At 42.6% G+C, this 62493-nt stretch overlaps 1 protein-coding gene across 1 annotated transcript; it reads left to right on the top strand.

Annotated features, from left to right (window-relative positions):
• The first annotated feature begins 3563 nt into the window (after nt 1-3563).
• Nucleotides 3564-55467, top strand: LOC142195057 (uncharacterized). The gene is made up of 9 exons (XM_075264570.1): nt 3564-3649; nt 3786-3930; nt 5249-5305; nt 7681-7768; nt 9545-9726; nt 13406-13532; nt 22910-23033; nt 35679-35915; nt 55282-55467. Exons 2-9 carry the CDS (start codon nt 3856-3858, stop codon nt 55337-55339), a joined length of 948 nt encoding a protein of 315 aa, XP_075120671.1. The 5' UTR covers nt 3564-3649; nt 3786-3855; the 3' UTR covers nt 55340-55467.
• Nucleotides 55468-62493: the final 7026 nt, after the last annotated feature.

Here is a 62493-nt window from a genome sequence, read left to right as displayed (position 1 = left end):
TCAGGCCGTTTCGCCTCGTGATTTGGCCTGAAGACACTCCCGACTAGGCCCATTCATTGGGCCTAATACGGAGCGGAGTGCGCGACTGGATGCCGGTTCAGTGCACCGGCCTTCAGTCGCGGCTACCTGTATTTTGGTCCTGACCAAAAAGACGGCTCCCATTGAAATCAATGGGAGCCAGTCAAATGGACATTTCATTCTAAGCGAATCGGCCTGAAGACACTCCCGACTATGCCCATTCATTGGGCCTAATCCGGAGTAGAGTGCACGACTGGATGCCGGTGCAGTGCAGGGGGGTCAGATCAGGAGACCTTGGTGCCCATTAAACTGGCCCACAACGAGCAATCCACTTTCCAGGAAACTGATCCAGGATCTGACACACATAATGTGGTGGTGCCCCTTCTTGCTGGAAGAACGTGCCAGCTTCCCTGCATAAAGAGGAAAACACGTCATGTAGCAATTTCAGATATCCAGTGGCATTGAGGTTTCCATTGATGAAGAATGGCCCCACTATCTTTGTACCCCATCTTCCATACGATACCATCAATCTTTGTGTTCCAGCAGTCTTGGAGGTGTCTATCTAGTATGGGTTATTGTCATACAGCAGTGGTTTTGTTTGTTATCTTCATCATTCACAAAAAAAGTCCAACACTGAACCAGTTTCATGAAATGTGGCAAGCAGTTTGCTAACTGTTGCATGGGAGATGGGTGGTCTCATAGGGTGTCTTGCATTGAAATTTACTGCAATGACCCGGGTACTGCGTTCACCAGACATCAACACAATTTCTATCTGCTCCTCACATGTTAAACTCTGCAACATGTCAATGGCTGTAAACAAAGAGAAAATTGTTAATAACTCATCAAAGAATAAAGATACGTTGTTTTTCTTCTGAAATTCTCAACAAGTTTGATGTGTCACATGACCCTCTTCCCTTTGAAAAAACTAAAGTTGGATCCAAAATGGCCAAGTTCAAAATAGCCGCCATGGTCACCACCCAACTTGTAAAGTTTTCCCCCTCCCATATCACCAACCATTCTCATTTTATTTAGGTGTATCCATGTAAATGGCCCACCCTGTATAATATGGGGAACAAAATACAGCCTTAAAGGGGTGTTTCCATGAACACATTTTTTTTTTTAATTTGTAGATAATTGAAAATTAAACATTTTTGCAAATATAAGTAAATAAACATTTTGCAGAGTTTCAGAGATTTTCTCAAAATATCTTGTGGTCACAAGTTGTCTTGATCGGTTGTTAGTGGATATGACCATGAATGCAGGAACTTTCTAAAGTCAGAGAATCAGCTAAGATCTCCTTATTGTGCCCAAGATATCTTCTCATACATGTAGTGTCCCTACCTGATAGCCCAGCTACAATAAGAAAATCATAGCTGGGTTCCTGACAAGTCCCAGACCATAGAAAGTTTCTGCATTTGTGGTTGTAACCATTGGCAACCGATCAAGACAACAGACTATAACCACTAAGAAAGTTAGAGAAAATCTTTAAAATACAAACAGAGAAACTTTTGCTCACAGCTCTAAGGGTGAATTCACACTGAGTAAACGCTAGCTTATTCTGAACGTAAAACACGTTCAGAATAAGCGGCGTCTAAAGCAGCTCCATTAATTTCTATGGGAGCGGGGATACGAGCGCTCCCCATAGAAATGAATGGGCTGCTTCTTTCACTCCGTGCAGTCCCATTGAAGTGAATGGGGAGTGCCGGCGTGTACGCTCCGGCATGAGCAGAGCTTGCCGTATACGCCGGCACTCCCCATTCACTTCAATGGGACTGCACGGAGTGAAAGAAGCAGCCCATTCATTTCTATGGGGAGCGCTCGTATCCCCGCTCCCATAGAAATGAATGGAGCTGCTTTAGACGCCGCTTATTCTGAACGTGTTTTACGTTCAGAATAAGCTAGCGTTTACTCAGTGTGAATTCACCCTAAGGGTGCATTCACACGGAGTAAACGCGGTGCGCAATGCACCACGTTTACAGGACGTTTGCGCCGCGTTTTTGACGGTGCATGTTTGCGGTCGCGTTAACACGACCGCAAACATGCAATAGCAGGTAGAGATGAGCGAGTACTGTTCGGATCAGCCGATCCGAACAGCACGCACACATTGAAATGAATGGACGAAGCCGGCACGCGGGGGGTTAAGCGGCCGGCGTCAAAGCGGAAGTACCAGGTGCTTCCATTCATTTCAATGCGTGCATGCTGTTCGGACCGGCTGATCCGAACAGTACTCGCTCATCTCTAATAGCAGACAAACAGAGCTAATCCAGCATTCAGAATCCAACGTAAAAGATCTACACCTGGGCCGAGGCCTACTCCATATCCGCTCTGGACCACACATATGTCAGAAACCTGGGGCTGTTATATCTGGACTCTAGCACTCTGCCTGTTAGCTTTGCACATACTACCCCCCTGCCGCCCCTGTTCGGACCTGTAGGAGCGGAAACTTTTGACCATCATACAATGGGTTCTGGGTATAGTATCAGCGTTTCCTTGCAGATTATTGCCATGTGTTCCACAGTAAACTTAAAGGGGCTCTATCAGCAAAATCATGCTGATAGAGCCCCACATATGCGTGCATAGCCTTTAAAAAGGCTATTCAGGCACTGTAAATGTTATATTACACTACCCCCCTGTTTTAAAATAACCTAAAAAAGAATGTGATCTACTTACTGAACGTGCACGCTGGGCGGGAATTCAGGGTGTGTCTTCATCTTCATCCCTGCCTCTTCTTCCTCCGATGTCCTCCGGTCCCGTCTTCCTCCAGCGCTCGCGAACGGACAGTGATAGCCTGGGCGCATGCGCAGTAGCTGTAGTAGAAGCCGCATGCTACTGCGCATGCGCCCAGGCCGTTTTTTAATATCAGTGTCCGCGAGCGAGCGCCGGAGGAGGACGGGACCAGAGGACATCGCAGAAAGAAGAGGCGTGGATGAAGAAGACGGCGCACCCTGAATGCCCGCCCAGCGTGCATGTTCAGTAAGTAGAGCACATTCTTTTTTAGGTTATTATTTTAAAACGGGGGGGGATATGTGGGGCTCTATCAGCATGATTTTGCTGATAGAGCCCCTTTAAAATTTGGCAGGGTCAGAAACCACCTGGTGTTTCTATCCTTAGCGTGGCACATCCATGTTAGAGGGGATTGATCAGTGACCGGCCCAGGAGGTAGTACCTTAGGGATTCCAGGGCCCCCCTAATGGCTAAGCACTCCCTCTCCACAATGCTATAATTCTTTTAGGTAGTGTAAGCTTCCTACTCAGCGACTTTTTGTAGTAAGACAGACAGAATGGAGCGATTCGGACAAGACTTGAAAAATAATGCTAAACACTATTGTAAATACAATCACTAAAACACATGCTTGAGCAAAACCGGTCTCACTAAGCATTCATGAACTTCCGTCTGTGGTTAAATAAGCCACTCACTGTCACTTGCTAGGAATTTCAGCAAAAGACGTATGGAAAGCTTTAGCACAAGCTTTGCACTGCCCCTTTAAGCAGCTTACATAGAAGACTGGGAAAAAACACATTTCCTTATGATTAGAGGTTTACCGGGATTTGCTTGTGACAGCTTAGGGAGTACTATGTGCTGTACTTTCTACATGACTTATACAAGACTGACAAAAGATCTCTCCGTGAAAGTAAGAAAGGTGTTTTTGTCCTATTTTGTGTTTTATGCTATGTGTGTACTTGTAGGTGTAAATGATTATAGTATCAAAGGCAATCTGTGCTGCCCTGTTAGTTATTGTGATTGCTTTGGTCTTTCCTCATTTACAGTAATAAGATGAAGCTTTCCTCTACTTCATGATGGCTGGATGATACAGCAATAAACTTTGCACCTTTAAAGATGGGCATAATTCATCTTTTATCAAGGCTAAAGAAGACTTTCTGCAGCATCCTCAGCCTCTGTAGCTTGGCATGGGTAATGTTGTATTTGTTATTGTGTTTTTGTCTTAGTAAATAGTATCAGCTACAACCTCATACAAGACAGGAGGGATGACATTTTTTAAAGAGTCTATTAACAGGAAAAAAAATAATCTAATAACAGTACCTTGTAGGGATTCTGACACAGTTTGCAAATGTGCCTGTGTTATTTTGGACCATTGCTTAAGCAGCGTTCACACTACCATCTCTGTCCGCCCTGGCGTCTCTGTCGTAAACCCCAGGGAAACTGGACAGGGGACAGCTTGCCGGCGGTCAGTTTTAAAACACATTCATTTGAATGGGTTTTTAAAGGTGACCGCCAGTGCCTGTATGCAGCCTCTCTGCCTGGAAACAGTTTTTTTTTGCACGGACACAGAGCCGGATATGCAGAAAGGAAAGTGACAAATAAGGAAGTAGAGCTTGCATTCAACTTGTGTGGGGGGATGGGGTTCGCAGCAATGGAGCCAGTTGGCGGCTTGGGATGTATCCTCTACAATGATTAGATGAACTCCCTTTAAAGAATATCTCTTATGTTTAAGTTATGTTTCAGTAGATGTTAGTATGTAGAGTAGAAATAGCATGTTTAATATATATATATTTTTTTAAAGCATTGTAATATTTTTACAAACTTTCATAGGGCTGCCATACTGGAATCATAAACTTCCTTTGTGCATAAACTATATAAGCAGCGCAGTAGACCATCAATATTATATCTGTGGGGATCCCACACCTGGGAACACCACAGATCAATGGTATCGAGGCAACGTGGGAGAGCCATCCATTCACCATAGAAACTAGAATGATGAGTGTATATGCTGCAGTGCTGCTCCATTGAAGCTTGTAGTTTCAGGACGATACAGCGATCTTTGGTTGCATGATGGGAGCTTTGGCCAAATTTGCTGTGTAGCCCTACAATATGTGAAATATTAGGTTATACAGATAGTCAAAAAGTTTGTTTAGAATAATAAAATTTTAAATTTTCTAACAATCCCGTTTAAAGCTGAGGCTCCACGTTGTGGAAACGCAGCTTCTTTTGTTGCAGATTTTGCTCGGTTTTTTTGAGCCAAAGCCAAGAATGGCTACAAAAGGAATGGGAAATATATAGGAAGCTCTTATACTTCTATCTTGTGCTCAATCCACCCCTGACTTTGGCTCAAAAAACCACAACAAAATCTGCAACAAAAAAAGCTGCATTTCTGCAACGTGCGGCCTCAGCCTAATACAAATCCACACTCCACCTTTTGTAGGATTAATAATAATTAACTTAGCTACTTGTATTTCCTACCTGTATTCTTTTTCTCTCATTCTCTTCCTAGAATCCATTCTTTTGGTACAAATTCGCTTGGCGTTCATTACTGCTGCTTTATGAAGAGGTAACAACATACATATGTTTCTGAGTTTGTTGGGCTCTCTTTTTCCTCTTCCCTTTCTCTTTCTCCTTTTTGCATATTAGAGAAGAAATTAAAAAAATGTCAATGACAAAAAAAAAATGGATGCATTTGTATTATTTTCTCAGAATGGTCACGCTAAGCAGCAGTCAGCTTTATAGGTAGAACTATAAGACCAAAAACGATAAAGGTGGAAATATTTTTTGATAACGTGTGTTATTTCACTTTTCCTGTAATGTTTGTAGGGAGGAATTTGAAGAACATTTTTGTAATATACTTCACTAACTTATTTTACTTTCTTTTAGTACAAAATACACTCTAAAGTTCTCCCTAGCAACCCCTGTAACTAAACATGGCCAGGAAAATTCTGTCCCACACACACTAAATAAGGCCCCTTACAGACAACTGTGTGCACTGGAATCAAAGATACATGAAACACAGGCAGCGAATGAGTGCAATACATTAAATATCCCACATTATCTCTGGATTGCACAGTGAAACAGCACTTTGGCTCTGTGGGGTGGCGTAACTAAAGTCTTGTGGGCCCAGGAGCGGTATCTCAGATACTTGAAAGGGATACAACTATAGTTCCCACAACTGAGGTTATCAAGAATACGGTGAGTGAGCACCATAGCACCCAGCATGGGAAATGGTTCACGTACAGTGTCCTAACAGTCTAAAATATCTAAGAGATCAGTGGGTGTCCAACTGTTTGAAAGTTCTGTAGTGCTTTTGCAAGAGTGCTCACCCCCTCACCATTTACATCGCACAGTATCTGTTTTATAATCACCATGCAATGTTATTACAACCTGTGGTATAAGTGCAGGGTTAAGGGGATATCGTCACTCCTTAGGGAGAGACAACCCTTGACCCTATCTAGAAGCCTCTCACCTCTGCCAACTCAGTCTTCTCTGCGCTGGGCTGAAGAGATCCAATCAGATCAAAACAGCTGTCCTCAGCTGAGAGACTGTACTTGGTAAAATCCCACATCATTGCATTGCAGCAAAGGCCTCTGGGAAGATCGGGCATGATGTTAAAGGGAGCGCCCTCTAATGGGCTGCATGACTGAGGCACTGTCTTCCTAATTTCATCATGGAAGACAGATTTGCATATTCTTCCCATGTTCCTTTGCACAGTGGAGAGCAAAATGGCTTAATAAGACTCCACACACCTAAATAGTGGTCTCTCCCTAAGGAGTGACGATATCCCCTTAACCCTGGACTTAAATTAAACTAAATACAACTTTATCAGCACATGGTAGCTTTTCACTTCTACCACCACTTGTTTCTACTTGTAGTATAGAGAGGTCATATTTAATGCGTCTCTCTTGTCTATATAATTGTACTGATGAATATTTCCCAATTTTGATATTTACATATTTTGTGGTATTTAATAAAGATTTATATTTTATATACAGTATATAAATTTTGCTCATGGTTTTCTCATTTCTGGTCTTGCTTGCACCTCCAGTGAGCTTTATATACAGTTTTCATAGATATATAGAGGTAGTATTTGTACTGGAAGCTAATTATGTCTCTGGGGTGGCTGTAGAACTAAGGGCCTATGTCACCATTCTGCCTATAGCTAAGCATTACCAGGAACGACTCTTAAAGCAGAATAGGAGGAATGTTTTGTGGGTTACACTTGATTTATAAGGGACAGAGCCACTGTCTAGATCAGGGGTGCCCAATACATCGATCGCGATCTACCGGTCAATCACAAAGGACGTATGGGTCGATCTCGGGATGCAGCCAGGGATCCCCGGTGTCTGCTTGTTCACAGTGCAGGCTGAGAGTCAACTCTCAGCCTGCACTGTGAACAAGCACTCCGGACACTTGCAGGCCGGGCAGCAGCAGCTCCGGGGGATGACGCGCTCCCTGCCCTTAGGGATGGAGGGGGCCGCAGTGCTGCTTCTTCACAGCGCAGGCTGAGAGTCATCTACAGACACTGGCAGGCGGGGCTGCCGCAGCCCCAGCCGGCCAGTGTCCAGAGATAACTCTCAGCCTGCGCTGTGAGCAAGCAGACAGCGGGGATCCCTGCTCGGCCACAGAACGCCGCTGTCTCCTGCTCTCACGCTCCGTGCTGACCCTGCCCACAAGCCCGGCCCCGCCCACAAGAAGTGTAGTAGATCTTTTGCCTTGGTCAGTTTAGCAAGTAGCTCACATGCTGAAAAAGTGTGAGCACCCCTGGTCTAGATGCATTAGTTATCACTACTTGTAGACACCAATACATTCTTGAAAGGAGTCATATACTCCTTATATTAGAACTCAATTTTCTTTATGTAATAAAAATGTGAATTTTTTCTTTGACGCCCTGTAAACTTAATTGATCTAATACAAATATATTTATTTTGCTCTTAGATCACATCAGCTTTAACATTTGGATCAAAGTCGTCTACCAATGAAAATATTCATATGCTATCTGTACAGCAGGATAAGCTTCATTCAGGTATAGATTATTCCATACTTTAGTGTGTGATTGAAGGTGGCCATACATATGGCAAGTTCTGGTGGGATCATCCAACTGTTGGATGTGTATGGGGGGTCATATGTCTTTTCTCCTGATGTCAGATGTTATAGGGACTGGAAAAACAGTGGTACCGCACACTATTTTTGTCTTATGTGGTGCTAACAAAAAAGGTCCTTCGACCCCTTAGTATCAGTAAGGAATAAATTTGTTGCACACACTATTTGGATTTGTGAAAAGAATAGTGTTTTATTTATACAAAAATTGTTAACGCCATTGACACATTGCAAAAGAATGCTGATAATGAACTAGATCCGCAATCTTATTTCACATTTCGGTCCTTAGACCTTCCTCAGAAATGATCTATATGGTGTAGAGGTAGAATTTCAGGCAAAAGCACGGGGTGGGTGCGATCTAGTATGATGGAGCTAGCATAGCAGGAGGACAGGAGTAATGTCAAGGCGCCTTGACATTACTCCTGTCCTCCTGCTATGCTAGCTCCATCATACTAGATCGCACCCACCCCGTGCTTTTGCCTGAAATTCTACCTCTACACCATATAGATCATTTCTGAGGAAGGTCTAAGGACCGAAACGTCAAATAATGTTGCGGATCTAGTTCATTATCAGCATTCTTTTGCAATGTGTCAATGGCGTTAACAATTCTTGTATAAATAAAACACTATTCTTTTCACGAATCCAAATAGTGTGTGCAACAAATTTATTCCTTACAGATGTTGTAGGGAAACCGGGATCAGATGCTTTGGATTTAAAGGAAGTCTGTCACCAGAACCCAGCACATCAAGCTAGCCACACAAAATACATAGGTTGGGGTCGCCTTAAATAGATTATTTTCCCCTTGTGAATCATGCCTCCATTGCTGAGATATTGCTGATTTTGTCAATACAAAAATAAGTCCATTGGAGTAATGAGAATGATGTCCCGCGTCAAAATCTGGACCAAAAAAAAAACTACGTGTGAACTTACCCTTAGGCTGATGCTCTATGTTGTGAAGACGCAACTTTTTGCTGTTGTATTTTGAGCCAAATCCAAGAATGCCTATAAAAGGAATGGAAAATATATAGGAAGTTCTTATACTTCTACCTTCTGCTTAATCCACTCCTGGCTTTGGCTCAAAAAACTGCAGCGAAAACTGCAATAAAAAGCTGTGTTTCCACAATGTAAGTAGATTTCCTTTAATTAATCTCAGCTGGAAAACTAATTGTCACAGGTGTTTGATATTGATTTCAGTGATCTAACGAGAACCAAGAAAACCATCTATGAGTTTCATTTAAAAAAAATTGAAAAATTTAATCTATGACACTTAAATGCAAATTGCATAATAATTTGGAGCGCGGCATATATTCACTTGCACTATGCATTTATGAAAAGATTTTTTTCTAACTGGAGGTACACTTTAAGCATTACTAACATATATATATATGTAGAATGTACATAGAGATCACAATGTACATTTTTCCCTATCAGTATGTATTTGGAATATGGGATGGGAATCCATGCAAACACAGGGAGAAAATACAAACTCCTTGTAGATGGTTTTTTGCCCTTGGCGGGATTTGAACACCAGGACTCCAGCACTGCAAGGCTGCAGTGCTAACCACTGAGCCACCGTGTGGCCCCTTTTAAGCATTACTAATATTATATTAATGATAATAATTAACTTTGATATTAGAAGTTCTGCATAATCTAAATTGGATAACTAGCCTTTGCATTTAGTTTGTTTCATTGTTGTGCATAGGTGATGAAGAACTGAAAGATGAACTAAGAAGAATACAAGATATAAACGCTTCTTCTATTACAAGGCTATATAAATTTGAAGAGAAGGTTGACAGCCTGGAGACTGACCTTTCTGGGGAGAAAGAATTGTGGAAAACAAAATTTCAAGAGCTCTACTTAGAACAACAAATCCTTAAAGAACAGGTAATGTCATTGAAGATGTGAACCGTATCTAACAAACCCAATTTGTGAGCTAACAGAATTCTTTGTCAATGTCTCCAAATTATGCTTTCTTCATTAACGGCAATCTGCAACCCAAAACTGAAAATTTGGTTCTAGGCAGAGCCTTTGACAAACCGTTTATCGCAAGCAGTTTACTGTTTGATAGATCTATTATAGAAATGAAATGTGGTATAGCAGACAGAGATGTCAAAGTGACACCAATGTAATGGAGAGAAACTGGAAGGTGCTACAGTAGCAGCTAATGTAGTGTAGGACACTATGGAGTTTTGGGGGTGATTGGAAGCCTAATGTGTGGCCTGTGGAGAGCGGTGCAGAGTTATGTGGTTCATTAGGGTGAACCTCTAGATGGCGCCAGCTGGGCTGTTTCCAGGTCTGGTAGCAGTGGAGTAAAGAGGAAACCACTTGAATTTCATCACTTTGTATGAATAGTGAGTGTTTATCTATTTTCTTCTTTCACTATCTTCTGAGGACTACCATTGAACAGATGGGCACTCCCCAATCAATCCTAAACCCACTCCTCTAATTCAGTAAATGACAGCCTGTTATTTATTTATTTATTGTTATAATATACTTTAACTAGTTTTCATTCTTTTTGTGAAATCCTATTCTTCTTATTTTACCCTCTTTTGTCAGCTGAAATCTGTACAGAGCTTCTCACTGGAATACAGGTGGACAGGCTCTTGTATTTAGGAAAGGTGAGGTTGTGGAGGAGGACATTTAAAACAATGATATCTCCGGCATTGTGAAACCTAGAACAGTGGTCTTAGTGAAAGATGAGATTCAACTTCCAGGTGACATCAAAATCGCACTTCTGCCTGTATAATTTCACACTTGGAACTGGCATATTTACATGCAGCTGCATTTAACACAATCCCAAATGTGTTTTTAACTTGTAATAAGAAATACATTTAGACTTGGAATCTTGGTGTCCTATAAAAGATGAAAAGCTCGTAATTTACATGACGCAAGAACCAATTGAATTGTAACATGCTGGAGATATGACTGTTTGACATGATCCGCAGCATCAGCTTCCCAGCATTATACAGGGGCCTGCTGACCTATACTTCAGAGAGAAGCAATGTGCAAATTTTAGCTGACAATAGAGACAGGGAAAATAATGAAAGAAGAACAGGGTTTCGCCGAAAGCAGACAAAATGTGTTTATACCATCTGGCCCTTAACTAAATGTTTACTTGTTTTAGGGTCAATAAGTTATTATTGAGAAGTATTGTAAGTTCTCATAGAAATTATACATACATAGAAATGCTACAAACAGAACAAATGCCAGTTTTGTAGATAACAGGATAAGGAGGGGAAAACAGGGAGGGAAGTACATCAAACAGACAGAGAAAGGGAAAGAGGTGAGGAAATAAGAATACGGGGGAAACCAGTGGCATCGTCACTAAGCCTGGTACAGGGAGGGAAACCAAGGAGGGTAAATAAGGAAGAGGAAAAGTTCTACAACTCAGTTTGTCCCTGGGCATCTGACAGATGTCAGCCCATCACCAGAGACCCATGCCTCGAAGCCCTGGGAAAAACAAAACTCAATGCAAGGCATCCAAGTAGAACTGACAGCAACTTGACTGGCATTAGTGACCGTGCCCAACTTTTCCATACATCTAATATGGTTAAAAGCTGCCACCCACATGGCCCAGGAGGTGGCCTCCCTCAACCTTCATAATTGGGGAATGACCTAACAGGTCACCATCAGGAAATGCCTCAAAACACCTTTTTTGACCATTTTAGATAGTGGGCCTGGTAAGAGTAACAGGAGAGCCCACACAAGTGACTGGTTCACCATCGGCCAGCGCATAGTGTTATAAAGGTGAAAAACATCTCTCTAATGCAGGGGTGGACAATTAATTTTCCCATGGGGCCGCATAAGAAATTGAAACTATGCTAGAGGGCCACGCCACGGCAAATTTAGCTCCACCCGCTTCTACGTTGACTCCGCCCATTCCCAACCATCTTTCCATGTGCCGCCACAAAGTATAATCCTCCTACAGTCACCCGTACATTATATGCCCCCACATTGTAATGTTCCCTTACCAACTGCCCCACAGTATTAAGTCCCTCTCCTGGTGCCCCACCAGTTTATACTGGAAACTAGAGGGGACATGAAACTGGAGCAGCTGGAGGGGGACATTAAACAGTGCGGGTAGTTGGAGGGGGGCAATAAATTGACATCTGGAGCAGGACATGAAACTGGGAGCAACTAGAGGGGGACATTAAAATCGGGAAGCAGACATTAAACCGTAGGGGTAGCTAGAGGGTGACATTAAACTGGGGGCAGACAGGTCCCCCTACAGCTTCCTCCACGGTTTAATGTCCCCCCAGTCTAAGTGCCCTCTTCATCTACCCCCAGTTTCATGCCCCCCCCCTCCATTTCTCCCTCAGTTTCATATCCCCCTTTATTTTCCCCATTTCATGTCCCCCCCCCCTCCATCTGCCATCTCTGCCCTAGTATAAACATTCCCCTTCCATCTCTGCCCCTAGGTTACTGAGACACACACACATACAGATAGACACACACATATAGACAGACACATAGACACATATAGACAGACAGACAGACACATATATAGACAAACACATAGACAGACAGACAGACATAGACAGGCACACATATAGACAGGCACACATATAGAAAGACACATAGACAGACAGACAGACATAGACAGGCACACATATAGACAGGCACACATATAGACAGGCACACATATAGACACACACACATACAGACACATATAGACAGGCACACATAGACAGGCACACATATAGACAGGCACACATATAGACAGGCACACATAGACAGGCACACATAGACAGGCACACATATAGACAGGCACACATATAGACAGGCACACATATAGACAGGCACACTCTCCACCCTGCAGCTCACCTTACATCTCTCAGTACATTATGACACGCTCCACATCTCCATCTTCGTCCGGCACTAAGACACGCCCCCTAGACACGCCCCCCTAGTCAAAGCTGTGCGGGCCGGACTGAAACAGTCAGAGGGCCGGATATGGCCCGGGGGCCGGACTTTGCCCAGGTCTGCTCTAATGGGTACTGAGCTGAGGGCATCCCTTCAGCATGGTAGAGCATGGTGTCCTTCGCCTTCTTATGAAGGTCAAGCTGCCTAACTTACACTTGTACCAATACCACGCAATGTGGTCTATTACCAAGCATTGGTTTGTGTCTAAATCAGTGCCCTTTTCAGTGAGTGGCAGTCATATGCTACCTTACTGAGGGATAGCATTAGGTTATAATTTCTGTATATATACCCGATTCTAGATTGGTAGTTCTCATGAGTTTAGTCCCATATCCTCTCTATACCTCTGATTATATGTGGCCATTCTGTTGATACCAATCTAGCGAGTCTCCCTGGTAACGTGGGATGCTAATGTGCCCCCTCCCCTCCAGTGAAGGCTCTGTATGAATTTGCTGACGAGTGGTGGGCGTGATTCTTACACACAATTATTTGTCGGCTTTTCTGTCACTTAATAAATCTATATTCTCTGCCTATTGTTCCCCTATCCTTTTGGTAGATATATCATTGCGATAATTTCTTTACATTGCTATGAAAGTGTTTCTCTCTTTCAGTTGTGTTCTGTTTATTTCTTTGTGTCCCACAGCAACAAAAATATATTTACCTTGAAGAGTGTAGAAAATCAGAAAACTTGATGGTTCGAAATACGGATGCCACTGATGGCTTTGTTGAACAAAATGTCAATATGAGACATGGATTGCATAAACAACTTGGTAAGTGCAGTAGTGTTCCTAACATATGTAAGGTTATGATAATGTGGCGTTTTTAAAGAGTACATTTTCTTTTGGCTAAGAGATTCATTTCTACTTTTCACTGAAAAATTGCAAAAATACAGAAACTTATTTGCTGTGCTTCTGACAAAATATCACTAAAATTTATATAGCCCCAGAACAAAGTCTGGATGTATCCAAATTTCGCACACATGTCTGTATAGATCAAGAACAGGAAAACAACTGCTTGCAGATGTAACTTGAAGTTGCTACTGGTATGACTGATGCCAAGTCTGTAGCAGGAGTCCTGATGTTTACATGTAATTCACTGAACTGGTACCCTTGAACGCACACAGTGTTGTAGTGTATTATAATTATTCTTGTGTCACAGAACCTAGATAATGCACACAAAGATGTCCCATAAATGGCATAACTGTCCATAATGTCACAATCCCTTTAAGTAAAATTTTGGTTTCTTCCTAACCAAGTGTCCATTGTCATTCAAACTGCAGGCCACAACTACACAGTGCCTGCCTTACAGTGTTATATAATAAAAAGGTGTAATGGTCAAAGTAAAGTAACAAGAAAGGAAAAATAGTAACAATGTTGTCAAAGTGCAAGATTGAAACCAAACAAAAACTACCAACACAATGCATTAATAATAAACACTTGTCATGTTATTGTAATGTCACAGTATAGAAGCATGTTGATAGTGACATCAAACAACCGAAATGATAAACACTAAATCATAATACAAAGATAATGCACAAATCACTACTGAACTAATGCATTGATGTCACAACATAGGGCTAATAATATGTACTTTGATGTTACTGCATAGTGATATTGTATTGTCATAAAACAGGGATAACCCTGGGTTACAAGGGTTAATCCTTGAAGAGTGCAGCCTAGTTTGGGTGTTAGGGCTCATCCTACTAATCCTACTAATATTATAAATGTGAAAGTTCGGATGTTTGTGAGTTTGTGAGTTTGGATGTTTATTACTCAATCACGCAAAAACGTCTGAACGGATTTGAATGAAATTCGGCATATAGATAGATTGTAACCTCAATTAAAATATAGGCTACTTTTTATCCCGGTAAATGACATGGCTTCCCGACTGTTATAAATTTATGTTCAGATACTATATTACACTGTTCTTATCTCAGCTTCTGGGAAAGCCAGGGCTTTTATCTCTCTGTGTACACACGCTAACCCTCAGTGTTCACGCATTTGCAAATTATCTGATCTGGTCCAGGCACTACAGACAAACTGACATGGGCAAACACCTTCAATCCAAATTGGCAGTTTGCCGATTTTCAACATGCCTGGAAAAAGAAAATCTAATTTGTTGCAAACAATGAGAGCTATGAAGGAGCGAGAAGTCAACAGTGTTCTCCTCAAACTGAGCTGAGGGGGATCATCGATGCCAACAACACATGCATTATATGGCATTGCAGTGAGCTGCTGAGATGCCGGAACAATTACAGACACGGTGCGAAGAACAACTTCAGTTCCAGGCCAACTTGAGAGCTGCCGAAACCCCGGAGCAGGCAGATCATCAACACCAACAACACGCTCATTATATGGCGTTGCAGAGAACTGCTGAGATGCCGCAACAATCACAGGCACAGCGTGAGGAATGAGTTCAGTGGCAGGTGCATGCGGATCATCAACGCCAACAACACGTTCATTCCCAGCGAGCTGCTGAAATACCAGAACAATCACAGGTACAGCGCGAGGAACGAATTTAGCAACAGGCCAGCTTGAGAGCTGCCAAAATGCCAGAGCAGGCGGGTCATCAACGCCAACAACACGCTCATTATATAGCACCCCAGGGGGTGCTGAGATGCTGGAACAATCCCATGCACAGCGCGAGGAACGCCCTCAGCGACAGGCCAGCTTGACAGCTGTTGAAATGCCGGAGCAGGTGAATCATCAACACCCACAACACGCTCATTATATGGCGTCCCAGCGAGCTACTGAGATGCCGGAACAATCACAGGCATGGTGCGAGGAATAAGTTCAGCAGCAGGACATCTTGAGAGCTACCGAAATGCAAACCATCGACGGCAGCAATTTACTGAATATAGGCGGATCATCCACTCCAACAACCCGCAGATGAAGTCGCGGGCAAAGGCTAGTTATATATAAAATTCAACCTATGATGGTTGATAAAGGTTGTAAGCTCCAAAAGGCTGAACTTCAAATCTGATTTAGAGGGATCGGATTTTCTGACCAGGAAGTAGAGACTGAGTATTAAAGTAGACCCTGGCAAATGAAGTGGAAGTCTAATTCCTGGGACAACCACAATTAGGAAACTTCCCTGATACAATGAGATTGGAGGTTTTGAAGGCTTTGAAGGTCTTGTTCCTCCCTTAAAAAAAAATTAAATGGTTTCCACCATCTAAAAGTTACTGGATCTACATGGGTAAATCTTTAAACACCTAGAGAGGTCAAAGGTATTAGTAAAATTGGGAAACTTGGAGAGAAGCCAGTGAGCAATGTCAATAAGTCAGTAAGATGACCTGATTTATGTTAGTAAAGGTGGGAAACTTAGAGAAGTCAGGAAGGAATCTTAACAAGACTCTATCTGGGAGAAAATGCAAGGATCAACAGTAGAGAGGGCAGTAGTAATTTTGATCTGAGTTCCCTCAGTGGGTAAGACATCTGCTTTTCAAGAAAATTCCAAGTGTTATCCAGATCTGCTGCCGACCCCACAAGGGATGCATCTGGTTTAAATTACTCAAATAAAGAAGTCAATGGGATTCTGTTTTACAGCGCTCACTCTGACGCGTGTTTACGTGTCAGAATGAGCGGAGCGTTACTTCGTGTGAACGCAGCCTAAAGCACTTGCTGATTTTACTAAGCAAATTCATGGTTAAGGCTCTAGAATCTGAGGTGGAGGACAGGATGGATGAGGTCAGTACAGGCGCTCAGGGGTTAGCATTGCAGCACTGGAGTCCTGGATTCGAAACCTGCCAAGGACGACATCTGCAGTCAAACAATTGTAACTGAAGTAATCTAAAATGTGGCGATTATTAAAGAATCATTAAAAATGTCAATTGTTTCAGAGCCACATGGGTTCTAAAAGGACAACATTGCAAGGATTTTGTATCTTCTCCCCATGTTTGTGTGAGTTTCTTTCACACTTCAAAGACATCCTTGGGGCTGCTTGGGTTTTGGCCCAAAATCGGAGAAAAAAGTCCAGCTTAAATGGTCCCTAACTTTTCAGATAACTTAGTCTCATTTCATAGAGGATGTGATTCTGAACCAACATTTAATCATTTAAAAATGTTGTTGCTCTTTCCTGAAAAACCTCTCTACAGTTCCTGCCACTAGGTGTCTCTCTTCTATTTAATTTACAATTGACTGCTTTGTTACTAGAGGAATATGTCCCTAATAGCAGAAGGACAGTGCGGTGAGGGGGAGTTGGATTTCTCTCTTTTCACAGTGAATGCCGATGACAGGTTCTTCACAGCCTCACATGCAGGGGTGAACCTGCCTTTTTTGCCGCCCGAGGCAGACTACAGAAAGCCGGAAGGGGGGAAGGGTGGAGCGAAGGGGGCGTGGCGGAGCAGCGTTAGCAGGCAGAGAGCAGGCACAGAGAGGACCTGCTCTCTGCTCCAGTGGCCTCCCCAATCCACCGCTCGGTGACGGTGGCGCTAAGCCAGTCCAGGACAGCTTGTCCTGGACTGGCTTAGGTAAGCAAAAATGCTGCCCTCCCCGGAGCCCTGGCATAGCGCCGCCTGAAGCAGTCGCTTCAGGTCGCCTCAATTTAGGTCATACTAGGGTTGGGTGACCTCCACCCCCTGATTCCGCTTGAAATATGCAGAGAAAAATCCTGCAAGGAGGACTTTTCTCTTTGACAATTTTTGGCAGAATTTGGGGTTTGCAGGTTTCAAAATTCAAATAGCTCTTCTTCCCTTCCATGCCCCATTGTGAGCCCAATCAACAGTTTATTCCTAAATATGACATTGGTTATCCTGGGTACACCAGTGTCATAAACTGCAGTGTGGGCATAAACTGCAGTTTGGGCACACAGCAGGGTGCAGAGGTGAAGGAGCACTATGTGACTTTTGGAGTGCAGATAAGTGCAGATTTTGCTTGCAGTAAGCTGGTGTAAGCGGCCATTTTCTTGTGGCCGTGGCGCATGCGCAGTGGACTCTGCCTGACTGTGCATGCCTAGAAGACTGAAAGGCTATTCCTACATATTAGCCAGAAAAAAAGGGTATCCAATAATAGGATCCCTTTAAGCTGGTCATAGATATAGGACTGTCTGCTATTAGTGTTTGTCACAATGTTCTTTCAAAATGGCAACATGAATCAACTGAGTGAGGGAGGGTATAGAAGCACAACAATTCCAGATACGAATATAAGGTAGCATGCCAAGTAGTACCAAACACTATCCATACCAAGACCCAGTCTGTATCCAAAAACGGTCCACTAGGGGGTTGAACAGGGGATAAATAGCAGTCCAATGACTCTCCTGGTCACTCTCTCAGGAGAGTAAGGCTGCAACAACTACTCCTCAAGCATAAACAGGCACAATTCCTCCTTCAATCTCTCTCAGGACAGGGGATCTGCTGTCTGCCTACCTTCAGGTGCTGGCCTCAACATTGCCGCCCTTCAGGTAGAGCTATCTCTCACAGTCTCCCCTTGGGTGCTGATCTTAACTCCAGAAGTATCTGAATCATCAACTCTCTCCCCTACCCCTTCTTATATCCCTGAGTGGGGGGACTAGATAGACAAGCTCCAGTCTCCCCAAGACTAGAGAAGGAAATGAGCCATGCAGTGGATGTTTCTAGCCAACCTGGCATAAGCCTGGCACAAAAAGATATATCTCCACAAGTGGTCCTCTGAAGGGGACCAGTCCCATTCAGCTAAGGCCAAAGGATACATATTCAATTATCCCACCCCTTTGTGCTCAGTTCCTGGTGTGGCAGACAGGAGATAAGACAATACACAACAGTTCAGACAACGCAAGTGATACAAAACAAATATCACATGAAACTCTTGGGATATGACATAACACACCATTGAAAGACCTGTATCTGGTAATTTCCCAAATGTTTGGGATAGTTGAACTCTCGTCAAAAGGTTCATGGTTGTTCATGTGTTTGGGATACTTGGTTGTACAACTAACCAACCACAGTTAATTTCACAGAAGCGATGTCAGTCTAAGGCAGGGGTCCTCAAACTGCGGCCCGAGGGCCACATGCGGCCCACCAAGCATTTCTGTCTGGTCCCGCCGACAACGCCAGCAGGCGTGCATTTATAATGAAGCTCCTGGGGAGCTCGGGCCAGGCCATGGAGCGCACTTCACTTTATTTATTGGAGGGCACCGCTCCCGATGTCTGTGCGACCTGCTCTGCCTCTGGCTCACTGTTTAAAAAGTTTGAGGACCCCTGGTCTAAGGCCAGTTGCAGATGACCATGTACAACCGGCCTGACGGGAATTAAAGGCCTGGGAGGCACATGGGGATGTTCCCCTTGTGCCGCACGTGCACAGGCCGTGCTTCTGCGGCTCGATTCATTAAATGAATAGGCGCTACGTAAGCAAGGGCCGCAAAATAGGACAGGAATAGGAACTGTTCTAAATTTTGCGGCCCGGATTGTCAGCCTGCACATGGAACCATGAAATTCCCGTTGCATGTACGAGCCCATAAAAAAGTATGGGTCAGTGTGCTATCTGGGAAATACACAGATAGCACACTGAACATGGCCATGGTCGTCTGCAACTGGCCTAACGTTTAATTTATATGGCTAGCTTTAGGCAGACAATAGATCCTACCCTGAACTGCCATAGGAACACATCAACAGACCAACATACACTACAACTTTCAGAAGCCACTTAAAGGCATTGGGTCATTTTCATGTCCTGGTGTTAATGAAATCTGTGAAACAGCTGCATGGTCAATGTGCTCACTATACCCCTAAATAATTTCCTGGAAGGGGGTAGTTCTATGTCCCCACACTAAACTGACCCTCTTACTTACCTGCACACTTTGCATCATTAGATACTGTAAATGAACTTCTATTTCTACCACTGTCACCCTTTATGTGCACATAAAACTGTAGACAGCTAAAGAGTATATGTTTTGAAGGCAGAAATCATTATCCGCTCTCTGATATGTATAATATATCTAATGGGGTGTTAGTAGATAACGTCAACTTTCCTAGACCTTAGACTAGGGTCATGCTTGCATTGGGCTCTCTGTTGTTCAGGTTCGCTCCAGAAGATAGAGCGCTGGATCGCTAAGACAGTGGTTACCCACAGACTCCATATACTATAATATATATATATATATATATATATATATATATATATATATATATATATAATGTAGATTGTAAGCCCCATATAGGGATCACAATGTACATTTTTCTTCCTATCAGTATGTCTTTGTAGAATGGGAGGAAATCCACGCAAACACGGGGAGAACATACAAACTCCTTGCAAATGTTGTTCCTGGCGGGATTCGAACCCAGGACTTCAGCGCTGCAAGACTACAGTGCTAACCACTGAGCCCCTGTGTTGCCCCCCATATACTATAATATTGTGCAGTACTTTTTTGTCTGCTGATATTCGGTGGTTTCTGCAGCACAGATCTAAACCTAGCTTTACTCAGCTTGAGATACTGTTCAGAGGTTGAAAAGGTTAACACTAGAAATCTCTGTTTCTTGTGTATATTGGACATTATTATTTGTTTTATATTGATATTGCTCTTTATGTAATGAGGCATGAAAGGAAAGAACTTTGACTTAGTGTACCATTGAATTCAAGCTATTGTTATCTTCAATTAGATAGGATCTGCTTAGCAGAATCTGACTGCAATATTTAAATAGCATTAGTTTATTAAGTATAGAACTAGAACAGAACAAGTCTGCTCCTATTATTGCTGCTTTATCATGAACCTTTAGAAATATTGACATTTGCCATATGTGCTCCTGTTGCGGGTAATATGTCCTACCTCGATACTGTGAGGAGATTTAGCAGGCAGTGTTGTCCATGGCCATTACTTTGACATCATACAAATCAAATCAAAAAAGCTTTATTGGCACGTCCGAATAGATATTTGGCATTGCCAAAGCTAGTAAAGTGTGTGTGTGTGTGTGGGGGGGAGTTGGACTCGGGTGGGTGAGTGGTGGGGGTGGGGTGGGTGGTTTGGGGTATCAGTCCATGGAGTCTCATCTTCCTCTTCGTTGGTGACCGTTATATGGGGAGGTGGGGTGGGGCGCGGGGCGGTTGGTTTGGGGTATAACAGTCCGTGGAGTCTCATCTTCCTCTTCGTTGGTGACTGCTATATGGGGAGGTGGGGGTGGGGCGGGTGTATTGGGATAAATATAACAGTCCGTGGAGTCTCATCTTCCTCTTATTTGGTGACAGCTGGACACGTATTGGGCAGCGATCTCCACAGTGGCCTCTTCTTCTCCCAGTAGGATGTAGAGTTTCCTATTCTCGTCTGCAGATATGAAGTCTGGGATGTGGGCAGAGAGTCTTTGGTAGTAGACGGCCCTCACAGCTGAGTATTTGGTGCAGTGTAGCAGGAAGTGGGTCTCGTCTTCTAGGGTCCCCTGGTCACAGTGCTGGCACAGTCTGTTCTCCCGTGGCTTGTACGTCTGCCTGTATCGCCCCGTCTCTATCTCTAGGTTGTGGGCGCTCAGTCTGTACCGGCTCAGGGTCTGTCTGTGCTTGGGGTGGTGTATTCTCTCCAGGTAGGTGGCCATGGTGTAGTCCCTTTGTAGGGATTGGTACACGGTGAGTTTCCTGGAGTTATTTATTTCTTACACTGTCTACCAATAAGTATTTGGACACCCATGCAAATGAAGATATCTCCAGTTGTAATGTACATCACACCTTCCGCCACTAAATAGGAAACAGCATTGGCATTAGTGAACTGGCATTTGTCACATGAAAGATGCCACGAAGTGCATAGTTGTACGATTTTGAGAAAAGGGTAATTGTGGGGTATCACAGAAATGATCGATCCTTAAGGGACATAGCAAGTGAACTGAACTACCCAATATCGACAGTGGCCTATGTGATTACGAAGTGGAAGGTGAACGGTGATTGTCAGAATGTGCCCCGAGTCGGCAGACCCCCGAAACTGGGAGATAGAGACCGACAGGTGCTGGCCAGAGAAATTCGGAATAACCACACCCAACCGATGGCTGACATACACCAGGAGGTTCAACAGGCATTCGCGAGTATTGTGTCACTCAATACCATCCGTAAGGAAGCATCTGCTGGGTATACCAACTATTGAATATGAATAAATATGTTTTTTCTATTCTACCACAGCTGTCCAAATACTTATTGGTAGACAGTGTATTATGTTTCACTTGTCATTCTACTACAATGCTTTTGTTAATGGGTTTATTTATGCACAACAAAACTCTGGGCTTTAGCTAACTGCAGGCATGTTATAGTTTTCGAATATTAAAGGGGCTCTATCGTTGGGAAATGTCGTTTTTAGATAAGCACACCCTTGCATAGCCTTTAGAAAGACTATTTCACACCTACCTTTAGTATGTAAATTGCCTCAGTAGATTTTGTATAAGTCCGTTTTTATTCATATTCTAATGAGCTTCGGTCCGCGCATCGGAAGTGTCTGTGATCACAGTCTGCTCTGTGTATGTATAGCAGAGGCTGCTGTGCTGATGACTCTTCTCTGCTGTGCATACACATAGAGCAGACAGAAACTTCAAGTGCACGGACCAAAGCTTATTAGCATATTAATAAAAACGGTAGGTGTGAAATAGCATTTCTAAAGGCTATGTAAGAATGTGCTTATCTAAAAATCACTTTTCCCAATGATAGAGCGAGCCCCTTTAATATGAACATTTGCTGTCCAAGATACCATTATTAACCCATTTTAGAGATTGTGCTTATTGATACTTTGTAGTTTGCCTTATTTCTAGTGAAAAATGTGTTAAACTGACCATAGGCATATACCCTGTTTCCCCGAAAATAAGACAGTGTCTTATATTAAATTCTCTTCCGAAATATATGACCTGTCTTATTTTGGGGGGATGTCTTATGCAGCGGATGGAGCGGGGGACAATCAGCAGTCATGCCGATGCTTCCTTAGCGAAGCGCCGGCATGACTGCAGGTTGTAGGTGGTCCAGGATGGGGGGGGGTATCTTATTTTCGGGGAAATCAGCTGTAAATGTGATGTCTCTGGAAATATATAAATACCATTGTTAATATATAAATATGCAAATGCATTCTTTCCACTGTAAAAAGACATGAAAAAAATATAAAATCACTTATAAGTGTATCTTCCAGTTTTCACCTACCCTAGAGTATATATGACTTTGTAGTAAAGTAATTAATGTTCAGCATTTGTGAATGTGTATATCTATTATTCATCTAGGTGAGCAGGTAAAATCTGCAGATGGCAGGAGCTGGTCACACCACAATGATAACAGCCTTGAAGGTCCTTCTGACAAATACTCTCATTTATCTACAGCATATTCCTCTGTCTCCTATATTGACAGGTAAATTAACCAATAGATGTGTAGAGTATTGTAATTTTTTTATTGTCTAAGTGTTGGGTGAATCAGCACACAACAAGCCAGATTTGTCCAGAATATTCCAAATTGTATGTTTTTTTTACCAATACCAAACAATTTGGTATTCATCTTAAACAAACAAAAGTGCCCACCCTGACGTTATTTACGGTAAATTATTATACTCTGAGGTTGCTTCAGACTCCAGAAGAGAACCAGAGCCGGCATCTGACGCCATGATGCTTGGCATGGCCATGTTGCCACTGAGACCCAATCAGATACCTCAGTGGCGACATGGGCACGTCAAGCGTCATGATGTCAAACACTGGCTCTGGGGCTCTTCTGAGATACCGCTGGACCCTGCAAGAAGGCCCAAAAGAGGTGAAGAAAGGGGAGTATAAATGCTTTTTATTTTATTACACTTCCTATGGGCGTTAAGAGACACCAGAGTATAATAATTTCACGTCTGTTTCTATCAGAACAAGTTTAGATCGAACCAAACCTGAGGATTGCCTCATCTGAACACTGGACAAAACAAATCTTCAGAGGTTCACCCATCCTTATTGATTGTAATTAGAGATGAGCGAACACTAAAATGTTCGAGGTTCGAAATTCGATTCGAACAGCCGCTCACTGTTCGTGTGTTCGAACGGGTTTCGAACCCCATTATAGTCTATGGGGAACAGATACTCGTTAAGGGGGAAACCCAAATCCGTGTCTGGAGGGTCACCAAGTCCACTATGACACCCCAGGAAATGATGCCAACACCTCTGGAATACAACTGGGACAGCAGGGGAAGCATGTCTGGGGGCATCTAACACACCAAAGACCCTCTATTACCCCAAAATCACAGCCTAACAACTACACACTTTACACACTCAATACCACCTCTCAGACAGTAGGAAAACACCTTGAAACGTGTATTTGGCACTTGCAGTGAGGAGAGCTTGTCACCAGCAGTGAATTTGGCCCTTGTAGTAAGTTGAGGTTGGCACCAACATTTGTTTTGAAAATCAGGGTGGATTGAGCCTCTAACCAGCAGAGTTTGGGCAAATTCATGGTGGAGGGAGCCTCTAAACAGCCCAGTTTGGGCAAATTCATGGTGGAGGGAGCCTCTAAAAACCACAGTTTGGCCAAATTCATGGTGGAGGGAGCCTCTAACCAGCCCAGTTTGGACCAATTCATGGTGGAGGGAGCCTCTAAACAGCCAAGTTTTGGGAAATTCATGGTGGAGGGAGCCTCTAAAAACCCCAGTTTGGACCAATTCATGGTGGAGGGAGCCTCTAAAAACCCCAGTTTGGCCAAATTCATGGTGGAGGGAGCCTCTAAAAACCCCAGTTTGGCCAAATTCATGGTGGAGGGAGCCTCTAAAAACCACAGTTTGGCCAAATTCATGGTGGAAGGAGCCTCTAAAAACCCCAGTTTGGACCAATTCATGGTGGAGGGAGCCTCTAAAAACCACAGTTTGGCCAAATTCATGGTGGAGGGAGCCTCTAAAAACCACAGTTTGGCCAAATTCATGGTGGAGGGAGCCTCTAACCAGCCCAGTTTGGACCAATTCATGGTGGAGGGAGCCTCTATCCAGCCCAGTTTGGACCAATTCATGGTGGAGGGAGCCTCTAACCAGCCCAGTTTGGACCAATTCATGGTGGAGGGAGCCTCTAACCAGCCCAGTTTGGACCAATTCATGGTGGAGGGAGCCTCTAACCAGCCCAGTTTGGACCAATTCATGGTGGAGGGAGCCTCTAAACAGCCAAGTTTTGGGAAATTCATGGTGGAGGGAGCCTCTAACCAGCCCAGTTTGGACCAATTCATGGTGGAGGGAGCCTCTAACCAGCCCAGTTTGGACCAATTCATGGTGGAGGGAGCCTCTAAACAGCCAAGTTTTGGGAAATTCATGGTGGAGGGAGCCTCTAACCAGCCCAGTTTGGACCAATTCATGGTGGAGGGAGCCTCTAACCAGCCCAGTTTGGACCAATTCATGGTGGAGGGAGCCTCTAAACAGCCAAGTTTTGGGAAATTCATGGTGGAGGGAGCCTCTAACCAGCCCAGTTTGGACCAATTCATGGTGGAGGGAGCCTCTAACCAGCCCAGTTTGGACCAATTCATGGTGGAGGGAGCCTCTAAACAGCCAAGTTTTGGGAAATTCATGGTGGAGGGAGCCTCTAACCAGCCCAGTTTGGACCAATTCATGGTGGAGGGAGCCGCTAACCAGCAGAGTTGTGGGAAATCAGGGTGGAGGGAGCCTCTAACCAGCAAAGTTGTGGGAAATCAGGGTGGAGGGAGCCTCTAACCAGCAGAGTTGGGGGAAATCAGGGTGGAGGGAGCCTCTAACCAGCAGAGTTGTGGGAAATCAGGGTGGAGGGAGCCTCTAACCAGAAGAGTTGTGGGAAATCAGGGTGGAGGGAGCCTCTAACCAGCAGAGTTGGGGGAAATCAGGGTGGAGGGAGCCTCTAACCAGTAGAGTTGGGGGAAATCAGGGTGGAGGGAGCCTAGTATTAGCAGAATTGTGCAACGCTTATGGTGGATGAGTATGAGGATGCGGAGGAATTGGAGAGGTTGAGCACAGACATGGAGTTTCATGTTGGGGTGCTTTACACAGGTGGGCACGAAAATGAAGGCTCTATCCAGTGGTGGTTCATTTTTATCAAAGTGAGCCGGTCGGCACTCTCAGCTGACAGACGGGTGCGCTTGTCAGTGATGATGCCACCGGCTGCACTGAACACCCTCTCAGATAGGACGCTGGCGGCAGGACAGGACAGCACCTCCAAGGCATATAGGGCAAGTTCAAGCCACAGGTCCAACTTCGACACCCAATACGTGTAGGGCGCAGAGGGATCGGAGAGGACAGGGCTGTGGTCGGAAAGGTATTCCCGCAACATGCGCCTATACTTCTCACACCTGGTGACACTAGGACCCTCCGTGGCGGCACTTTGGCGAGGGGGTGCCATCAAGGTGTCCCAGACCTTAGACAGTGTGCCCCTCGTTTGTGTGGACCGGTGAGAACTTGGTCGCCTACTGGAGGAACTGCCCTCCCTGCCGCCAACGTCACATGCTGGAAACATCTCCATCATATTCTGCACCAATTGCTTGTGGCAAGCATTGATGCGATTGGCCCTCCCCTCTACCGGAATAAAAGAGGAGATGTTGTTTTTATACCGGGGGTCAAGGATAGCAAAGATCCAGTACTGGTTGTCCTCCATGATTTTGACAATACGCTTGTCGGTTGTAAAGCACCCCAACATGAACTCAGCCATGTCTGCCACAGTGTTAGTTGGCATGACTCCTCTGGCCCCACCGGAAAGTTCAATCTCCATTTCCTCCTCATCCTCTATGTCTACCCATCCGCGCTGCAACAATGGGACGATTCGAAGTTGCCCGGAAGCCTCCTGTATCACCATCACATCATCGGACAACTCTTATTCCTCCTCCTCCTCCTCCTCCTCCATTAAACGCGATGAAGCGGACAGATGTGTGGACCTACTCTCCAGCTGTGACGGATCGGATGCTATCCCTGACTCCTCTGTGTGATCTGAGTTATCCCTGATGTCAATCAGGGATTCTCTCAGAACACACAAGAGCGGGATTGTAAGGCTCACCATCGCATCCTCAGAGCTCACCCTCCTTATGGACTCCTCAAACACTCGTAGGATGTCACAAAGGTCTCTCATCCATGGCCACTCATGGATGAGAAACTGAGGCAGCTGACTTTGTGGCACCCTAGGGTTTTGTAGCTGGTATTCCATCAAAGGTCTCTTCTGCTCAACCACTCTATTCAACATCTGAAACGTTGAGTTCCAGCGTGTGGGGACGTCGCACAAAAGCCGGTGTTGTGGCACATGCAGGCGTTGCTGGAGAGATTTTAAGCTAGCAGCGGCTACTGTCGACTTGCGAAAGTGGGCGCACATGCGCCGCACTTTCACCAGTAGCTCTGGAACATTGGGGTAGCTCTTTAGGAAACGTTGCACCACTAGGTTGAAGACGTGGGCCAGGCATGGAACATGTTGGAGTCCGGCAAGCTCCAGAGCTGCTACCAGGTTCCGGCCGTTATCACAAACGACCATGCCTGGGCCCAGGTGCAGCGGCTCAAACCATATTGCCGTCTCATCGAGGAGGGCATCCCTCACCTCGGAGGCAGTGTGCTGTCTGTCCCCCAAGCTGATCAGCTTCAGCACGGCCTGCTGATGTCTACCAACGCCAGTGCTGCAGCGTTTCCAACTCGTAGCTGGGGTCAATCTAACAGCGGAGGAGGAGGCGGTGGTGGAGGAGGAGGCGGTGGAGGAGGAGGAGGAGGGGGGTGTTCTTCTCGTGTCCCTGCCAGGAATGTTAGGCGGGGAGACGAGGTACACTGAGCCAGTTTGGGAAGCTGTCCCAGCCTCAACTACATTCACCCAGTGTGCCGTCAGTGAAATGTAGCGTCCCTGTCCGCATGCACTTGTCCACGCGTCGGTGGTCAAGTGGACCTTTGTGCAAAGCGCGGAACTAAGGGCCCGCCTGATGTTGAGTGACACGTGCTGGTGCAAGGCGGGGACGGCACACCGGGAGAAGTAGTGACGGCTAGGGACGGCATAGCGAGGTGCCGCAGTTGCCATCAGGTCCAGGAAGGCGGGAGTTTCAACAAGCCGGAACGCCAACATCTCCTGGGCCAGCAGTTTAGCGATGTTGGCGTTCAAGGCTTGCGCGTGTGGGTGGTTAGCGGTGTATTTCTGCCGCCGCTCCAATGTCTGAGAGATGGTGGGTTGTTGTAAAGAAGCGCCTGATGGTGCCTTTGATGGTGCAGGAGAAGGAGATAAGACAGGAACAGGGGAGGATGATGAAGAAGTCATCAAAGTGGCGGAGGCAGATGAAGTGGTGTCCTGGCTCGTCCTCTGGAGTGCATCGCCAGCACAGTGAGCAGTGGCAGAGGCAGAGGCAGTGGCGTGAACGGCAGGCGGCCTTTGTCCTGCCGTTGCTGCCTGCCAATGATTCCAGTGCTTGGATTCCAAATGACGGCGCATTGAAGTGGTGGACAGGTTGCTCTTCTCAGAGCCCCTAATCAATTTTGAGAGGCAAATTGTGCAGACAACACTATATCTGTCCTCGGCACATTCCTTGAAAAAACTCCACACCTTCGAGAAACGTGCCCTCGAGGTGGGAGTTTTTCGGGGCTGGGTACGAACTGGAACATCTTGGGAGATTCCGGGTGTGGCCTGGCTTTGCCTAAGCTGCTGACCTCTGCCTCTAGCTACCCTTTTTGGTGCTGCACCTGCCTCAACATCCACACTACTTTCCCCGCTTGACATCCCCCCTGTCCAGGTCGGGTCAGTGTCCTCATCATCCACCACTTCCTCTTTCAACTCCTGTCTCATCTCCTCCTCCCGCACAATGCGCATGTCAACTGGATGCCCTGATGGCAACTGCGTCACATCGTCATCGATGAGGGTCGGTTGCTGGTCATCCACCACCAAATCGAACGGAGATGGAGGAGACTCTAGTGTTTGAGCATCTGGACACAGATGCTCCTCTGTTAGGTCCGTGGAATCGCGAAATGGAGGGGCAGGTTGAGGGACAATGAAAGGAGCGGAGAACAGCTCTGGGGAGCAGGGACAGTTGGGGTTATTGTTCTGTGAAGCTTGGGAATTTTGGGAGGAAGGAGGACAAGACTGTTGGGTAATAGGAGGAGAGGAGGCAGAGCCTGACTGGCTGCTGGACAATGTGCTGTAAGCGTTATCCGACAGCCATTGCAAGACCTGTTCCTGGTTCTCGGGCCTACTAAGGTTTGTACCCTGCAGTTTAGTTAATGTGGCAAGCAACCCATGCACTGTGGAGCGGCTCAATGCTTGCTGCCCCACAGGAGTAGGCACGGGACGCCCTGTGGCTTCACTGCTACCTTGCTCCCCAGAACCATTCCCCCGACCTCGCCCACGGCCTCGTCCATGTCCCTTTCCCGGAGCCTTGCGCATTTTGAATTCTCAGTCAGAAACTGGCACTATATGGCAGTAGCAAGAAATGAGGGTATTTGTAACCCCAATATATTCTTGGAATTCCAAGTCAGACAATGGCACTATATGGCAGTAGCAAGAAATGAGGGTATTTGTAACCCCAATATATTCTTGGAATTCCCAGTCAGAAACTGGCACTATATGTCAGTGGCAGGACTTGAAGGTATTTGTAACCCCAATATATTCTTTGAATTCCCAATCAGAAACTGGCACTATATGGCAGTAGCAAGAAATGAAGGTATTTGTAACCCCAATATATTCTTGGAATTCCCAGTCAGACAATGGCACTATATGGCAGTAGCAAGAAATGAGGGTATTTGTAACCCCAATATATTCTTTGAATTCTCAGTCAGAAACTGGCACTATATGGCAGTAGCAAGAAATGAGGGTATTTGTAACCCCAATATATTCTTGGAATTCCCAGTCAGACAATGGCACTATATGGCAGTAGCAAGAAATGAGGGTATTTGTAACCCCAATATATTCTTGGAATTCCCAGTCAGACAATGGCACTATATGTCAGTGGCAGGACTTGAAGGTATTTGTAACCCCAATATATTCTTGGAATTCCCAGTCAGACAATGGCACTATATGTCAGTGGCAGGACTTGAAGGTATTTGTAACCCCAATATATTCTTGGAATTCCCAGTCAGACAATGGCACTATATGTCAGTGGCAGGACTTGAAGGTATTTGTAACCCCAATATATTCTTGGAATTCCCAGTCAGACAATGGCACTATATGTCAGTGGCAGGACTTGAAGGTATTTGTAACCCCAATATATTCTTTGAATTCCCAGTCAGAAACTGGCACTATATGTCAGTGGCAGGACTTGAAGGTATTTGTAACCCCAATATATTCTTTGAATTCCCAGTCAGACAATGGCACTATATGGCAGTAGCAAGAAATGAGGGTATTTGTAACCCCAATATATTCTTTGAATTCCCAGTCAGACAATGGCACTATATGGCAGTAGCAAGAAATGAGGGTATTTGTAACCCCAATATATTCTTGGAATTCCCAGTCAGACAATGACAATATATGGCAGTAGCAAGAAATGAGGGTATTTGTAACCCCAATATATTCTTTGAATTCCCAGTCAGAAACTGGCACTATATGGCAGTAGCAAGAAATGAGGGTATTTGTAACCCCAATATATTCTTTGAATTCCCAGTCAGAAACTGGCACTATATGGCAGTAACAAGAAATGAGGGTATTTGTAACCCCAATATATTCTTGGAATTCCCAGTCAGACAATGGCACTATATGGCAGTAGCAAGAAATGAGGGTATTTGTAACCCCAATATATTCTTGGAATTCCCAGTCAGACAATGGCACTATATGTCAGTGGCAGGACTTGAAGGTATTTGTAACCCCAATATATTCTTTGAATTCCCAGTCAGAAACTGGCACTATATGGCAGTGGCAGGACTTGAAGGTATTTGTAACCCCAATATATTCTTTGCATTCCCAGTCAGACAATGGCACTATATGGCAGTAGCAAGAAATGAGGGTATTTGTAACCCCAATATATTCTTGGAATTCCCAGTCAGATAATGGCAATATATGGCAGTAGCAAGAAATGAGGGTATTTGTAACCCCAATATATTCTTGGAATTCCCAGTCAGAAACTGGCACTATATGTCAGTGGCAGGACTTGAAGGTATTTGTAACCCCAATATATTCTTTGAATTCCCAGTCAGAAACTGGCACTATATGGCAGTAGCAAGGAATGAAGGTATTTGTAACCCCAATATATTCTTTGAATTCCCAGTCAGACAATGGCACTATATGGCAGTAGCAAGAAATTAGGGTATTTGTAACCCCAATATATTCTTTGAATTCCCAGTCAGAAACTGGCACTATATGGCAGTAGCAAGAAATGAGAGTATTTGTAACCCCAATATATTCTTGGAATTCCCAGTCAGATAATGGCACTATATGTCAGTGGCAGGACTTGAAGGTATTTGTAACCCCAATATATTCTTTGAATTCCCAGTCAGAAACTGGCACTATATGTCAGTGGCAGGACTTGAAGGTATTTGTAACCCCAATATATTCTTTGAATTCCCAGTCAGACAATGGCACTATATGGCAGTAGCAAGAAATGAGGGTATTTGTAACCCCAATATATTCTTGGAATTCCCAGTCAGACAATGGCACTCTATGGCAGTAGCAAGAAATGAGGGTATTTGTAACCCCAATATATTCTTTGAATTCCCAGTCAGAAACTGGCACTATATGGCAGTAGCAAGAAATGAGGGTATTTGTAACCCCAATATATTCTTGGAATTCCCAGTCAGACAATGGCACTATATGGCAGTAACAAGAAATGAGGGTATTTGTAACCCCAATATATTCTTTGAATTCCCAGTCAGAAACTGGCACTATATGGCAGTAGCAAGAAATGAGGGTATTTGTAACCCCAATATATTCTTTGAATTCCCAGTCAGACAATGGCACTATATGGCAGTAGCAAGAAATGAGGGTGTTTGTAACCCCAATATATTCTTGGAATTCCCAGTCAGACAATGGCACTATATGGCAGTGGCAGGACTTGAAGGTATTTGTAACCCCAATATATTCTTTGAATTCCCAGTCAGAAACTGGCACTATATGTCAGTGGCAGGACTTGAAGGTATTTGTAACCCCAATATATTCTTTGAATTCCCAGTCAGACAATGGCACTATATGGCAGTAACAAGAAATGAGGGTATTTGTAACCCCAATATATTCTTGGAATTCCCAGTCAGACAATGGCAATATATGGCAGTAGCAAGAAATGAGGGTATTTGTAACCCCAATATATTCTTTGAATTCCCAGTGAGACAATGGCACTATATACCAGTAGCAAGAAATGAGGGTATTTGTAACCCCAATATATTCTTGCAGGGTATTTCTGGGGTGAAGGTGGGGGGGCACACCGTTGGAACGGGTATCGGGGGTATATATAGGGTATACGGGAATACACTGTCAGTGTATTCCATTCAGGATCCTGGGAAAGCTGGGTTGCGGCGATTGAGCCCGTCAGTGCCACGTTACACTGACAAGCTTCTTCCTGGAATTGAAGTTATATGTAAGCCCAATATATTCTTTGAATTCCCAGTGAGACAATGGCACTATATGGCAGTAGCAAAAATAGTGGGTGTATATAGCCCCAATTCTATTGCTAGGGGACTTGCAGGGTATTTCTGGGGTGAAGGTGGGGGGGCACACCGTTGGAACGAGTATCGGGGGTATATATCGGGTATACGGGAATACACTGTCAGTGTATTCCATTCAGGATCCGCGGAAAGCTGGGTTGCGGCGATTGAGCCCGTCAGTGCCACGTTACACTGACAAGCTTCTCCCTGGAATTTAGCTCTTACAAGAGCTGTTGGTTGTCTTCTCCTTCCTATCCTAGCCTGTCCCTGCCTACCCAGAATCTAAGCCCTAGCTAGCTGGACGGAAACCTCCGTCCCCGGTGAATTGCAAGCTCAGAATGACGCGAAGCTGGGCGTCGCTGTTCTTTTAAATTAGAGGTCACATGTTTTCAGCAGCCAATGGGTTTTTCCTACTTTTTTCAACGTCACCGGTGTCGTAGTTCCTGTCCCACCTACCCTGCGCTGTTATTGGAGCAAAAAAGGCGCCAGGGAAGGTGGGAGGGGAATCGAGTAATGGCGCACTTTACCACGCGGTGTTCGATTCGATTCGAACATGCCGAACAGCCTAATATCCGATCGAACATGAGTTCGATAGAACACTGTTCGCTCATCTCTAATTGTAATGCCATTGGCTTACAGCTTGAAATGCATAGTCATTGCACATCGGGACATATACATAGAAGTACAACATTCCTCTCTTTATATTAGTGCCAAAAATGATTGTGTATAGCGTTTATGACATATTTATGAACAGCATGCGCTAGGAAAGAAAAAGAACAGAAAAATACAACTGGTTCAACAATTTTGAATGTGCACCAGAATGGGTGTGGAGTAAAAGTATCTAACTTTACAACACAATTCTGAAACAGAAAAGTATGAATATGCTGCAGAATTTCTTGTGTAAAGTATACACAGTTTAAAACAGTTCAAACTTAGTTGAAGATTTATTTGAGACACAATTTTGGTGCACAGGAAATGAAGACCGATACAGTGGCTTGCAAAAGTCTTCATACCTCTTGGCCTATTTCACAGTTTTTGACCTTACAACCACAAACTTAAAAGGGGTATTCCCATGAACATAATCCTATATATATTTGTACATAATTAAAAGTTAAACATTTTTGCAAATATAAGTAGTTAAAAATTCTGCAAAGTTTTAAAGATTTTCTCTAACTATCTTAGCGGTGACAGTCTATTGTCTTGATCGGTTGCCAATGGTTACGACCACAAATGCAGAAACTTTCTATGGTCTGGGACTTGTCAGGAACCCAGCTATGACTTTCTTATTGTAGCTGGGTTATCAGGCAGGGACACTACATGTATCAGAACATATCCTGGCCACTATAAGGACATCATGGCTGATTTTCTGACCTTAGAAAGTTCCTACATTCATGGTCGTATCCAAGACAACACACTGTGACCACAAGATATTTAAAGGAAATCTTTAAAACTCTACAAAATATGTAATTACTTATATTTGCAAAAATATTTAACTTTTAACGATCTACACATTTTAAAATAATTATATTTGTGGGAATACACCTTTAAATGTATTTTATTGAGACTTTAAGTGATAGACACAAAGTAGCAGATAATTGTGAAGTGCCATACAACTCTGAGCAGAAAAATTCAAAATTTATGGGTTTTGAAAAGAGAGAGTGAAAAAATAAAATAAAATTGAAAAATGTCTGGGTGAATGGGTTAAAAAACCACATTGTGATCAACACAGTGGATCAGTGGTTAGGACTGTTGCCTTGTATTGCTTAGGTCCTGGTTTTGAATCCAGCCAAGGATAAATTCTGCATGGAGTTTTTATGTCTCTGTTTTGTGTGGGTTTCTTCTGGGTACTCAGGTTTCTTTCCACACTACATAGACATACTGTTAGGAATTTTAGATTGTGAGCCCTATTTCAGACAGTGAATGATTGGAAGTATCTGTAAAGCTCAGTGGAATACGTAGTCGAAAAATACATAAGCAAAATATATAAATGTGTGAACCAAGCCCTTTAGGACAGTCTAATTGTCCTTTTTATTTTAAGTAAGTCCACTTTTTGCCTTTAGAAACTGCATGCAAAACTTGCACATGGAAACCTAATCTTAAAGGCATTCTTTCATTAAAAAACAGTTTTTAAACTAAAAGCACGCAGGAATAGCCTTTATTACCTTTACCTTACCTTTATTTTGCACGTGCACACTGCTATTTTTGAATTTTTATTCTTTTCTTCTTTATGCTAATTGTGATCAGAAAGCACATGGGGTGTTTCCAATGTGCTCAGAGCAAAGCGTTGTCATCCAATCCAACGCCGCCTCTGTCTTCTGCTCCTGATGCGTTTCCTCCTCTTCACTCCTCTTCTTACACAAGACCACTGCAAAATGGCAATGTTGCATGTGCAGTCGACTGGTCCATCTGCCATTTTGCATTGGTGTTGTGTAATAAGAGGATTGGAGAGGAGGAGACGTGTCAGGAACAGAAGACAGAGTGTGTATCACAGTATGTATCTGCTGTACAAGGGCATTGGGTGGAGATTTACCAGGCATGTAAGGACAAATATGTATGCCTAGCAGTTAAAGAGGACCTTTCACCACTTTTGGGCACATGCAGTGTTATATACTGCCGGGAAGCTGACAGTGCGCTGAGTTCAGCGCAGTCGGCTTTCCCGATCCGTGCCCGGTGTAAAGAGCTTACGGTGCTGGTACCGTAGTGCTCTATGGTCAGAAGGGCATTTCTGACCATTAGCCAGAGACGTCCTTCTGCCTCGCGGCACCTATCGCGCTGTACAGTGAGAGCCAGGAGGAACTCCCCCCTCCCTCCCTGATAATGCTCGTCTATGGACGAGCTGTGTGAGCAGAGGGAGGGGGCGTTCCTCCCTGTTCCACAGCACAGCGCGATAGGCGCCGCGAGGCAGAAGGACGTTCCTGGCTAATGGTCAGAAACGCCCTTCTGACCATAGAGCACTGCGGTACCGGCACCGTAAGCTCTTTACACCGGGCACGGATCGGGAAAGCCGACAGTGCGCTGAACTCAGCGCACTGTCAGCTTCCCGGCAGTATATAACACTGCATGTGCCCAAAAGTGGTGAAAGGTCCTCTTTAAACTGTCATAGATAATAGACCATAGTTTACATGGCTAGTATTATTCCTTGTATTTCTACCATGTTTGTATTTTGTATATTTTTTACTTTTATGTAAGTATCAAAGCTAGCATTTACCCTTATAATGAATCTGGGCACAGATATATGCATTTTTTTTTATTTTTCTTTTTTTTGGGGGGGGGGGGGTAACAGTACGGCTAGGACACCATTGCAGATGTGAACCTAACCTTACTGTAAAAAAATCCCGATTATGGGGTCTACGGGTTTCCACTTTTTAAGCGGACAGGTCTCCATTTGGACTTGACCAACGGAGACCCAAACGTTAGTGTGGACCTAGTGTTATATGAATTAATTTTTGTATCATGCACCATTGCTAAATATTGCTAAGTTTCAAAATTGTCAATTATTTTAATTGCAGTACCAATGCCCAGAAGGCTTCTAAACATTTCCGTGTATTTGTTCCTCGCTCACCTCTTGATCTGAACATTGGGAGCAGAGTAAAAATTCTTTTGCCCTCTGGGAAAGTTGGCACTGGGGTAGTTTATAAAGTGGGACACTTGCCTGGAAAAGAGCAACTATATGTGGGTGTAGACCTGGTGTCTGAAGAGTGCTGGCAACATCTCAGCAAGTTTAAAGTACAATACAAGTTCAACAGGTAAATTTAACCCTATTGTTTAAAATATGTTTCATTATGGCTGCTTTTCTTTGATGCCAGAGAAAAGAACATTGATTTTGTTTTGCAATATTTCAATATCAAAGCAAAGCAAAATATTGTTACATAGAAAGCATGAACACAACAGCATTTTTAAAGGTTTTTTTTTATTTATTTTTATTCTATGTAAAATAAACAAACAAGTAGTGTGGCGTTAGGGGAATACAAAAACGTTGTATGGCATAAAATATACATTAAGGCTGCGATCACACTATTGTTGGGTGACCATTTGGAGACTCTGTTCCCCTTTCTGTCTAAAATTTGTAAGCAGGACTTTTCTCTCTGGTGATTTTGGACAGAAACCCTACGGACCCTATTATAATCTATGGGATCCACGGCTTTCCACGGGTAACCGATTTTTAAACCAGACACCCGAACACTAGTGTGAACCTAGTGTAAGACAGCTGCCATATTCTAATTAGGAAAAGGTCCATAACATATGAACATAAGCGCCAAGAATAGTTTGGCAGAAAGTATAGGACCGTGTTCCTAAAACAGTTGTGACTGCTGGAATTTCAACTGGATAAAAGGCCGAGATATGAGGCAGATAATTTACCAGGTTTATCAGCTCTCCAATGGAGGAAGAATATATCTGGAGACAATCTTTTTAAAATGTTATAGAACTTTGTTCTCTTTGTTCTGTTTAAGCAAGCAACGTTTCATGACATAAATCGCACATGGGGAGTAGAGATGGACAAACTTCTCAAGATTTGTTTGGTGGTATAGAGCACTCTTAGAGCTCCTAGGGATCTATCCAAAGATGAATCGGGTCATAGGACATGTCTCACTGAATGGTGACAGTGGTAGTAGCTATTTAGGAGTAGCAGCAAGCATCGGCAGCAGTACATTAAATGGAAAATTATGATAAAGGTAGACCTGCCTTTTCTGGCAGCTAAAAAAAACTAGAATTTTTTTTTTTTTTTTTTGAATGGAGTGAAAATTGACAACATTTACAGAAAAATTTGGGGCGCAGTATGAACGTGCCTTACCAAGCTGCCAGCTGAAAAAGCTGGAATATCTTCCAAAAGTGATTATTGTATCTGTGGTTTTCTATATGCAGTAATCATTCATCATATACTGCTGCTCAAACTGGTACCCCTCATTTAATTAAAGATAAACCCACAATAGTCACAGAAATAACTTGAATCTGACAAAAGTAATAATAATTAAAAATTCTATGAAAATGAACAAATGAAAGTCAAGACATTGCTTTTGAACCATGCTTCAACAGAATTAAAAATGAATGAATGAATAAATAAAACTCATGAAACAAGCCTGGACAGAAATGATGGTTCCCTTAACTTAATATTTTGTTGCACAACCTTTTGAGGCAATCACTGCAATCAAACGATTCCTGTAACTGTCAATGAGACTTCTGCACCCTCTTTGAAGGGTGCCTTTTCCAGACGCCATATTTCAGCTCCTTCTAAAGATGCTCAATAGGATTTAGGTCAGGGCTCATAGAAGGCCACTTCAGAATAGTCCAATGTTTTCCTCTTAGCCATTATTGGGTGTTTTTAGCTGTGTGTTTTGGGTCATTATCCTATTACAAGACCCATGACCTGCGATTGAGACCAAGCTTTCTGTCACTGGGCAGCACATTTCTCTCTAGAATCCCTTGATAGTCTTGAGATTTCATTGTACCCTGCACAGATTCAAGACACCCTGTCCCAATTGCAGCAAATCAGCCCTAGAACATAACAGAGCCTCCTCCATGTTTCACAGCAGGGACAGTGTTCTTTCCGAGATATTCTTCATTTTTCCTTTTGTAAACATAGAGCTTGATGTGCCTTGCCAAAAAGTTTGATTTTTGTCTCATCTGTCCATAGGACATTCTCCCAAAAGCTTTGTGGCTTGTCAACATGTAGTTTGGTTATTATTACTTTTGTCAAATTCAAGTTATTTATGTGACCATTGTGGGTTTTTTTTATTAAACAAGGTGTATCAACAATTTTGTCTGTATATCCTGTTCTTATAGTGTCAGTGAAGTTCTAGTGGGTGTGTTTCGGGTATGGACAGGGGTGAACCTTCCTTTTCTGCCGCCCGAGGCGGATGAAAGAAAGCCGCTCCCCCTCCCGGGAGGTGGGGGCGGAGCAAAGAGGGCGGAGCGAAGGGGGCGGGCGGACCGAAGGGGGCATGGCGGAGTGGCGTTAGCAGGCAGAGAGCAGGCAGGGAGAGGACCTGCTCTCTGCTTGAGCGTGAGGGGAGGCAGCTGGAGCAGCGCTGCGTCCACAGGGCCTCCCCAATCCACCGCTCAGTGACGGTGACGCTAAGGACAGCTTGTCCTGGACTGGCTTAGGTAAGCAAAAATGCCGCCCTCCCCGGGGCCCTGGCATAGTACCGCCTGAAGCGGTCGCTTCAGGTCGCCTCATGGGAGGTGCGGTGCTGGGTATGGATACTGTTTACTGAGCAGCTTCACATCTGTGACTATTAATAGGTTATTTGCATGCAGCTAGATTTTGAATACAACTTCATACTTTACATAATACAGTTGATGTTAATACAGATAGAGAAATATTTAGAACGTTACAAAGCTACATTACAATCCAGTGGTTTCAGGACATAAAAGATAGTGCCATAATTTTAGTTTAACAATGGAAGAACGAGAATGGAAACAATTAGTGTCGCCAATTGCATTACAGATAATACATTTCCTGAACAAATAATCAATGTGAATCAAATGCAGTTTCTATAATAGTAATAATCTGTAATTTCCATGAATCTGGCAAGTACCTTAAATACAATTAAGTGGACAAGAATATATTTCAGCATCGGGTGTTACATACTGTAGTTACCACACTGCAAATTCTATTGTGTTTTGTGGTGACATTGTTGCCATAGAAACAGAGTAAATAGAACAGATGTACAAGGATTTTACCAGTGTCTACTTCCTTTTACTTGTATTGCTGGTGCCAGCTATGGCCAGGTACTAAAAACAAACCTTAGTAGTTTTATGTAAATAATATTAGCAAAAAAAATAAATCCCCAGACAATAATATTACAGTAGATAAATACACAATGTTCTGAATAAACATGTACAGTATCATAACATGCTCATAACAAATATACAATGTACTCATTTTAACTCCCCCGTAAAGGGAAACATAGCTCAAATCTGGAACACTTCTAGTGAATGTAGGGCACCACTGACAACTGAACAAGGTCACATCAAGATTTTACTGTATGTTAATATTTGACTTTGATTTCAGTCAAAATCATAGCACCTAGAAGAAATGTCTTACAAAATGCGACTCCCGCCGCCCTCCCAGATTCCTTCCGCCCCACAACTTCCTGGACTCAGTGTTGTCCATGGAGCCTTGGAGCAGAGGGTCCCGTTTGGGGCTCTGGCTGCACCACTGGGCTCACGTGGCCTCATCAAGACTGAGCCGCGCCAGAGGTCTGGTCCTCTGCCGCCATCTAGGAGGTGATGAGGGAGACACAGCCTGTGTAAATTCAACAATACACATAATTGACAGGACATAACTAGGAAAGACCAGACCCAATAGCAGACATATGAGTGGTATATGAACCACCTTACTGTCCCCAACACAGAATATTGCCCCTTTATTGGCCTCCACACAGTATATGACCTCCTTTATTCTCTTCCACATAGTATACAACCCCTTTATTGGCCACTACACTGTATATTGCCCACTTTATTTGCCCCTACACACTACCTACTGGATTACTCCAGCAGTTAACAGTCGATATTCACTTATTCATCCCTGTTCCTGCCTAGTGACTCTTTCTCTTTGGCTCTAACCTCTTGCTGCATATTACATCCTGAAGCTGAACAACATCTGGACATTTCGTGCAGCAACTGCTGGAGGCTGAAGGAGAGATGGAGGACACTGTGGGCAGGAGCAAGGATAGGTAAGTGAATATTGGATGTTACCTGCAGGAATAATCTAGTAGGTAATGGCCCCATATTTGTAAAGAAAAAGGCTGCAAAGTTTCAGGCACCCTAGTGATGTGAGCCCCATAGCATGGCTGCTATGACGGTAGTTCCGCAACTGGTAAATGATTACAACATTAGATCAAGGGTTCCAATTCATGAAAACCCTTGTTGTGTAAGGGCGAGCTTTATCCTGTTGAAAAAATGCGAGTTGTAAGCCCTGCCATGATTCAACATGCAACATAGGAAGTCCTGCGCATATTGCTGACCTGTTAGGGCCCGTTCACATGGGCACAGAGGGGGCAGATTATGGCGCGTAATCCAAGTCATAATCCGTCCCCTAACAATGGTGGTCTATGGAGACCGCTAGCGTTCTTTTTTCCACTAGCGGCAACATGCTGTGGAAGCGAGCTGCCCTTTCTTCAGGTGGATTCCGCGGCTCATTGAGCCGCGGTGTTCGCCTGGCGGAAGCAACCTCCGGAGTCGGCCCATTCATTTGAACCGACTCCGGAGGGGGAAGCGGCGACTGTGAAGTCGTGGCAGGCGGGTTTTGACCTGAGAGTGACACGGCTGCCCGCGTCACTCTCGGTGCCAAAATCCGCCCCGCTATCCCTTAGTGTCCCTTAGTGTGCGACTGTTATATGCAATGGCTCCCCAGATTATCACATCAGTGGATAGGTAATAAATGCCACTTGCAAGAATAACTCTTCAAGTCGAACTAAGAGGTTAATTTAGTGGAGGGAAATTAAAAGACCAGCTAGATTAGATGAGGACTGATACACCCAAAATAGCTTTTAGAGAAGCCATTTTGAGACTACATTCAATTCTGCCTAGAGAGTTTATACTTTTGGCATGGATATTTAAATAATAAAATTCTTTGCCTCCACTTTCATGTATCACTGACTACTATTAGAAATGTGAGGTTCTTAGCGCACAGTTTGGTAAATTGTGCGAGCCCATCTGCCACGTCACGGCGACCTCATCCAGATGGGTCCCTACCCTAAGACTTTACTTGTATAATAAATGCTGTACTCCCCTATAGATAATACCCCAGAGATTAAGTTCATAGAGACTGCTCTGTAACAGTAAGTATATAAGAAGGTAATCTCCTGTCCCATATATAAAGTGTTAGTGTAGGGACCCATCGTAATAAGGCCACTAAGTGGTCGATGGGCTCTATTATATATAGAGAATATTATTACATTATTGGGACTTCCTGCAGTCCTGTTTTTGTGTGTGTGTGTGTATATATATATATATATATATATATATATATATATATATCTGTATGCACAGATCTAGCAAACATTAACTTGACCCAGTAAACATTAACTTGACATTCAACACATTACATACAATTGAATTAAATGGCATATAATGCTTTATGTGGTAAGTTGTTAAGTTAACACTTGTTATATATATATCCGTCATAACTATCTATACACACATGTTGGTTAAAGAAAGTCATTTTGTAACAGCACAAAAACTTAAATCTCCCCAAGTTGCACGGCAGAACCCCAATCCAGGGTTAGTCACAATCCAGAAAAAAAAAAAAAAAATCCAATCCATCAGCAACTTGTAGATTGATGGGAAAAGTCCTTCTTTAGTTAGAAAGCATTACACCACATATTGAAGAACCACAAAGGGGTCAACCTCACTTGATACATGGTCTGTGTGTGTCTATATATATATATATATATATATATATATATATAACTACCAGTTAAGTAATATGTTAAGTCATATTAAACTTGGCATTCATCTATATATGAATATATATATATATATATATAGTACACACTTTACAAACAAACTATATTCATATATACTGTATTTTCTGTTTTATATGACGCAGGAGGAGGAAGTTAGGAAAAAAGATTTTTTGATCCCAAAAATTTTTGGTTCAATATTTGTAATCAATTCATGGACAATCACTGTAAGAATAATGTCCCATAGTACACATAATATAATGTTGGCGTTGCCCAAACAGTGTGAAGTTAGGGTGAAGCCAGGGTCCTATGTTGTGAAAACAAAGCATTTTGGCCAAAGCGGGAAACTCTGTGGCAAACATACTCTACATTTTATGATATTGGCGTCGCCCATACAATGTCACGTTGGCATCATGACGAAAAATAACAGCAGCGTAACAGATTCGACATTACGCCGTCATCATTCTTAACATCTATGCAACCAGAAGAGGCCTGAAGATCAACACCGGAGCCCAGGAGAGGTGAATAACACTGTTTATTATGTTTCCCTCCTTGGGGCCACTGTTCATTATACTCTGGGGTCTGAAGAGACCCTACAGTATAATAATTGTTTGTGGATTGCGATTTTTGGCACATTTGCTTTATAAGACACACTGACTTTTTACTCCCACCATGGATGGAAAAAAAGTGTATTTTGTAAAGCAAAAAATACGGTACTTAATACAGAAGTGGACAATATATATATATATATATATATATATATATATATTACACACACATATAAATACCAATTACGTAACATGCTGAAAGTGATATTAAACTTGGCATACATCTATATACTAATATATACATATATATATATATATATATATATATATATATATATATATATATTAATATATATATATATATATATATATATATATATATATATATAGTACAAACTTTACAAAAACTGTATTTAAATATACTTATAAAAACGGTTGTCCAGGATAACCACTCATTTAATATTAGGTGCTGGGAGACACCGTGCTGGGAGACACTGAAGCACCAAGGACAGGTGAATGTTTGTTTGGTTTTTTTTTGTTTGTTTTTTCACCTTAAATCTGGTTATCCTTTAAAACCCCTTTAATACATAAGTGGAAACTTACAGTCATATCTGTCTATCTATACATATTTATATACAAACACACACACACATTTAAATACCAATTACATAAGATGTTAAAAGTCACATATACGGCTACATATAAATATATATACAGTACACATTTTATACAAACTATACAGTATTTATATGTACTCAGTACATAAGTGAACACTTTTTATTTTTTATATTAATAATACAACACAATCCATTTGGGATGTTCTGAGGCACTGTCAGGCAATTCACTTGAATTGTCAGCCAGTCCCTATTTGTATTGCAGAGCTGCTGCAGCACCCACCTCCTCCATCCCCTCCACTGCTGCCTACAATTAAAAAAATCATTGGTGGAATAATATTATAGCAGGGCCACAGCTACTATTTAGCGGCAGTGGCTTCTCTATGATTCATCCCTGTTCAGCTTTGATATAGCTGGTGCTAAATTCAATTGGGCCAATCACTGAGGAGATTATTGAAATTAATAGCAAGTGTACAATCACAGCAGGGCCATATCCAGTAATAGCAGCAGTGACCCCCACTAAAATGTATCGTTGTACTAGGACACCATGATGTCTCAGTACAGGGATAATAACATTGGTGGGGCAATGTTAATAAAAGAAAAAAAAACTTAGTGAACTACTGTCTGCTGCCACTATTACTTGTGGTGGCCCCTATGTGAATAGACGCTTTGGTCATTTGAATTTAGCGCCAAAGCAGGTGGCATGGCGGTAAATTGAAATGGACCAATCACAGAACAATCGCTGCTGTTATTTGATGTTTCTCCTGATCTGTGTGGGGGCTCTCACAATCTTCTGATCAGTGGAGGTCTGAGGGGATAATGTGTTTTAGCAGGAAAACCCTTTTTAGGCCGGGGTCCCAGGTTGAAAAAAATGAAGCGTTTTAGCAACATCGGGGAAACTCTGTGGTAAACAAATGCTGTATTTTACAATACCTACAAAGTGGATGGGATTCAGACTAATCCCATCCAAACATTGTAAAAAATGTTTTCTGTATAGGTATAATAGGGGCAGAAAGTCTGCAGAGGAAAACTCTGTGGAGTTTCTGTGAAAAACACTGGAAATAAATGTGATGTGCTTCTGCTGGGTTTTTTTTTAACCACGTTTTTTGCTGCGTTTCGCTATGTGGGACTTTAGCCTTAAAGAGGACCTTTCATGTCCTCATCCTTATGCATATGTGGTTTATTATGCTGCCAGAAAGCAATAACACTAGCCTGTCCTGAACGCTGTTCTGACAGTGGGGAGGGATCAGTGCCAAAATTAACGGCACCAAAATCTCCAAGCCCTGGGGCACATACTGGGAAAATCGACAGTGGATTGAATTCAGCGCACTCTCGGCGTTCTAGCGATATATAGAACTGCATAAGGTCCTCTTTAAGAGGTTTTAGTGTATACTGTATATAAAGATATGTTAACAATGCTTGACACTACATGACTATATAAATTATATAAATATATATAAATATATACTACTAAATATATAAAATATAAATAAATATATTCATAGCATTCACTCATTAACTATATTACATATAGGGAAACATATTACATAAAATAAAGTTCCTACATAGTTCATGCTCAGCACCCACAGCGAACATGTCATACATGCTACCTTCATACTACCCCTGTTACACTCACAGCGAACACGTCATACATGCTACCTTCATACTACCCCTGTCACCTCCATTATACTTTGCCCTATAAAGAAACAAAGATAAAATCATCTAAGTTACCAAATCAGTCTATGACAGACATAATGGAGGCCATACATATGTCCTGACGGAGGGCGAGCATCCACAATCACTTCCTCCGGTGGTCCAGAGACCCCAGTCTCACCCAGTACTTTATCACATACAGTAAAGTAATGATCCTCAGTATTAGGATTGGATCTCCTCCCAAAGTCGTCACCATAAAGTGATCCCCACACCAGAGCCGATCACATAGACGCCCATCCCCCATCATCACCGACCAGTAACTGACTGCAGACAACTGGCTTTTCACATTCAGATCCAGCAATCCTATTGGCTGCAGTTACCATGGTGACATATGTAGCTGAGGATTTAACTCCTGATATGCCAATACTGCTTTAGCAGGTTTCCTCCCACACTCCTAAGACATTCTGATTTAGATTGTGATCTCTATATGGGACAGTGTTGTCTATATAGGAAAAGTGCTGTGGAATATGATGGCGCTATATAGGTAAATAAAATAAATAAAGGCCTTAGTTTCAGTATTTTGCATTACTATATGAGGATTGCCAGGATAAAGTACATATATATATATATTACTTATTGATTAATATACAAGTATATTAACTCTTTTTAGAGAGAGGAATGCCAAACAGTGCTGTAGTCATGCTGAATGCACAATGGGGGTCAGACACTCCTGTTCTCAGGATTAGTGGGGGTCCCAGTGATCAGATCCCCCCCCCCCCCCGATCAGATATTTATCCTTTATCCAATGGATAGAAGATAAATATTCTCCATGACGTAATCATTTTACTGACTCGCCCTGATAATCAGAACAAGAAACATGACACACAGTCATTCTTGCTAACATTTTTGGAAGGGTTAATGGTGCAGTTCTGAACCCCATGCCCCCAGCTATATAATATGTGAATGAGGCCTCAGCATTGGGTGGGGAGCCACATACCTGAGCATACCGTCCTCTTCAAGCCATCTAGCTCAAGTGATCCAAGATGGCTCAGGTTAAGAACTTTAAACATTCCATACCAATTGTGATGTCACATGGAACCTGTGATGTCATAAGCCCTGTGATGTCATTGTAACTAAACTCTTATTTTCTTTTTACAGCTATGTTTTATTTATTTGTACATTTTAGACAAAAACATAATAATGAAGAAAAAAAGTATGACATACTATAGCATCACTACATTATACCGTACTACTAATAGATGACAGTGTAAGCATTGTACTACAATACCGATTGCATCTATAAAGAAAATATACATCATGTGTTTAGTGTCCATACAAAATTCAAAAAATTGACTTTCTGGAAATGTATTTAGCAAGAATAGACATTTTTATATTCACACAAGGAGTGATACTTTTAATGACTTTGATTTAATTAGATGCCTACTGATATCTCAGATTAATGTAAGGAGATTTGCCTAGAAGAGAGTAGAGTTTGGTGAATTTATGTGAACTCCCAGATATATAACCACTTGGTCTCACCATATGTACAGGAAAGCGGTTGTAAGACTTTTGTGTGAATGTGCCAGATAACATGTATGTGCCACGGAAGGCACATACATGTTATCTGTTTCTCGCCTTTGCCTGTACAGGCCCATTTACTGCCTTCAGTGAGCCCAGGTTGCAAAATGGAGAAGTACAGGTCCTGTCCTGGTTTTCACCCCAGGCCAAAAAACATAGTGCACTATGTACACTTACACTTTCAATGCAATGTACTTACAATGCACCCTATCATGTACATGAAGCATAAGAGAGGATAGCCAGCAAGAGGGTATATTAAGAGGAGGACCTCTTGACTTAGATGTGTTAATTTCATATCCTGAAGTTTTACTATATTGTTCTAGTTGGACAAGGAGCTTTGTAAGGGTAGTAGTAAGGATAAAAGATCATCAGCAAATATAATCCTTTAATAGTCCCACCATGGGGAAATTCAGTGTGTTACAGCAACATGGATAATACAGTAATAATATAAAATACAAAATACGAGTACCAAAAGCTCCACGGTAGAGGCATTACAGTGACAGTAGGTACAGACCTCACAGACTGAGGTCGGTTTGTGAGGTAGTCTAGGATCCAGTTGGGCCAGCTTGTCTGTCAGTAACCCTGGCTATATCATGTTAAAAGCACTGGAGAAATCAAAGAACATTATTCTCACAGTGTTCCTTGGTTTCTCCAGGTGGAAAAGAGCTCTGTGTCAAAATAAATAAATAAATAAAAAGTAAAAATTTTAAAGGATTTATCTTGTCCTTGAATTTCAGGATTATTTCTTACCTGGGTTGCTAAGGGCTCAATACTAAACACATATACCCTGTTTCTCCAAAAATAACCCCTATTCTGAATATAAGCCTTAGCTTGATTTTGCAGGGTTTTTGGAGTACTCCAAAAATAAGCCCTATTTACAGTCCTCTGTTTCAGGAATGAATCCATCCTTAAAGGGGTTATCCAGGCAAACATGGAAAATAACTTTAAAGTTTAAGCGGGGGCAATGAAAATTAAAAAAAAAAAGGCATACTCACCTGTCCCCATTGTTCCGATGTCCTCCCGCACCTCCCATGCCGCCATCTGCTCCTGCGGCATCTAGCAACGTTGTGTTGAAGCCACTGATTGCCCTCAGCAGTCACATGACCGCTCAGGCCAATCAGCGAAGGGCCTGAATGTCACTACCTGTGACATCACGGGTCCTTTTCTTGAGGCTGCTGAATGGCCTCAGTGGTCATGTAATGTATATAATGTGCTGACCCCCCTGACGAAGCTGTAATGGCAAAACGCGCGTTGGGGCGCTTCTCCATGTGGTAGGTACATATAATTTGCACTTTCAATTTTAATAGGGTTTTTTGGTGCTTATGTACACATTTATTACATTGTTTGGCACTTTTGTATACACCACTCTAGAATGCAGGTTGAGTCTGTGTAGCCATCCATATGTATTTCCTGACTTGTTGCACCTTTGCCGTGTAGTCCCACAGAAATGTTTGGTCATTTATAACATTTACTCCACATGTAGTTATTTGGAAGCATTTTGGTTCCCCCTTTCTTTATTATGTACTGTATTTCATTCTTTTCATGTTATGCTTTTATAACTTTAATAAAATTTGTTATTTTTATGGTGATTCTGTCTTTTGACATTGTTTTCATATAACACGTGAAGGGGAAAGGAGGAGAAGGGAAAACACAGCCCACTGATCTAAGTTAAATCAAAAAGGATTAAAAATAACTTACATTCTTCAGTATGTAGGTGGATTGCATGGATAATTACTCCTCGGCCAGGAGCACTTCAGCAGTAGAAAAAACTTTCAAGAAAGGTATCCAGCAATCAATGGTTAAAGATGATATAAAATCCAGGTTTTTATTTTTGCTTCCTTGAAAAAAGTTTACAAAAATGCCATATTGTGTATGGCCATATTTGACTCACAAATTACAAGATAAAAGGAGCGTCCCGGCTGACGCGTTTCGGAACAAATGTTCTATTAAGGACAAATCGTGAATGACCCGCGGAAATCGGGACGGTTGGGAGGTATGATTCACCTCAGCACCTACGGCTAGCAGAATGCGCCCCTTCACACACAGAGCTGAATCCTAGGGGTCCTGCACAACTAATAGCCGCAGATAGCTTCTATGATTCATCCAATTTGAATGGAGCGCCAAAACACCTGCTTTAGCGCTAAATTCAAATGGACTAATCAATAAAATGCCAACAGACACCATCAATTACCATAGGGTTGTGACTAAATACTATACTCAGTAAGGTCCTGCTCCTTATCAGTTATAGAAAATAGCCTCCTCAGTGTGATCTATTTCCAATTACTGGTCAGGACCTTTTTGCCACCTACTGGTCAAGTCCTGAATTAAAGTAGTATTTAGCCAGCTCACAGTAAAATGGCTAAATCCCTTACTCCATCAGGACCAGGCTCTCACCAGTCCAAATTCCAGAGAAAAGTACAAATTCTTATGACCCCCTTGCAAGAAACCCACAGGGGAGGGGATATATTGTTGCAGATAGCCCCTTTAAGTCTACCCCCGCACTGCTAACAGTTATTTCACCAATAGCCATATATTTCCCGTGCACCCCAAAAAAGGCATGTCATATCAATCGCCCATGCACCGCCAATGGAGAAGCTTCTTTGCTCCTCTCATGCAACCCTAACACAGATATGAAAGATTCCTAGATTCTTCATGAGCCTTTTGTGCATCGCTAACTCCCCCCTCCTCCCTGAATGTACCTTCAGTGCATGGAGCACACAGAAGCACCCCCCAGCTCTCCACGTGCCCCCTCCACCATGCACCCCATATCTCTCCACCCCCACACTACACCATGCACCCTACAACTCTCCCCAATAGTACACCATGCACCCCACATCTCTTCCCCCACTACACCATACCTCTCTCACCCCTACTACACAATTTACCCCAGGTCTGCCCCTCCCCCCCCCCCACAGTACACCATGTACCCTACATCTCTCACCCCCACTACACAATCCACCCCAGATCTGTATCCCCCACAGTACACTGTGCACCCCATTTCTCTCACCCCCACAGCACGCGATATCTCTCCCCCACAGTAAACAATGAGCTCAGTGGTCAGAGGAGGAGTGTCAGGGAGCAGACGAGGCCAAGAGAGTGTGTGTGTGTGTGTGTGTGTGGGGGGGGGTGGCTTAAAAAAAATTAAGAGACAGAAGTAGAAATCAAAATAATTGTCTATGAGTAAGTATATAAATTATAAAACATTATAAATGTTTGTTGTTGAGAAAACTGAAAATTTCTGGACAAGCACAAGTACAACAGGTTGGTGTTCACATTGTGACTTTGTTTGACTGGCCTGAAATAAGCTCCACCTAGTCCAAATAGTCAGGGACATTCTGTTTAGTTAGGACAAGGCTAGGACTGTTTTGTGTTTATGATTTATTTTTGATATGTAACCTGTGGAATAAACTGGTTGAAGACAGTTTAAACCAGAAAATACTCTGTGTTAGGGTTGGTTCACACTAGTATTTGTATTCCGTCCGGAAGGAGTCCGCATGGACACCCCCCGAACGGAATACAATAGCAATTGTGAGCGATGTGCTGGCAAAGCACACAGACCCCATAGACTATAATGGGCTCCGCGTGCTTGCCGCGCAATGCCCGCATGAATCATTTGTGCACTTTGCTGCAGTCCTGATATGGCTGCTGATAAAGCGTCATAATGCTGGGTCACTGCTTTATGGCATCAACTTGCCTCGCTGAACCTTGAAGAATACTCGAGGTGACTGCAGGATGGGTAAACGATGCCTAAGGGAGATGAGGCAGGGTGAGTATGTGTTTGTTATTTTTCTGTTCCTCTCCAGGGCCTCCACTTATTATACTCTTGGGTCTGAGGAGAACCCAGAGGGGGAGGCAAATCTTACAAATATTCAAAACAAACTTGTTGGGTTCACCCATCTCCCCATCAATAACTATGCCCAAGTTTCACACATAATCTGAGTTTTGAAGGGTTGTGTTTCCTAGGGATTGAGATGGTGGAATTCAGCCCTGACCTCCAAACATGAGAACTTCAGTTTTGTCCGGGTTCAGCTTTGGCCAAGAAGAGGTGTCTTCTCTCCTTCCTCAGGTTGAGAGACATACAATATCTGAGTAATAAACTCTTTTCTTTAGGAGTCTTCTCAGCTGACAACTAAGGATCTGATGGATGCTCTGATCTTGATCAACCCTTGACTAGAGAATCAGTTCTGTATCATTATGTCCTCTTCTGTGTGTGTATTCTAACAAGTAATTGAATGTGGGATGTCAAAACCCAAGTAAATAATTTAGAACTTATTTTATGTTTTGGGCTGAAATCATTTTTGTTACAAAAATGGCTTGTAAGTCTCCATACACCTGCCAAGGTGCCACTCTCTAAGGAGTGCTATTATCCCCTGACCCTCATCATTTGTTAGTTAATGTTACTTTTGTAGTATCCACACAATTGTGATTGTACAATATAAATGTCTCTGAATATCCATTTAAAAAGAAAATTTACTGTCTTTTTTTTTTTATAAACTATGAATAGATTTTACATAGTGAAGTATAATACAGTACTTTGTAACAAAGACATTTTACAATGACAGGCAAAATACTTTGTAGTACAGATGAATTGCAATATATTACATCAAAGTATTTACAAGTCCTTTAGGGGAAATGTAAATTTTTTTAAAAGGTATTTAAATGTTTAGTTAGATCACATTTCAAAGGTTTCTGCGCTGATATTCGAACACTGTAAGCTAATGGAGACTGCTCGTAGAAAGTATTTGCTGCTATGCGGTATTTTCTTATCTCCTATAACGGTGGACGGTAGTTTCAAAAATAACATAGCAGGGCGAACTACACTGTTTCCATAATTCCTATTTTTCCTACAACAGATGCTCTGTGCTGTGTCTGTAAGGCTGTATTTCCATCTTGGCTAATGTGGGAGGATAGGCTCAGTGGTAGCTGCAGCAAACCCAAACAGTCAGAGACAGACACAAAAATTCAGGTGCAAACAGGTTTTACCCTGTACATTTATTTTGCAAAAACAGCAAAACAAATTAAGCCTTAACTTCAGGCAAAACAATAACAGAAATCCTGCTTGTCTGAGCTACTAACTATACAGCGAAAACCCTAAGTGTACAGTAACCATTCAGACTGGACTCTCACCGGTATGCAGACAGTTATGACAGCTCCTCCTCTCTCCCCCAGGAACTGCCCAGGAGGTATTGAACTGCAAGAGCGGCTACCCCAAAATGGCCACCGGCCGGCTCCTGTATTGAACTGCAAGAGCGGCTACCCCAAAATGGCCACCGGCCGGCTCCTGTGTTGAACTGCAAGAGCGGCTACCCAAAAATGGCCGCCGTCTTGCAGTTCAATACAGGAGCCGGCCGGTGGCCATTTTGGGGTGGCCTCTCTATGCTCCTGTATCAAACTACAAGAGCAAGAGAAGCCAGAAGAGGCGGAGTTGCTGCAGAACAAGGAAGCGGCGCAGGAAAGAGCTCTCGGGCAGCAATGGGGATGCGCTTATCGGCCTTTCAGCGCTGGGGCCCACCCTCATTGCTGCGGAGAGCTCATTTCCATACCGGTAAAAACCGGTATTTCTACAGAACGGCGTGGCGGAGACCACGTCTAAAGGTAGGGGACGAATAGCCTTTCTTAAGGCTATTCCGACGTGTTCATTAGAAAAAAAGGTAGTTTAATGGTAGAATCCCTTTAAACTTGCCTCATTGGTATTCTGGATCAGGTTCATATAACAGTGGAAAAGTATAGGTTTTATATAATGCATCAAAGACCACTGGTGGTCACCCAAAGTAAAATTCCAGGTTGTTAAGCATGGTGCCATAGGATTTACCTTATGCAGCAATAGCTACATTCAGTCCTTGCAGCAACAGGAAAACCATACACCCAATACTAATATAGTGCTGAAATTAATATCAATTATTTAGAGGTGAAAATTCTGGCGGCCTGGGGACTGTTGGGGCGATAACTGCAACATATACATTGTGTGTCACCACCCTAACATTTGCAGGACATAGAAAATTAGTTTGTCAATGTGATTGCTGTTTTCTTGGTCCTAGAAATTTACATGGAAGGCAGGTTTTATAATATCTATGCACCTATAAAGGACCTGTAGGCTAACAAATAAAAAGACATGCAGTTAAACTTGTTTGCATATTTTTATATTTACACCATGACCAAGCAAACATTTATACTGCAACTTCTTATAGCGTGGAGATTTAGGGGAATTTTCGAGATGATTTAATTTAGTCATCGCTGTATAAATATTAAGTTTCCTTTCTTTGTAAGCTAGATAGATATATCTGATGTAGGTCATATGTAAAGATTGTGTATTAGAATATTTTATAGTTCCTTGTGACAACGTATTGAAATATAGTGAAAAGCTATTGATTAGTTTTTCACTGATGATGATTGCAGATGGTGCACATTCTATCTGCATCCATTATCAGTGACTTAAAAGTTAAAAACAAGGTGGAAAATTTCTTCTGTCTTGTTTACTTTTCTAACAGAAGAAAAGTCCTGCACCATGATCAAGGACGCTGTGTACACTCAAAACACTTATTGAAATTGTATGCCATTGCATTGCTTACATTTTGTCTGATGTTGTAATAGAAAGTAACTGGTTCCAAAGTCAACTCCAACTAGGGTTGTTTACTTCTGTACCCTTGTGGACAATTATTATATGATAGTCTCAGGCCACTAGAGGACTCGCAGGTACTCTAGTCATCCATAAAAACCTTCTAAAAATGTACAATGTACAGTATAGGCAAATGTAGGTGTCAGGGAACGTCCATGGTGTCCGGGTCTAGCATTTATCCCATATCCAAACCAGTTCCCCTACACAGTGGATTATTTTAATGTATGGGATTGCCGCACTTGTGCAATGAAGTTTATTATGGGTGTACCCCCAACCAGTATATAGAAGCACCATGTAGTAGCAGGAAAGATCTGATATGCTTATATACAGTCCTATGAAAAAGTTTGGGCACCCCTATTAATCTTAATCATTTTTTGTTCTAAATATTTTGGTGTTTGCAACAGCCATTTCAGTTTGATATATCTAATAATTGATGGACACAGTAATATTTCAGGATTGAAATGAGGTTTATTGTACTAACAGAAAATGTGCAATATGCATTAAACCAAAATTTGACCGGTGCGAAAGTATGGGCACCCTTATCATTTTATTGATTTGAATTCCCCTAACTACTTTTTACTGACTTACTGAAGCACAAAATTGGTTTTGTAACCTCAGTGAGATTTGACCTTCATAACCAGATGTATCCAATCATAAGAAAAGGTATTTAAGGTGGCCAATTGCAAGTTGTTCTCCTATTTGAATCTCCTCTGAAGAGTGGCATCATGGGCTACTCAAAACAACTCTCAAATGATCTGAAAACAAAGATTGTTCAACATAGTTGTTCAGGGGAAGGATACAAAAAGTTGTCTCAGAGATTCAGATTCAGCTCGATGAAGTAGAGCTGAATGTGTGTGCTAAGCACACACATTCAGCACTGCTTCATCACGCCAATACAATGCATTAGCCAGTGCTGATTGGCCAGAGTACGGAATTCGGCCAATCAGCGCTGGCTCTGCTGGAGGAGGCAGAGTCTAAGGTCGGACCTGAATGGAGACTGGTGTGGAGCGATCTTAGACTCCGCCTCCTCCAGCAGAGCCAGCGCTGATTGGCCGAATTCCGTACTCTGGCCAATCAGCGCTGGCCAATGCATTCTATTAGCCCGATGAAGTAGAGCTGAATGTGTGTGCTTAGCACACACATTCAGCTCTACTTCATCGGGCTAATAGAATGCATTGGCCAATCAGCGCTGGCCAATGCATTCTATTAGCTTGATGAAGCAGAGTGTGCACAAGGGTGCACAAGGGTTCAAGTGCACCCTCGGCTCTCCTACATCAGAGCCGAGGGTGCGCTTGAACCCTTGTGCAGCCTCAGCTCTGCTACATCAGAGCCGAGGGTGCGCTTGAACCCTTGTGCACACTCTGCTTCATCAAGCTAATAGAATGCATTGGCCAGCACTGATTGGCCAGAGTACGGAATTCGGCCAATCAGCGCTGGCCAATGCATCCCTATGGGAAAAAGTTTATCTCACAAAAATCACAATTACACACCCGATAGAGCCCCAAAAAGTTATTTTTAATAACATTCCCCCCTAAATAAAGGTTATCCCTAGCTATCCCTGCCTGTACAGCTATCCCTGTCTCATAGTCACAAAGTTCACATTCTCATATGACCCGGATTTGAAATCCACTATTCGTCTAAAATGGAGGTCACCTGATTTCGGCAGCCAATGACTTTTTCCAATTTTTTTCAATGCCCCCAGTGTCGTAGTTCCTGTCCCACCTCCCCTGCGCTGTTATTGGTGCAAAAAAGGCGCCAGGGAAGGTGGGAGGGGAATCGAATTTTGGCGCACTTTACCACGCGGTGTTCGATTCGATTCGAACATGGCGAACACCCTGATATCCGATCGAACATGTGTTCGATAGAACACTGTTCGCTCATCTCTACATGTAACCTGTGATTGCTGTGAGGATATAGCTAGGATATGAATTCCTCTATACAGAATCTTCTCTATGTTCCATTCTAAGGCTGCTGATTCTGGTTTTATCACTAGAATCAGCTATAAGGGGATTGTTCTCTGGTTTTTCCTATGCACTGACACTCAGATCACATTGATATAGAATTTTTTATCAGAGTGTTTTCTCATCTTACCCTACCCGGTGACGTTGACCGGGATTGGGTGTGGTCAAATTGACTCCTTAAATCCTCAAGTGAAGTGCAAAACATTCCAAGCACTGTAGATTGGGGCCAAATTAACTTAAGAGTTGATATTTCATCACTATATATATGTAATTTTAAACATTTCTAATAAAAGTTGAGTTTTAATTCACTATTTTTGCCATTTAATAGTCATGGTTTAAATGTACCCACTTGTGTAACCAATGTACAGTATAGGCACATGTAGGTGTCAGAGAACGTCCATGGTGTCAGGGTCTAGCATTTATCCCACATCCAAACCAGTTCCCCTACACAGTGGTTATTTTGATGTACACACACCCATTTTTATAGGGTCACAGACTCTTTTCCATTTTAGTATTTTGTCCTGAAGGCTTTTAAATTGAATATAATAAAAGTAATATTTTAGTATTTTTTTTCCTCTCCTATGTTTGATTTGCCTAACTTTTTGAGCAGTAGGTCTTTCACGTAAGTATTTTGTCAAATAAAACTTAAGAACAATATATTATAAGTATGATTTTGACTATATAATTTTTTTGATGCAACTTTTTGAGACTTGTTTCTCCTTTCATACATTTCAGTGATCCATCCTCAGGTGTGTTTGTGCCTTTCAGTAAAGTACTGATGGTTTGGGAATGAAGAGATTCTACAATGTTGGTCTCCTGTGAATGGATTTTAATCAAGTCGTCTGCGAATGGAATTCATTTTCTCTGGGAAAACTAATGAAGAAGTACATCACTGGCATACAAGAGAGTTCTTGAATCTGTCACTAGGAGTGGATTATCATATGGATTTATCATATGATATCATATGGATTAGGAGTGTTTATGTTGTACTAAATTTACTTCTAACTGGAATTAACTCACAGTCTTATCCATGCAGAGCACATTAATAATAATGTAGTGTAAATGTAGCTTCACCTTTGATAACCCAAACCGAATATACAGTATTAGGGCCCCTTCACATGGTGTAAGCGCATCGCTCATTTAGACACATATACACGTGTCCGAGCGCGGCGGTTCCAAACAGAGCCCATTGATTTCAATGGAAAGCACACGTATATGCCGATATAGACGCACTTCCCATTGAAATCAATGGGCTCTGTTTTGAAGCATCGCGCTCGGACACGTGTATACGTGTCTAAATGAGCGGCACGCTTACGCCGTGTGAAGAGGCCTTAGGCATCGATTTGCCCTTAAAATCAGAAGCACATAGTCTCTCCTTTACCAAAGTCTGTAACCTGGATTCCTGGTGGGTCAGTTGCTAATGGATGTAACTCTAGTTTGTGATCTGATAATAATTTATAGAGATGAGCGAACACTATTTGAAACAGCCGTTTCGAATAGCACGCTCCGATTGAAATGAATGGATGTAGCCGGCTGCTTCCATTCATTTCTATATGAATTTGTCTATAATCACCAAATCACTTTTAGACCACTTGTATGCCATTTAGTGACATAGTGATGATACTTTTTGTGTCAAAAAGCAATTTTGTCTAAATAAATCAAAAGGAATCTGCTAGCAAATTATCTGTATGATGCACATGGGTATGGCTGTGTCTATTTGAGCACACATTTTCGCATGTGGTTACCACTCAGCAGCTTCTTCCTCACATACAGTCCTATGAAAAAGTTTGGGCACCCCTATTAATCTTAATCATTTTTAGTTCTAAATATTTTGGTGTTTATAACAGCCATTTCAGTTTGATATATCTAATAACTGATGGACACAGTAATATTTCAGGATTGAAATGAGGTTTATTGTACTAACAGAAAATGTGCAATATGCATTAAACCAAAATTTGACCGGTGCAAAAGTATGGGCACCTCAACAGAAAAGTGACATTAATATTTAGTAGATCCTCCTTTTGCAAAGATAACAGCCTCTAGTCGCTTCCTGTAGCTTTTAATCAGTTCCTGGATCCTGGATAAAGGTATTTTGGACAAACAATTCAAGTTCAGTTAAGTTAGATGGTCGCCGAGCATGGACAGCCCGCTTCAAATCATCCCACAGATGTTCAATGATATTCAGGTCTGGGGACTGGGATGGCCATTCCAGAACATTGTAATTGTTCCTCTGCATGAATGCCTGAGGATTTGGAGCGGTGTTTTGGATCATTGTCTTGCTGAAATATCCATCCCCGGCGTAACTTCAACTTCGTCACTGATTCTTGAACATTATTCTCAAGAATCTGCTGATACTGAGTGGAATCCATGCGACTCTCAACTTTAACAAGATTCCCGATGCCGGCATTGGCCACACAGCCCCAAAGCATGATGGAACCTCCACCAAATTTTACAGTGGGTAGCATGTGTTTTTCTTGGAATGCTGTTTCTTTTTGGACGCCATGCATAACGCCTTTTTTTTATAACCAAACAACTCAATTTTTGTTTCCAAAATGAAGCTGCCTTGTCCAAATGTGCTTTTTCATACCTCAGGCAACTCTATTTGTGGCGTACGTGCAGAAACGGCTTCTTTCTCATCACTCTCCCATACAGCTTCTATTTGTGCAAAGTGCGCTGTATAGTTGACCGATGCACAGTGACACCATCTGCAGCAAGATGATGCTGCAGCTCTTTGGAGGTGGTCTGTGGATTGTCCTTGACTGTTCTCACCATTCTTCTTCTCTGCCTTTCTGATATTTTTCTTGGCCTGCCACTTCTGGGCTTAACAAGAACTGTCCCTGTGGTCTTCCATTTCCTTACTATGTTCCTCACAGTGGAAACTGACAGGTTAAATCTCTGAGACAACTTTTTGTATCCTTCCCCTGAACAACTATGTTGAACAATCTTTGTTTTCAGATCATTTGAGAGTTGTTTTGAGTAGCCCATGATGCCACTCTTCAGAGGAGATTCAAATAGGAGATCAACTTGCAATTGGCCACCTTAAATACCTTTTCTTATGATTGGATACATCTGGCTATGAAGTTCAAAGCTCACTGAGGTTACAAAACCAATTTTGTGCTTCAGTAAGTCAGTAAAAAGTAGTTAGGGGAATTCAAATCAATAAAATGATAAGGGTGCCCATACTTTTGCACCGGTCAAATTTTGGTTTAATGCATATTGCACATTTTCTGTTAGTACAATAAACCTCATTTCAATCTTGAAATATTACTGTGTCCATCAGTTATTAGATATATCAAACTGAAATGGCTGTTGCAAACACCAAAATATTTAGAACAAAAAATGATTAAGATTAATAGGGGTGCCCAAACTTTTTCATAGGACTGTATAATATGCATCAACCTCAGGCAAAAACAGGAGCTCTGGTTCACAGCTACAATACAGTTGATTAGACATCTCATTTGAAAGTGGATTAAAGTCTTATTCACATGGCTGAGTTTCACCCGTGAAACTCGGTCCATGTGTTGGATGGATTTACCAGCCTAAACAGTATGCCATGAGGGGGACTTCTAGAAATATAATTATATATGCTGCTAGAAGCTCCTATTTCCCAGAAACATGCTGTCCCATTCTGTTTCAAGATGATGTTTTAGAAGTCATTTTGGTGGGAGACTCACTTTAATTCTAGACCCTTCTGATTTGATCTAATAAATATTAATAGAAAGGTTCTTGGAATTTTGTACCTTGTAAAAGAGTAATATTGGGTCACTAGAGATGAGCGAACAGTAAAATATTCAATATTCGATATTCGTTTCGAATAGCCCCTCAATATTCAACTATTCGAACGAATATCGAACCCCATTATATTCTATGGGGAAAAAATGCTCGTTTCAGGGATCCCACTCTTTGACTCAGGAGAGTCACCGAGTCCACTATGACACCCCAGGAAATGATGCCAAAACCCTGGAATGCAACTGGGACAGCAGGGGAAGCATTCCTAGGGGCATCTAACTTGCCCAAGTTACTGTATTATGTCGGGATCCCTGTCAGCTTGCGATATGTGCAAGCTGACTTTTTCCCTTAGAAATGCATTGACCAGCATTGATTGGCTGAATACCATACAGAGTACAGCATTCGGCCAATCAACGCTGGTTCTGCTGGAGACTCGTCTGTGAGGAAGCGGAGTCTAAGATCGGACCAGAATGGAGACTGCTGTGGACCGATCTTAGACTCCGCCTCCTCCGGCAGAACCAGTGTTGATTGGCTGAATGCTGTACTCTGTATGGTATTCGGCCAGTCAACGCTGTTCAATGCATTCCTATGCCAAGATGTAGCAGAACTGGCTGTGCACTCAGCTCAACTACACCAGAGATCGAGCTCAGCACACGGCCAGCTCTGCTATACCGGAGATGAAGCAGAGCTGGCCGTGTGCTGAGCTCTGCTAAACCGGAAATGTAGCAGAGCTCAGTGTGCACTGAACCCTGCTGCACACTCAGCTCTGCTTCATCTCTGGTGTAGCAGTGCTGGCCGTGTGCTCAGCTTGGCTACATCTCCAGTGTAACCGAGCTGAGCGCACGTCCAGCTCTGCTACATCTCGGCATAGGAATGCATTGACCAGCGTTGATTGGCCAAATACCATACAGAGTATAGCATTCAGCCAATCAACGCTGGTTCTGCCGAAGGCTCGTCTGTTGGGAGGGGGTAGTCTAAGATTGGACCAGAATGGAGACTGCTGTGGACTGATCTTAGACTCTGCCTCCTCCGGCAGAACCAGCGTTGATTGGCTGAATGCTGTACTCTGTATGGTATTCAGCCAATCAATGCTGGTCAATGCACTCCTATGACGAGATGTAGCAGAGCTGGCCGTGTTTTGTGTGAGAATTCCCTTCCTTACTCTGTGTCTTCCCACATCGGTGGTCATGATAGTGTCGTTTTACTCCCCTAGGAATTCTTGATTTTTAGTTATTGGGCACCTTTCCTGATTCTTTGGTAGAATTCTTCATAGCGAGGGATCTTAATAATAAGCAGCACTCTCATTAGTCTTGGTATGTCATTGTGTATCCTTCCAGGGTAGCACTTATTGATTTTGGTGGGGTTTACTACATAAGATTTGGTCCATTCTTTAATAACTATGTGTTGTAACACACACCAAATTGTGAATTATTGCTTTCGTCTAGCCCTGTTTTTTTCAGGCTTCTGCTATCAACACATGATTAGTAAGCAATCCCATTTGGGAATGGTTACAAGAGGTAAAAGACCTAACATTTTATATGAGTGTCTAAAGTACATTCTAAGCCAGAAGTCCATTGTTAGGCTGATCTGCCCAAGCATGGCCTTACGATACTCTCTCATCATGCCGAGTGCGTTACCATTATGTAGTGTCTTTTTAATTTGTTGGATCTCCTCTTTCTGTCACATCAATACCCAATTTTTCAGTACCTGTTGAGGTAAGGTCAACCCATCCAAAAACTGATGGCCACCTTTTATACCTAATGGTGTGGTTCCATATAATGCACAACAGAAATCAGACAGGATGTCATAAATTTTTTCACAGGTGACCTCAACTTTCTTATCTGTTGTGACATCTACCACCTTTTTTGCCAGACATTTGATGTCTGCCAACGTGTCTTTAAAGCAGATTTGCAGCCGTTTATTTTCATCTTCCAAAAAAGTCATTGTCTGCTCTAGTTTATTCATCTTCAATTGTATCTTAATATGTTCAGTTTTCAAAACTAAAAAAAAAACAAACAAACAAACAAACAACAACAACAAAAAAACAATCTTTAACCAAAGTTTCAGGGCTTGGAAGATTTGAAGTAATTAGATAATAAATGAACAGTCTTGTAAGGAAAAAATTTAATTTTATGCAAAATTCTAAAACCACAAGAGCTGTGAAGGTAGCCTGAAGTCACAGACTTCTCTTCAAGTGGAGCTCAGGGGGATTGAGCAAGGTAGGTGTCAAGCAGCCAAAACGGTGGAGCAGGTGGATCATCGATGCCAACAACACAATCATTATATGGCATCCCAGTGAGCTGCGGAGATGCCGGAACAATCACAGGCATGGTGCAAGGAACAAGTTCAGGGGCAGGCCAGCTTCAGAGCTGCCGAAATGCCGTAGTAGGCGGATCATCGATGCCAACAACTCATCCATTATATAGCATCCACTCAACTGCTAAGAGTAACGGAACAATCACAAGAACGGTGCAAGGAACAAGTTCAGCAGCAGGACAGCTTGAGAACTGCCGAAACACCGAAGCAGCTGAACCATAGACAGGAACAATTTGCTGAATATAGACAAATCATTGATGCAAACAAGACACAGACGAAGTCGCGGGCAGAGGCTAGTCTCATACATAAATCTGACTTGAAAATATTTAACATATGATTATTTATGCAGACTCTTGTCATGTAACTGCATTGTTACTGTTTTGCTCCTAAAAATCTAAATTTTAATGTTTATTATTTTGTTAGTATTTTTTAAATCCACCTTTGGATTTAAACACTTTCAAAGAATATAAGGAAAGATTGTAGCTCACCGCTTCTGTTGGTTTGTAAGTATAATCCACTGGGTGCACGGCCAAATGGCTCTGGACTCCTGGAGCTCAGTAAGTCCAATCACAAGTAAACAGATTAGGTCCGCACTCCTGTATTCCTTAAAATTTCATCTTTATTCCATTCTTTTAAAAGTTCATCTTCTTTACAAATATAAAGTGTGTAAAAACTCCCCAAAGTGACTTAAAAGATCATAACTAGCTCTAGCTGAGGCGTTTCTGGGCGTACTCGCTACTACGACTAAGGGGCGAGTACGCCCAGAAACGCGTCAGCTAGAGCTAGTTATGATCTTTTAAGTCACTTTGGGGAGTTTTTACAAACTTTATATTTGTAAAGAAGATGAACTTTTAAAAGAATGGAATAAAGATGAAATTTTAAGGAATACAGGAGTGCGGACCTAATCTGTTTACTTCTGATTGGATTTAAACACTGCTTGAATCCTTCTGGGCATGCTCTTGACCAAATCTGATCCCAGGTCTCTTCTACACGTTCTCAATATTGGTGCATATTGCTCAACTCACTTAGGTACAAATACAGATTTTTTCTACTCACAATTGTTCAATTAGGTTGAGTGCTGGGGCTGTGAGGGCAATCCAGTACCTCTACTTCATTATCATTGAACCATCTCTTTGCTAAGATCAGCATATGCTTTGGGTCCTGCTGAAACACTATGTTGTCCTTTTTATATCCATAGTACTTGTGTGTACGAAGTAATTTGTCTTGTGGGATACTTACTTATAGCTCAGCATAGAGACCACCATCTATCCTGGTCAAGTACCCCATACCTTTGGGAGTGAAACAACCCCATATCATCAGGCTCCCTCCACCAAACAGTTACTTCAATTTCTCGATCCGTTAGCTCCCTTCTCCCTTGTTACTGTTGACTTTTGTCTCATCACGTCAAATCACCAACTTCCAATCTTCTACTGTCCACTTTTCACACTTTTTTTAAAAAAACTTTAGTCAAAGCTTCTTATGTCGATATTGAAATTGAGGCTTCTTCACCTTTTTTTTGGGTAACCATTCCATACTTGTGTATCGCACATTACACTGTGCATTGCATGGACGTATGTGATTTCACTATTATGAAGCATACAAGCCACCTCCATTGTAGTGTTTGTCACACCAGAACTGATAGACCCTGTGATGAGTTGACTTGTTAACTCTGATATTTTGCCTGGTTGTCCACCTTTTGGATTTTGAATGAATGGATGGACTTCATTTCGTATTCTTCCAACTGTTATGGACCGCTGGATGATCCATAGAGGTCGCTCAGTGGGAAATCTTCTTAGCTGATCCTTGATTTGAACCAATGATCTTTCACTTGGGAAGCAACATAATAACACACTGAGTTATTAGGGAGTGTGAGAACAGGATGTAATTTGTAGTATACAAGAA

This window comes from Leptodactylus fuscus, chromosome 2 (assembly GCF_031893055.1).
Source record: "Leptodactylus fuscus isolate aLepFus1 chromosome 2, aLepFus1.hap2, whole genome shotgun sequence".
In the NCBI taxonomy this organism is placed as follows: Eukaryota; Metazoa; Chordata; class Amphibia; order Anura; family Leptodactylidae; genus Leptodactylus; species Leptodactylus fuscus.
The sequence above is the reverse complement of the archived record's forward strand: the minus strand, read 5'-3'. Positions and strand labels throughout refer to the sequence as shown.

Coding starts and splice junctions, on each gene's coding strand:
- LOC142195057 (XM_075264570.1), top strand. CDS start 3,856: ATGGGCATAATTCATCTTTTATCAAGGCTAAAGAAGACTTTCTGCAGC. Junction 5,306..7,680: donor TACTGCTGCTTTATGAAGAG/GTAACAACATAC, acceptor TTTTGCTCTTAG/ATCACATCAGCTTTAACATT. Junction 35,916..55,281: donor GTACAATACAAGTTCAACAG/GTAAATTTAACC, acceptor CATACATTTCAG/TGATCCATCCTCAGGTGTGT.